This window comes from Peromyscus leucopus, chromosome 15, assembly GCF_004664715.2.
Source record: "Peromyscus leucopus breed LL Stock chromosome 15, UCI_PerLeu_2.1, whole genome shotgun sequence".
Taxonomy (NCBI): domain Eukaryota; kingdom Metazoa; phylum Chordata; class Mammalia; order Rodentia; family Cricetidae; genus Peromyscus; species Peromyscus leucopus.
The window spans coordinates 16,340,378-16,412,205 of NC_051076.1; the positions used below are offsets into that span (position 1 = coordinate 16,340,378).

At 44.2% G+C, this 71,828-nt stretch overlaps 2 protein-coding genes and 1 pseudogene across 2 annotated transcripts in view; all 3 read left to right on the plus strand.

The window, feature by feature from the left end:
* The first annotated feature begins 2,251 nt into the window (after window positions 1-2,251).
* Fbxo28 (F-box protein 28) lies at window positions 2,252-31,534 on the plus strand. The gene is made up of 5 exons (XM_028858993.2): window positions 2,252-2,518; window positions 15,749-15,858; window positions 19,021-19,159; window positions 26,460-26,655; window positions 27,199-31,534. The coding sequence occupies exons 1-5, from the start codon at window positions 2,252-2,254 to the stop codon at window positions 27,591-27,593; spliced, it is 1,107 nt and encodes a 368-aa protein (XP_028714826.1). The 3' UTR covers window positions 27,594-31,534.
* Window positions 31,535-60,644: 29,110 nt separating this feature from the next.
* Window positions 60,645-66,674, plus strand: LOC114684422 (annotated as a pseudogene).
* A 1,696-nt stretch (window positions 66,675-68,370) lies between these two features.
* Window positions 68,371-71,828, plus strand: part of Degs1 (delta 4-desaturase, sphingolipid 1) — an 8,437-nt gene continuing 4,979 nt past the window's right edge. Inside the window, exon 1 of the mRNA XM_028859013.2 lies at window positions 68,371-68,565. Coding sequence (XP_028714846.1) covers window positions 68,484-68,565 — 82 coding nt within the window. The 5' untranslated portion in view covers window positions 68,371-68,483. The remainder of the gene's footprint in view (window positions 68,566-71,828) is intronic.

Sequence of the window (71,828 nt, forward strand, 5' to 3'; positions counted from 1 at the left end):
TCATGGGCTGGAGAGATGGCTCAGAGGTTAAGAGCACTGGCTGCTCTTCCAAAGGTCCTTGAGTCCAATTCCCAGCAACCACATGGTGGCTCACAACCATCTGTAATGAGATCTGGCGCCCTCTTCTGGCCTGCAGGTATACATGCAGGCAGGACACTGTATACATAATAAATAAAATACATCTTTAAAAAAAGAAAGAAAAAAGAAATGGAATCATGGGAGGCAGAGACAGAAACCTCCCAAGTTCCAGTCTGTGTTAGTTACCTCCCTGTCACTGTGATAAAATACCAAGGCAACTGATATAAAAAAGAGTCCACCGTGGTGGGGAGGCGTGGCATCAAGTGGCAAGCACGGCAGTGCAAGCAGGAAGCGGAGGACCACATCTTCAGGCTCAAGCACAGGCCGGAGAGGGAAGTGACGTTGGGTGAGACCACAGTCAAAACCCACCCCTAGTGACAGGCTTCCTCCAGCAAGGCTCTGCCTCCCAAAGGGTCCCCAGACACCCACGCCAGCTGGGAGCTAAATGTTCAAATACTCGAACCTATATGAAACATCCTAATCCAAACCACTGCAGAGTCCACCCTCAACTTGTTTGCTTCAAATGCAGAGTATGTATTTTTATGTACAGATACTACATTTTGTTGGGTCCCTGGCAGGGTGTCACAGTAAGAGGCACATGATGTTGGTTCCTCCCACAGCTTGCGGTGGTATTCTTAACCATTTGATTACAAATCTGTTCGGTGAATTTCTGTAACATACTTTTCACTTTTTGTAATTAATAGGTATGGCGTGGGGGGGTTATTTTGAGCCTGTGTGCTGCACCTCATCAAGTGTTAGGCTTCTAGTTCTAGCATCTTTTCAGTGGTTCTTGCCTAAATTGATTGTTTTGTTGGGCAAGTCACACAATTCAGGCGCTGGAGAGATGACTTAGAGGCTTGGAGCACCTGCTGCTCTTCCAGAAGGCATGAGTTTGGGTCCCAGCATCCATATTAATCACCTCAAACTGCCTATAACGCCAGCTCCAGGAGATCTAACATCCTCCTCTGGTATCTTTCTATACCCATACTCACATGTCCATAAGTACAAAGATACATAAATTTAAAAATAAGTCTTTAAAGTATACAATTCAGTGGTTTTAGTATTTTCATGCAGTTGTACATCCACCACCACTATTTAATTCCACTAAAACGTACTTTAGATTTCTTTCATGTGTACGAGTGTTTTGCTGGCATGAACCACAGTCTTCTGCAAGAACAAGTGCTCTTAACCACTGAGCCATATTTCCAGGCCTCCGATCTCATTTTAAAATTACATTTCTTTGTCTGGATGTGTGTCAGGTCTCTGCTTACACTGTGAGAGTCCTGGAGCTCAAACTCAGGCAGTAAACTTTGGTAGCAAGTGTCTTTATCCATTAAGTCATCTTCCTGGCCCCCAATTCCACTTTCTCATCACCCACAAAAAGAAACAATGCACCCATTAACTGTCAGTCGTCTTCCACACTTCCCTTGTCCCCCAGTTTCCAGCAACCACTAAAATATTCTGTTTCAGTTTAGCAGCTGTAAGCTGCCCAGTGTGGGTGCTGGGAACCCAACTCAGGTTCTCTGAAAGAGCAGCAAGTGTTCTAACCTCTGGGGCATCTCTCTGGTCCCTGACTCTATGGACTTGCCTATTATGAGACATCTCATCTAAAAGTAGTCATGCAGCATGTGACGCTGTGTTTTTATTTCACTAACGTGTTTTCAGGGCTTGTCTAACCGTCTTGTACTTTTTAAAGAGCAATATTTTACTCTTTTGTGCATGCTGAAATTACAATGGCTCTTGGGAAATGCTGATCTAAACACAAATTTCCATCTAAACTCATGAAGATAATATGGCTTTTTATCACCCTTTGTCGAGTTGCTTTGAAATAAACCCGCTCCAGTTTCTTGCAGTTTAACAAGGCGTGCTCCGCTACCCTCAGCCCGTTTCCAATCAGATAAGAGACTGACGACCGCCTTTCTTGGGGTGTACAGAATCTTTGCTCATTTCAAAGACCACCTTTCTCGAGGTGCACATCTTCCTTCCTTCCTTTCCATCCACTGAGTACACACCAAGCACAGGTACACTCTCTGCTCCAGTCTTCATCCCACAAGCTCCTCCCTCTCCGTCTGCCCCCGCCCCGCCCCCCAAACCCTCCCGGGCAGAAGGAGGAAGTGACGCACAGGAAGTGCCCTGCTTCCCTTACAGTGGAGGAAGGAATCAAACTCCCAAGATGGCGGCGGCGTCTGAGGAGCGGATGGCTGAGGAAGGAGGCGGCGGCCACGGCGACAGCGGCTCCTGTTCGGCCGCCGGCTCCGCTCAGCGCCAGCCCCCGCCGCCCCCGCCGCAGGCCCCGCAGCCGGGGTCCCAGGCGCCCGCCGCGCCCGCGCTGGCTCCGGACCACCTGCCTCAAAACAACACGCTGGTGGCGCTGCCCATCGTAGCCATCGAGAACATCCTCAGCTTTATGTCCTACGACGAAATTAGCCAGCTCCGCCTGGTGAGGCCCCCGCCACCCCGGTCCCGTCCCGCTTGGGACCCCCGCCTCTGTGTCCCCGGGCCGCGGTCGCGGGCCGCGAGGGCGGCGCGTTCCTGGGGAGGGAGCCCCGGCGATCCTCGGCGGGCGCGGGCTGCGGAGCGCGCCCCTGCCGCGGGGAAGCGTCCCCGGTGCGGCTCGGCGGGGCGCTGCTGCCCCGGCTGCCCGGCGGGCGAGCCCCGGCGCCTTGGGGTGGGTGGGGTGGGGTGGGGGGAGAGGTCTCCTCGCCCCCCCCCAGCCCGGGACGCGCCCACCGGGCCGGCGAGAAGTAACGGAGTTGGGCTGGGTGCCCGCCGCCCCGCTGAGCAGGGATCCCCCCGAGGCGGCCGGCAGCCTGCCTTGACTTACCGCCCGGTCCCCTTGCCCGGCTTTCCGGGGAGTACACCACCCCCAAGTAGGTAGATGATCCCAGCCAGGCTCGGGTGGTGTTGCAAGAAGAGAGTGTATTGTTCCTCCAACCGCCCCAGCAAGCTTCCTGGTTGGAAAGGATGAAGCGGGTTTGCTCTACCCGCCCCGGTCCCCCCCGCGAAACCCGCTGGAGGTTCTAAGATTGCAAAGTGCTTTCGTGGCTTGAACCCGAGCCTTGGTTAGCTTGGCCACTTAAGTAGAGCCCTGGGAAATGACCAGTCCGGCTTTTGCCTCCCTGACACTTCGTATCCACAGTGGAGCAAGTTGCCCCTTGACAAGCTATTACTCCCCCGGGTCGTTCAATCATTTTTTTTTTTTTTAAACTAGTGCTTCAAGTCCACCCCCACCCGCCACCCCCGCTGTCAGAGTGGTTTATTTATACCCTAAAAATAACACGTTCTATCAAAGATTTAAAAAGGAAAAAAAATTGCCTTTGGAATTTTGCTACATCCCAGAGGCTTGACCGAGGATTTGATGAATGCCTTGCTTCAGGAAGATATCTCACTTCCTTCCAGTGAATTTATCTTTAAGTGGTCAGGAAATTGAAGGAGGTGGACATTTTGAAGTGATTGCGAGCCGGTTCGATGTAGTCACCAAATGTGTTTGGGATTGTTTATAAAAGGACAAAGACATCTTTCTGAATGTGCTGTGTGGAGCGCTTTCTTAATAATCAATATGCCATATTTTAGACCTATACCTCCAGCTCAAAATTGACCGTAATTGCATTTCAAAGGAAATCATCTTAAAACAGCTGTAATCATTCATTCACACAGTGGGCAGGTTTTGTGTATCTGTTTCCCCTGATCAATACAGCAGCAGTTCAACCATGCCAGTCTCCAGAATGGAAAATTTCTTCAGTTGGAAGTAGGTATTTCAGAATACAGTGCCCTTAATTTTCAAAGCACCATCCTAGAATTTCATGTAGAATCAGAAATATTTCTTTATATTTTATAAAGAATAGTGTTTGACCAAAATTTATGCTTTATGTACATGGTGTTTGACAATTGGGCATAACATTTGATTGAATTGAGCCAGTCAGCCAGACAATGGCTTTGGAAAGCTTGGAATATTCACAGTTGTTTTGTTAAGTGTTGAGAAAAATTGTATTTGCGTGTTAGTCCTTATTTTTTTCTTCTTTCATTTTTGTTTGTTGTTGTTGTTGTTGTTGTTGTTGTTGTGGTGGTGGTGGTGGTGGTGGTGTGTGTGTGTTACTGTTTTTTTCACTGTTCTGGAGTTCAAATTCAGCCTTGCACCTGCTAGACAAGTGCTCTATCAGTTATAACTCGTTTTTCTATTGTAAGCTTTTTTCCTGGCCTAGTGTTGCAGATTTATAGTTTAAGACATTTTTCATAAGGAGTCACTTTGGTGCTCCCATTCCGCTCCCTGGCCAGCTTTATACCTGCACATGCAGTTTTAGAAACGAGGAGGTCTCATTCCTCTCTCTACCTAATGATACTGGGTGTTTATGGGATTTAAGATGGATCTTTGGTTTCAGAAAATACAATTCAAGTAACACAAAATACAGATGTTCTTTCTTGTCACTAGGTGTCAGCATTAATTTAATTAAAATCTTTGTGAAATTGATAGAAAAGAGACATTGCCTGATTAGGTTCTTTGTATATATCTTTTCAATTTAAATGGTTGTTTTTTACCTAAATTGTTTGCCAAAAAATCAGGGGACTTAAGTGCATGTGCTGGCATCTGCTATACAAATCACTTCAGCTCCTCCCATTGTTTTCTAGAGTGAGAAGTGAGGCTCGATAATCTCGGAAGGGAGCGACAGTAAGAACACAATTAGTGTCCATTAGGCAGAACTGTGTGATCCATGGGCTGGCTCATTCATTACTGGGATAGACGTTTTCCTTTTTTTCTTCTTCCCAGTCTTCTTTCTTGCCTCATCCTATAAGATGTCAGTCTTGCCTATTCCTGGCACCTAACTTAAAAGGCAGGTACATAATCCAAGTACTTAATATTCTGTATTTTCTATAAAAGATGTCTGACCTGAAGTTGCTACAATATATTTCAATTATTTTTCCAGGTTAGTTGGTGATAGTCTTTGCCTCCTGTAACCATAAATAATTGAAATTTGATTTTCCGGTCTACTGATTTCTAAGGGTCTGTCTGAATACCTTATTAAATTGGCTCTCTTTCTAACACGAAGTTTTGCTCCTCAAACATAGGCAGTCTGAAAATTCTGGTTCCACAAAAATAGTTTTAAGTATTTAATTCTTACAATGTATTTGGCTGAATATAGCTCTTCAAATGACAAGGTATGTATTTTGAGTTGTTTGCTTTCCCAGTAAGACAGACACATTAGTGCTGGCACAGCTTTGGTGTGTCACCCAGACCCTTAATAAGTACCTGCGAGACTTTGAAACAAGTAGCCAGGGGTAAGACTTGAGATTTTACCCTTAGGGAGCATGTCAGAGATAACTTTGAATGTGTTACTTTGGCTTATGGGTCCAGTATTCTGTATATGAGAGGATTTTGAAGATAGTAGAGATACTGTCAATGGTTCCCCCTCTAATTCCAGTGGTGCTCATGCAAATAGAGTGGAACTGTTAGCATTTCAGAGCATAAATATGACTGCATGTTAAATCAAGAAATATTGCAGTCAGCAACCAAGTATATAAAGCCATGCTCTGTCCCAAGAGACTTATCTAGATTACTCTAGAGTATAGACTCTGCTCTTTATAGTTCCTTTCATGTTTTTTTTTTTTTTTTTTTAACATATTAGAAAGCTTTAGTTATAGATTGGGTTGGTAGTAGGAAATATGAAGGACAATGAAGAGGCCTTTTTCTTTTGCTTTGAATTGGGCATCTTCTTGGCTTTGTTTCTCACTGTATGCCTGAAGTTCTTGACCTTTTTGTCTCAGTACATCTTTATACTCTTTGTTTACCTTAAACAATTCCACAAAACGCAAGAATACAAAGCATACACCCTAACTGTCGGAATTACAATGCATCACGTTATTACTGTATTGCTCTAGAAACCTCAACTGGATACCTGTGAGCAGGTGAAAGAGTCACCTCTTTTCCATTATGAGACTAGTTTGGCCATGCAGAGTCCTGAAAGGGGCTTGGAACCCCAGGAGTCCCACCTACTTTAAGACCCACCACCCTGTTTACAGAGTATACTGTAATTTTGTGGATCTTGTTTTCTTCCCAGTTCTCTCCTAGCAGGTACTTAAGTAAAGGTAAGGAGTATTGTCTTGTAGGGACAGTTCCTCCCTTCTGCTCATTCTTCCTGAGAACTCACAAAGGAAAAGAGTTCAACCAACAATCCTGTCACAGTATCATTATGGAAACGTAATGGACATACCCTTCCCAGCACATTTACAAAGCACCAGAATAATAAAGGCAGAAAGCAAAAATAAAAGAGTGTTGAAGTTAAGCAGAAAAAACTTCTTCAGGACCATGGGTTTTACCAGGTAGTACAGGTACAACATTACCTTCAAAAAACCCTGGAAAATACTGAATAATCTGGGAGGATTGGCTGAAAGGGTTGGCATGAGGTTGAATATGGGAGTATCGAGTTTTAAATGTGCTGTTGGGTAGTTTCCACCTATACTTGAACTTTATTCCACAGAACAGTGAAGTGTAAGAAACTATTTTTGGTATTCTCTAGGATTGACAGACTTTGGTGAGGAGAAATGTCTAAGAACAGTAGCAGAACAGGAGCTGGGCAGAGGGCTCAGTTAAAACTTGCTTAGCAGTCAGAAGAATGGGAGTCAGATCCCCAAAGCCCACATATATGCCAGGTAGGCATAACAGCCCACTTGTAATTCTAGCCTCTAAAGGTAGAGATCCCTGAAACAAGCTGCCTCGAGCCTCGCTGGTATTGGGAAGCCCTGGGTGTAAGAGACCGTGCTTCAGAAGAATAAAGGAAGAGAGATTGTGGAAGTTTACCAACATTAACCTTATTTCTCAGCATGCATGTGTGCCTACACAGGTGAACGCACATGCATACAAAACATGAAAAGAAGGAAAAACAACTTTAATCATTCGCTAGAAGAAGCTATATATTTGTATCCCCTGTACTATCATTTGGATCTCGGATGTCTCCCAAAGGTCCAAGTGTTAAAAGACTTGTTACCAGCTTGGCACTGTTAGGATCTACCCAAGAATTAAGTAGTACCTACTAGTGAGTCTTAGATCGCTGGAGCTATATCCTGAAAGGGGATGGATACAGGAGCCCTCATGGATGGGTGCTCTTCATCCAACAAACCCTCTGTCAAGTCTTGTTTGTTTTTTATGACCCGCTGAGTTTAATTATGGTTGTCTGCATAAGCATGGACTTTTAAAGTGGATGTTGGCAATCATAACTCAGGTTCTTAGCTGGTGCACTGGGCCATCTCCACAGCTTTCCAAGATCATTTTTTTTTAAATGAAGGATTCAAGCAAACCTTTTTTTTTTTGTTTGTTTTTTGTTTTGTTTTTTGGATTTTTTTTTTTTTGTTTGGTTTGGTTTGGTTTTGCTGTTGTTTTTAAGTAGAGTCTCATGTAGCTCAGGCTAGCTTCAAACGTGCTATGTAGCCAAGGGTAACGAACCTTGGATCCTCTGAACCCTCCTACCCTCATGGAGCTTAAACTTACTTAAAACAGGCTCTTCTAAAAGTAACTCTAGTATAGTTAAGTACAGTAATGCTAGAAAGGGAGTTAGAACTACTGAGTGAAGTCGAGAAGAGAATCACAGTAAGTTTCAGTGGGGTGCCATCATCTCATACGAGGAAAATGGGAGCTTGCATGCTCAGTCAGGTTTAAGATGGTCCGTTTATTCAATCTGAAGTGCAAAATGCGAGAAGTAGGAGCTTGGGAGAAGAAACCTCTATGAAACGTTCTCTTTTGCTTCTAGAATCTTTGAATTTATATGCACAGGCTATAATATTAATAAAGTACCATGTATAGTGGTGTAAGAATCCATATCATTCAGTTTATCGAGGTGTTGTTCAGCTTTCTGTCAACCCGAGAAAGGAGGAGGAGATGGGCTGATGAAGAGAACGGTTTGTCTGGGGAATCTTGGGGTTCTAGTTCTTGACTGTGCAGACCTACTGCCTTGAGGCCACTGGTGATGGTGCAGCAGTGTTTGTTTGCTCTGTGATAGGCAAGGACAAAGAGAGCTGGCTTTCCCCAGTCCCCTGACAAGTTACAGCTCCAGTGATCTCAGACTCACCAATAGGCCCTTCTTAAAATTTTGGGCAGCTCCTAACAGTGCCAAGCTGGAGACCGAGTCTTTAACATGTGGACTTTGGGAGACATTCCAGATCCAAATGACAGCACAAGGCTTGCAGATCTGTCCGATTTCTTCTGTGAGATGATTCTTTGCCTGTTTTGTGTGCATGTGTTCACCAGTGTAGGTGCAGGTACCGGAGAGAAATAAGGTCAGTGTTGGTAATCCTCCCATCTCTCTGTCCCCTTATTCACCATGTATATATCATTCGGGCCTTCCAGAGTCTATGATACAGTGTACGCTTTCAGTGTATTGAACAATATAGTTCTTAAAACGTTTCACTGTTGTAGATAAACAATAGAAAGTCACATCATTGTGAAGTAAAGGGATTTTCTGTGTGACTTACACTAACTACTGAAAAAGTAGTGCTTATTTGCCTGAACTAGATTAGATCTTTTTTAGGTTTTTAATTCACCCCAGCATGAATTTAATATTTTACATTTTATTTTCATGCAAGTGTGTGGGTGGCATACATACACCAGTGAATTCATGTATGTGCATGTGAATGTGGAGGCCAGAGGTGGACAGGTCTGGTATAGCTCAGGTTGGCTTCAAACTAGCAAACTCTGGGTCCTTGAACCCTGAGTCTTCCTGCTGGCACCACCTAAGTGCTGCAGTTACGAGCATGCACCACTATTCTTACTTCAAGGAGAAAACGTTTTTTAAGATTTGTTTTGCTTTTATTTATGTGTGTGTGTGTGTGTGTGTGTGTGTGTGTGTGTGTGTGTGTGTGTGTGTCTGCCACATACATGCAGTTGCTATAGAGGCCAGAAGGTGTTAGATTCCCTGTAGCTAGAGTTCCATGCAACTATGAGCCTCCTCATGTCTGCGCGGGAACCAAACAGGTCTTCTGGAAGAACAGGAAGCACTTTTAACTGCTGAGTCATCATCTCTCTACCCCCTCCCCCAGATCCTGAGAATAAATTAGCATAGTGTAAACAAGATAGCCATTCTTCATTAAGGGTACATCAAAGTACCCTCACTTTAATCAATGTTCACCTCCTTTACTGAGGAGAACAGCCCAAATAACAGAAAAATCTTCAGAAAGTCTTTCTTCTGGCTTTATAGGAATCCTGGGAACAGACTCTTTCTAATTGTTTTTCTCAGGCTAACATAAAATGAATTTATATTTTCTTTCAAGTGTATATCTAAGGGACAAACCACCCAAGCTAAGATATTTCTTATAATACTACCTGCTGATGATTGAGAATTATGATGTATATGTGGTGTATGTAATATATCATAGTGGTTGAAAGCACTGACTACTCTTCCAGAGAACCTGGGTTTGATTCCCAGCACTCAAGGACTGGCATCTTACAACCATCTGTGACTCAGTTGTAAGGATCCGATGCCCTCTTCTGGCCTCCAAGGCCCCATGGTGTACAAGACATGCTAGCAAATCACCCATATATATAACTAAACTGCATGCTAGCACAAGTACTGTTAGCCTATCTAAGGTGGACATCGTTTTTTAGGAAACGTTAAAATACTGTTAAGTAAGAATTGGTAAGCTGATCCTTCTTTGGTGGGGCAAATGAACGTGAGTTCCCTGAGAAGGTGAATGGGAAAGAAAACAGGCAGAATGGATGTCCTCATTTTACAAATGACTTTTCATCTGTCATGAATTCCAGGCATAGATTCTGCCTTGACTCCTCCCTTGTCTGCTCATTCTCTTACTCTAAATGGGGGTGGCGCAGTTTAGGCAGAGACGTGGCTCGCCTGTACTAACCCATGTGAAGAGCACAAATATAAGACACACCTCTAAATACTTGCCTCATATCACCACAGTGTCTTCTATTTCCAGGGGACTTAGCATTCCAGCTTATAGTCAGCATTCTCACTTTTCCTCAAAATGTCTTCTGTAGCATCCAAGCATCTCAGGTATGATAAAGAATTAAGTTCTAGAATATTACACATTTTTATTCTTTTCTGCTATTGATCTTTGGAAGAGTTCAGGCCATAAAACTTGTAAAATCTATTTAAATCAGGTATAGTAGCACATAGTTGTGATTTCAACACTTAAAGCTGAGATAGGAGGATTGCTCCAAGTTCAAATTCATCTTAGACTATGCTCAGGACCCCTTCCCGGTCACAACAAGTGAAAAAGGAAGTTCTGCTCTATAGACTTCTATCAGTATGTACTCGGGTGTTACATCTTAATGATAGCTTTTGAGTTATTTAAAGAAAAACATCAAGTGCTTCATTTTTTTTTTTTTTGAAAACTCTAGAGCACCAAAGAATATGTTGTAAAAAACTAAGCTGTATTACACAATTTCCTCAATTCCAAGCTAGTGTTTCATAACTCAGTATTTACGAAATCAGAGTGTATCTTGATCTACTGTATATGTTATTGTGGTCATTTATATGAATTTCATCTGAAAGTCTTTACAGCATCTTAAACAAAATTGAAGACTTCTAGGGTAGCATTTGTCAAGACAGCTCAGGCATCCGAGGAGGAAATGCTGCAAATTAAAGGGCATCATATATTATAAGCTGCTCAGCCAAGTGTCCACCTTAGAATTAACTAACACTTGACTTCATAGATACTAAATGAAAATTGCAAGTTTCACAAATTTATCATACAGTTGTTTTGCACTGTCAGGAAAGGCCATGGTGACAAATCTAAAACATATGAAGGGGGGCTGGAGGATGGCTCAGGGGTTAAAAGCACTGACTGTTCTTCCTGAGGACCCAGGTTCAATTCCCAGGCCCACATGACAGCATACAACTGTCTGTAACACCCCCACACAGACATACATACAGGCAAAACACCAATTTAAAAAAAAAAAAAAAAAAACTTAACAAATATATGTGAAGAAAAAGTTTTATTGCCACTTAAGTTAAAAAATGATTTTTAGAAAGGATCAACATGACATTTTAAGTCCTGCAGTAATTAATGACTTAGGGAACCTGTCCTGTTTCCTAATGCTGAAACCGCAGTGTCATTCCTGTACAGTGTGGATTCCATCAGTGCCCTTTGTTTGGGTTTTTGGGGGGAGATGTTATATTTTTGCAAGAATTCTTATGTAGCATTTATTTTTTCTTCTTAATAAAACTGGAAAAGCTGGGACTGGGCAGACAGTTCAGCAAGTTAGAGCACTTGCGGCCCCTCTGGGAGACCAGGATTCCATTCCCAGCCCTCGTGTGGCAGCTCACAGCTACCTGTAACTCCAGTTCCAGGAGTTCTTCTGGCCTCTGGGTATCATGCCTGCATATAATACACAGACATGTGCATGCAAAAATCCATACAGATAGAATAACTTGAAGAACTATTAATTAACAGATACATGCATTTGTTTGTAGATTTGATCTTTATAACTGACATGTTTAAATTGACCGTGACTTTTAAAAACCATGAATGCTGCCCAAAGCTGTTTCTGACATCGTTTGTTTTTTGCCCCCAGCCTTTATTCTTTTTAAGTTGATGCCTAAGTGTTGTGCATATTTGGAAAACTATTAGTCAATTAGCTTGTTGAGACAGTCCTACTGTGCGGTCCAGGCTGGCCTGGACTTGATATTTAGCCCAGATAGTGGAAACGTTAAAAATCTTTTCCTGGCATTTTATAAGTGCACTGTATATGATCCATGTCTGTAGTTACCTTACACTCATGTACTTAGTGACTATTGGTTAGCCGTTCCCACCCCCACTCAGCCCTTCTCAGTCCCTCCTTTCTACCATTCTAGCCTGTTCCTATGAGCCCCAACGGTTTCTAACATAGGCATCATCTTTGTTTATTATGTTCTGTATTTTTAATTGGTGTCTTAGGTAAACTGCCAATTTGCTAGAATTTTCGTTGATGTTAATAACCAGAGAAACATTTTTTCCTTGAGGCTTGGAAAATTATTAGCATATCCCTAACTTTAGAACTGCCCTTTAGATGAGGCAGTTTGGGAACTGTTTGTGCTGTGCAGTGCGGTGCAGTTGAGTGTGGTGTGGTGCCGGACCCAGCTCCCCTGCACTCCACCACTGCTTGAGTTAGCATGCATTGACAGCAGTGGTCATTAACCTGCTTGCTGTCGGGAAATGCAGTGTGGTCCAGTTTTCCTAAGATGACTGCCTCTTTGAATCCTAGACAAAAGGTGTGTGTGTCGTTTTGTGCCTTTGTGTCTGCTGTCAGTGTTTATTGAACGTTCATGAAAGGAGAAGGAGCGATAAAACACTGCGTGTCAGACGCTGTTGACTAACGCTTCGTGTGGTTTTGATGTCGGCTTCCATGGTGCTGTCCTAATTTGTCTTCGTGACGAATCGGGTTTTGTTTTTCTTTTTCTGTTTTTGTCCTTTCTGTTAGCTTCCATCTACAGACATCTATAGAGACTTCATTTGTAAGCATTCATTTCTTTTTATCTTTTCCTTTTTCCTCTGAGATTGATCCATATTGATTTCAGCTGTCTCCAGTGAGTTTTCAGAAGTACATTTTTTAACCCTAATATTACAGTGTTTACAGAAATAACCAGCCAACTGTGCAGTGTCAGATCTTTGAAAAGATTGGTGATCGTCTTTTTAGAGAGGTTTCTCATCATCTGATTTCCAAGCCCAAGACTTGGGAAATCTCTGGCCTTCCCTGTCCACCTGGTCTATCTTCAGGAATATCTGCTTGGTGCTTTGCACCTTCTAGACTCTGTCCTTTTGCAGGTACCGCTGCCTGTAACACTTCCTTAGAAGCTTAATTCAAATCTTCAGTCATGTGCCTTTTCCCTTGGTTGACTTTTGTGTTTACTTGGGTTCTCATTAGTGACTCTTATCTACTCAAATTAGAAAAGCACTCTTGTTACTGAATTTCTGCATGGTTAAAGAAAGACAATGGAACCCTTAGAACCAGCTTGATCCAGTGGAACAAAACTCATAACAGGTAATTCAACAGTACCTTACAATTGTTACAGTAATAATTGATTGACCTTAGGGGGTTTGTAAATAATGTGGTTGTTCAAAAAAATTATTTAATCTCAGAACCTAGGAATGTTGCAGAGTCTACAGAAACAAGAAATGTTCTCTGACTTTGCAGGAAAGGGATTTTAATAGCTAGCTCTCTTGCCTCCTGCTGTCCCCAGTTCTTACTCCAGAGGCACCAATTTGAAATCTTTGACCACTATTTCTCATTTTCTCTTAACTCTCTGCCTTGAAAGATGAGAATTTAGCCCTCTCTGTTTCCATTTCACACATAAATATACTTTTTCTTCCTCATATTTTTCACAAAAAATTCAGTACTCATGTTTGTGGTGGTATATTTATTCAGTATTAGGTTACTGAATGTCTAAAGTGTGTTCTAGAGAGCCCACAGAGGTTCCCAAAATGGGCTCTGTAAGATTGCAGATAACTCATTCTTGTGGTTTGGGTTTGGGTTTTAATGTTTATGGGTGTTCTGTCTTCATGTATATCTGTGCACCATATGTGCACCTGATGCTCAGGGAGGCCAGAAGAGGACATCAGATCCCCTGGAACTGAGTTACAGAGGATTGTGAGTCACTGTATGAGTGCTGGAAGAGCAGCGAAGCCCTGCAGATAGTTCTGTTAAAGTACTAAGATACTGTATTTCTCACCATTTTCTAGTAGTTATAAGCCTGTGATCTTGTCTATATATCAGTAACAACTAAAATAGCTATTTGTATGTTCTTGTGGAATTAATTTCTGGAATTTTCTTATAGGAAAGAACTTTGAAAAAATATAAAATAGTGCTTCTCACTAAACATGGTTTTAAAAGAAAATTATTTTTCATTTAAAACATGTTAAAGGCCAAGTGGGGTATCACTTGCCTTTAATACCAGCATTTGAGAGGTAGGAAGATCTCTATGAGTTTGAGGCTAGCCTGGTCTATGTAATGAGTTTCAAGCCCACCGGAGCCACATAGTCTCTGTCTGGAACACACACACACACACACACACACCTGTTTAAAATGCATGCACACAGGCATGCACGTATGTTCAGAATCAGGTGTGATGCACATGCCTGTAATCCCAGCACTTGAGAGGTTGAGGCAGGAGGATCAGAAGTCAAGGCCATCCTCTGCTACATAGTAAGTTCGAGGACAGCCAGGTTGTGTCCGACCTTGTCTATCGTTCTCAATATGTGTGTATGACATTGAACCCTCTTGAAACCTCACTTTTAAATTTATTTGTTTATGGTAAAGTAGAAGTGGTTTATTGTGCTTTATTCAAAATATTCTTTTGCATCTCACTTGAAAGTAAATCTCAGTTACTCTTTGCCTTTGAGTGAATAGACCCCTCAGTGGGTTTAAAAGCAATGATTTGGATTTTTGAGACAGGTTCTTGCTACCTAATCCTGGCTGGCCCGGAGCTCACACTGTGCTCCTCAAACTTGAAATAACCCTCCTGCCTCTTGTTTCTTGAGTGCTGGGATTACTGGTGTGTGTTACTACCCTCAGTTTATGTTTTACTTTATTATACAGTTGGAAATAACTTTTCCCTAATGTGTTTCATGTGGCATGCTGTGATTCAGTATTAAAACATGAAAGTCTTCATGAAATTCAGTTCAGTGTACAGGAATTTTTGCCTTCCTATGTTTCCAGGAGAAATAAACTAGGGATTTCATCTTAACAAATACATAGCAAGTATTTGTGCATAGATGCTATAATGGAATAGGACAGATAAGAAGCATGAGGTAGTCTCTGCTAATTGGCATGGCCTTGGTAGGCACTCACTTCAGTAGCTTGTACTTTCCAGCATCTAGCCTATTCAGTGAGAAGTAACCTTTAGGTTGATGACCAAACCATTATAAAATTTTCAGGGAAAAAAAAAACAAAAACCAGTAAATTTTATGCGCTGGATTTAAAATATTAAAAGATAAGAAAGATACTAAGATTACTCAGAAATATAGAAATTAAATCTGCAGAACAAAGGCTTCAGGTTTGTTTTTAAGGTGACCTGACAATTTTATGCAACAGTTTAGAGTTTTCCAAAGGAATTAGCATGTCGGATTTCATCTCATTCTCGTCATTGTCTCAGCTGTCTCTGAGCCAGACACCATCCACACCTACAGACCAGGCTTTCAGGCGACGCACTGCTTCTGTGTTAAAAACCAGTCTATTTAACACCGTTGCCTTTCCAATGTACATTGAGATGCTCTGGAGAATGTAACAGCATCTTGTCTGAAAGCCTTGGACATCTTGACCCAAATCACTAGGAGAAATAAAAATTCCCATTCTGCTTTTATTTCTGAGATTAGACTAAAATTTGGATTTACCTCTTTTTTTTCTTTTTTTTTTTTCTTTTTTTTTTTTTTTTTTTTTTTTTTTTTTTTTTGATAAAAGGGAATGTTTCAAACTATTAAAAGCTTCCAGGTGCATCCATTTACTGATCTTCCATACTGCAGACAGGATGTCCTTCACACCTGAGTAAGTGACACTGCTTTGCCCAAGCTTGGATTTCTTAGTGACAGCATAGTAATTCCATGGTGTCGATGACGCCGGCAGTAAGAGGTTGGACAAGGCTTTGGGGACATGCCGGCACAGAGACCTTCCCACCAGTCATCCCGTCCACGTTCATCACTGGTGATTTGGTTCGTGGTTTTATATTTCAAATCTGTCTCCCCTCTCTTGTAGGTTTGTAAACGAATGGACTTGGTCTGTCAGAGAATGTTGAATCAGGGATTTCTGAAAGTGGAGAGGTACCACAATCTGTGTCAGAAGCAAGTGAAAGCACAGCTGCCGAGGTACGTTCGAGAAGCGGCGGGGGCGCGGGCGGGGGGCGCAGCCAGCCTGCTTGGTGAGAAATGAACAATCTGGCCACGCACTGTTGGCCTAGGCCTTTAATCCTAGCACTCGGGAGGCAGAGGCAGGCGAATCTCTGAGTTCGAAGCCAGCTTGGTCTACAGAGTGAGTTCCAGGACAGACAGGTCTACACAGAGAAACCCTGTCTTGAAAAAAACAAGGAAAAAAATAAGAAGGCTGGAGAGATGACTGAGCAATTAAGAACACTTGTTCATGAAGAGGACCAAAATAGTGAGTCACAGGCCAGGCAGTGGTAGAGCACGCTTTTAATCCCAGCACTCAGGAGGCAGAGGCAGGTGGATCTCTGTGAGTTTGAGGCCAGTCTGGTCTACACAGTGAGTTCCAAGACAGCCAGGGCTCTGTAGGGAGACCTTGTCTCAAAAAAACAAATACTGAGTCAGGTGTGATGGTGCACATCTATAATCCTAGCACTTGGCTGGTGGAAGCAGGAAGATCAGGAATTCAAGGCCAGCCCTTATAGGTACATTAGCAAATTTGAAGCCAGCCTGGGCTGCATGAAACCCTATTTTTAAAAAAGAAAGAAAGAGTCTCAGAAAACCAAATTAAAGAGGAGAGAATGGGGGAAGAGAAAAAGACATAAATAAATAGAAGGTCACGTATGTTTGTGGCCTGGAAGATTCTATATTGTTAATGTGACAGCATTTCTCAAGTGTGTGTGTGTGTGTGTGTGTGTGTGTGTGTGTGTGTGTACATAATCCTGACAAGACTCAGCTCTATACATACATATTTTTTAGAATTTGGACAGCTAGTGTTAAAATTCTTGTGGAAATATAAGAGACCCAGAATAACTGACACAGTTTTGAGTGGCAGTGTCAGAAGACTAATACTCTAGGATTTTAAAACTTAGTACTAAGCTGCAGTAATCAAAACAGTATGGTACAAGTCTAATGATAGTCACATAGACCAATGGAATAAAATAGAGAGTCTGGAAAATAAACCCTTGTATAGTTATTTGATTTTTAGTAAGGATGCCAAGAAAGTTTAATTGAAGAAAGAATGATGTTTTTCAAAAATTGGTCAGGTGAGATGATACATGCCTTCAGTCTCAGTACTTGGGAGGCAGAGGCAGGAGGATCTCTTGTGAGTTCAAGGCCAGCCTGGTCTACAGAGCGAGCTCTGGGACAGCAGGACTACATAGAGAGGCCTTGTCTCAAAATAATAATAGTAATAAAAATAAAATAGAGACTTAGGGGTCAGCAGCGTTGCTCGCAGGTAAGGGCACTGATGACCTGGGTTCTATCCCTAGAACTCATGTAAAGAGAGCTGATTCCTACAGGTTGTTTTACACACACACACACACACACACACACACACACACACACACACACACACATTTAAAAAAATGGGGCTAGAACAAAAACTTGTGCACATGAAGCTGGCTACTACCACACTCGAGAGAGGATGAGGTGACTGCTTGCTCTTGAACCCCCGGAGCACAGTAATGCTAAAGCATGACCTCAGCAGCTAGGTAGCATAGTACACACCTCTAATTTCAGAACTCAAGAAACTGAGACAGGAGAATCACAAGCTTGAGGCCTCCCTTGGCTACAAAGCAAGTTTGAAGCCAGCTTGAGCTCTATGATGAGACCTGTCTTAAGACAAGCTGAAACCTGAAAAAATGGCTCAAGGGTTTAGAGCACTTGTTGCCCTTGCAGAGAACCCAGGTTCAGTTTCTAGCACCCACATAACAACAACTTTCGTAACTCCAGTTCCAGGAGATTCAACACCCTCTTCTGACTTCCATGGGTATCCACACAGTGTACATAAATACGTGCAGTGAAACATCTATACACATAAATTAAATCCTTTTGTAAAAGGCAAAAATGAACCAATTTAAAGCTAAACAGAAATATTACAATAAAACAGTTTGTCCTAAGTATGTATTCAAGAGAAATAAATTAAAATTATGTCCATACAAAAACTTGAAGGCTATATATAGCTCAGTGGAGCACTTGACTAGCATGTACAAAGTTCTTATATGTTGTCTTAGTTAGGGTTTCTATTGCTGTGAAGAGACACCATGACCACAGCAACTCTTATAAAGGAAACATTTCACTGGGGTGGCTTACAGTTCAGAAATTCTGTCCATTATCATCATGGCAAGACTGTGGCATGCAGGCAGACATGGTGCTGGAGAAGTAGCTTAGAGTCATACATCTTGCAGGCAACAGGAAGTGGTCTTTCTCACTGGGAGTAGCTTGAGCTTTGAGGCACCCTCAAAGCTCACCTCCACAGTGACACACTTTCTCCAACACGGCCACACCTCATAATAGTGCCACTCCCTTTGGGAACATTTTCTTTCAAACCACATGCATTGTTCCCAGCACAACAAAAACATATAACTTGTACATAGATGTTCGTAGGATCATTAATCATAATCAAAACGTAGAAACAACCCAGATGCATAAAGGGATGATACCTGTGTATAAGGGGATGCTATTCAGCAATAAAAAGATCAGTGAACTGTAGAAATGTGGAAATCTACAAAGGGCTACCCGTCACAATCCCATTTATTCCAGTGTTCAGAATAAGGAAGTCACAGAAACAGAAGGTAGATGAGTCGGCAGGTGGTGCAGCTGATGACTGGTACAAGTTTTCTTTTTATGGTGATGAAGGTGTGCTGAATTTAGATGATAGTAATGGTCATGCCACTCGACATTCACAGAATCCACTCTGATTAAACCACATACTAAATAGGGTGTAGCATTGCTACAGTGTGTGCACAGCTGCCTTCTAAATAAAGAAATCCTGAATATCACATATGAATTACTTCTGAGAAAAGATGGAGAGAGATAGGTGTTGTGATCAAACTCAGGGCCTCACAGGTACTGGGCAAGTGGTCTACCACTGTGCTACACTGCCAGCTGTTACTATGTCTTCAGACAAAGTGATTTTTTAAAACAGGTATTTTGTTAGCAATAATTCTTGTTAAAGATATATGAGCATTACAGTTATGACCCAGTTGCAAATGTCTAAATTAGCATGTTAAAGTTCATCTGTTTGATTAAGATATTTTGATTGGTTAACATTTTATTCTACACTACTGCTTTAATGGTTGCCACTGACTTTTATTATTATTTCAGGAGAGAGTCAGAAAGGAGAAACCATTCTTTAGCCCGTCATGCAGACATCCTTGCTGCTGTGGAAACAAGGCTGTCACTGTTAAATATGACTTTCATGAAGTATGTGGATTCCAACCTCTGTTGCTTCATCCCAGGAAAGGTAACTAGTGCCGCATACCCAGAGGCTGGACAACCCTGGGTAAACTAAGTCTTACAAAGCACTTTTTGTGATGTCAGAATTATTACTTCTCTGGATGAGTTTTTATTAGTGACTATATTTAGCTTTTCTGTACAATTATAAATATGTATCATTCACGTGATCTTGACATTTAAAATTCTAATTGTAAAATGCACAGTAGAAGTGAGAGACTTGGTGGGGGTTCATAGTTAAGAAAACATTTTGACCTTTATGGTCAAAATACCAGAACTGCTGCACTGAACAAGATACGGATTGTGTTGCCTTCCAGATCATTACAGTTTGGGGGAAGGTAGGATGGGGTTTGCTGGGTTGGTTTTGTTTGAGAAATGTTTAGTAATAATGAACTTACAAGTGTTCAAATTTAATGAGTAGTATTTTCTGTGTGGGCATACACCAGGGTTAAGGAGTAGTCAGTCCTCTTTACCACACTAAGTATGGTACTTGTACTGTTATTACGTAGATCCCCCTCCCCAACCACACTGCATGACTTGAAACATCTGAGAGCATCCTACTTGTTGAATTAAGTGTAGATTCAAGTGAGATATAGAAGCAGTGGAAATGGATTTAAACATCATTTTGCTTCTTGATAGACACTGGCAAAAGTGTCCTTTCAGTGGTGGGAACTTCTTAATACCTAGTGAAATTATTTCCATAAATAATTTATAGTGGCAATATTGTATGTAGATACTGTTCCCATTCTCAGTTTGAATAACATCTGTTATCTATGTATAGCCCTCTTTATGTGCTGCTGAAGTCCTTTGAGCGTATATGACTTGTCCTCTCCAATAGACAATTTTCACTGTGTGTCTCATTTTTAATAATAAAAGCAGCAGAGACACAGGTTCCAGTTTCTTACCATCAAAGAAAGTGTATCCAGTTGTTCTAACAGGGCTATGTGGCTGGATTAGGTCCCTGCAAAGATGAGTGTTTTATATCTGGCCTTTACAGAAGTTGTTGCCAGTCTTCATTTGGGTTCACATGACTGACACACAGATTTGTACTGCCTGAGCGACTGCAGTGAATTCAAGTTGAGTTCTGCTTATTGGCTTTTCAGTTGAAATTCTAGTACCAAACCTGTGGGCAGCAATGAACACATCTTAGGGTTTCAAGATGCTGTGGGGCCTCAGCATTGCTAGGCAGCTCCTAGACTGGTAGAGCTCACCCAGAGGAACTTTATAGGACATTCACCTCAGAAGGTGGGTGTCCTCCTGTCCCTTCTTGTCATTGCCACAGTGTGCACTTAGGAAGCACATTCTCATTGTTGGAGCACCTTTCAGATGTGTCCTTCCTTGTGTCCCCACAGGACAGGACACATTGCCGTCCTGTTCCATGGGCAAGAAAACTGAGGCCCGGGGAAATTGGTTGAAGAGAACTGACTCCAGCATGTGGTGTCTCACACACCTACTGCATCCTTACAGCCTTCTTCACTTCCATTGCTCACAAGGGTTTTTTTTCTCTAGCAAGCCAGTAATTGACTGAAAACAACCAAAAATTATAATTTTTATTTTTATTCAGATACATGTTTTATCATACTTGGATTTTTGTTTCTTAAAATTACATTCTTGAATAGCTTATGTTTTGCTTAAAACAACAGCATTATACTCAATAATTTTTTTTTTTTTTTTAATATGTTGCTGTGGGCTGGAGACACAGCTCAGCAGTTAAGAACAATGGATGCTGTTCCGGTGTTCCTGAGTTCAATTCCTAGCAACCTCATGGTGGCTCACAACCATCTATAGTGAGATCTGATGTCCTCTTCTGTCATAAAGTTGTATATGCAGATAGGGCACTCATATATATAAAATAAATAAATCTTTTAAAAAATGTTGCCTTTACTTTATATTTCTTAGTTAAAATAGCTAATTTAAGCCAGGTGGTGGTGGCACACACCTTTACTCCCACACTCAGTAGTTAGAGGCAGGTGGACCTCAGAGCTCGAGGCTAGTGTAGTCTACAAAGCAACTTCCAGGACAGCCAAGGCTATACAGAGAAACCCTGAAACCCTGTCTCGAACCCCCAACCCCCCAAAAAGCTAATTTAACAAGATTAGTAGTATTTGGATTGTTTCATAGCCATTCTCTTTTTAAGGATTTCTTATCCATAAACTCACCACATACTATCTTTGGAATAACAGGATTGTAGCATTTAATTTCCAGATACTGAACTAAGAACTTTGTTTGCCATCTGTTACTGTACCCAGTCCCTGAGATAGGATGAGCCCTTTCTCTTTGTAAGTTTATTTATCTCATAAGTTTTGGTTTTGTGTCCATGACTGCTTGACTCTGCTGTGTAGTACATTGTGGGAGCATGCTATGGATATTGGTCTGTATGCTGTGAATGTGTTGCTCTGATTGGTTAATAAAGTGCTGATTGGCCAGTAACCAGGCAGGAAGTATAGGCAGGACAAAGAGAGAGGAGAATTCTGAAAACAGGTAGGCTGAGTCAGGAGTCACCAGCCAGCCACAGAGGAAACAAGATGTAAAGTACCAGTAAGCCATAAGCCACGTGGCAACTTCTAGATTAATAGAAATGGGTTAGTTTAAGATATAACAGCTAGATAGCAAGAAGCCTGCCATGGCCATAAAGTTTATAAGTAATATAAGTCTCTGTGTGTTTACTTACGTCTGAGTGGCTGCAGGAGCCGGGTGGACACAGGAAAACTCCAGCTATAGGCAATGGTAGCACATGCCTTTAACCCTAGTATTTAGGAGGCAGAGATTCATCTGAATATCTGTGAGTTCAAGACCACACTAGGGACAGAGCCAGGTGTGGTGGCACACGCCATTATTCCCAGTACTAGTTAACTATAGCGGTCTGGAGGTCTGTATAGACAGACAGGAAGTGATAGAGAGCTATAATTTCCTTAGTTATGATAAAAGATAAGTTAGATATAAAACCTTAGACTCACAAATATAGGATAGGATATCTTCTTTAATTTTGCCAAATACAAATAGACTAAATATTATAAATAGACTAGATATTGTAACTGTAATTCTTGCTTGATAATTGTTTTGTTATATGTAATTTTACTATGTTAAAGTTAAAACCTTCCTTTTTGGAAAAAGAAAAAAGAAAAGGGGAAGTGCTGTGGATATCACTCTGTATGCTGTGAATGTGTTGAAATAAAATGCTGATTGGCCGGTAGCCAGGCAGGAATATAGGTGGGACAAGCAGAGAGGAGAATTCTGGGAACAGGAAAGCTGAGTCAGGAGTCACCAACCAGACACAGAGGAAGAAAGATGTAAAAATATCGGTAAGCCACAAGCCACGTGGCAACTTATAGATTAATAGAAATAGGTTAATTTAAGATATAAGAACAGTTAGCAAGACGCCTGCCATGGCCATACAGTTTACAAGTAATATAAGTCTCTGTGTGTTTACTTGGGTCTGAAACTTCAGCTACGGGAGCATGGACAGTGGAGGCCATAGTATGCAGGAAGGAAAAGGGGAGACAGGGAGAGGAGGTCACAGTAGCCCCTTCAGGGGTCTGCCCCTATTGACTTCACTCCCTTCCACTAGGCCTCACCTCTTAACAGACTTGTAAGTGGCACCTAAGTGAGGAACAAGCCTTTCACACGTGAGCCTCTTAAGGTTGCTCTAGATGGGAACATTAACAACTAATCTTTTTAATGTGTGAACTTGGTTTAGTGTATCATTTCTTATCCCCAAGATTACATTCCTTTAGATTATTATAATATATCCATTTCACTGAAATTGAGGTGTACAGTCAGCACTTTATTAAGTTGTTTAAGTAAGTGAGAAAAACAACAGTGTAATTTAAATTAGGTTGCCAGACACCACAGTACTGAGACTTTGTTACTGTTATCTAGGGTAAGGATCAGCACACGTTTTTCAATAAAAACTAAAATCCGTATTTTGGCTCTGTGGGTCATGTGGGCTTTTTTCCACGGCTGTTCAGTTCTGAGAGACAACTGGGCAGTGTGGAATACATAATGGATATGTTTATGAACAGAGCAGACAGGGCTCTAGCTGTCACCCTCCCCACCACACTGGCAGGGCATCACCTCTCAGACCTACCACTGCGCCTCTTTGGGTACATTGTGTGCGGCAGCCACTCCCCCAGGCTGCTCTGAGCTGCACGGTAGTGGCGGGCACTTGGTCTTCTGGAGATGCAGTAAGAAAGAGTGGCGTGGAGAGGGTCTGCTCTTAGCCGCTACTCATAGTCCTGATGACCCCTGTGTTCTGTTGAAACTCTGGCCTCAGAGAAAGGCTTTTCACGTGCAAGTGGTTGTACAGGGTCAAGAGGCTGACCAAATGTCTGAACAGACCTAAAATGTACACACTGGGTGTGATTGGTTCCTCCATAAGTGTTCTGGGAAGGAAAATAGGGGCCCTAGTGTTTTCCAGATCCAGCAATTATAGACCATTTTTCTCTTTAGTATGTACTCTTTCTTGAATCATTTGAAAATATGTTAAAGACATTAGTAATCCTTGGTTCTTAGATAAGTTCTATGTTTCCTAAGAACTAGGGCAGTCTTTCTTCCATAACAAAGAAAATCAGGAAATTTATCATTAATAAAATACTCTTATCTGTCCTTGACAGTTTATATTCAGATTTCCTTAAATGCCACAGTAATGCTTTCTTGGTGGTTCATTCTCTCTCTCACTCTCACTCTCACTCTCACTCTCACTCTCACTCTCACTCTCACTCTCTCTCTCCATTGTTTATAAAGTCCTGGAACTTGCTATGTAGAACAGGTCAGACTTGAACAGAGATATACCTGCCTCTGCCTCCCAAGCACAAGGATTAAAAGTGTGTACCACTTCACCCAATTTTCTTTTCTTTTCTTTTCTTTCTTTCTTTCTCTCTTTCTTTCTTCCTTCCTTCCTTCCTTCCTTCCTTCTCTCCATCCATCCCTCCCTCCCTCCCTCCCTCCCTCCCTTCCTTCTTTCCTTCCTTTCATTTGTTTGGATGGGGTCTTACTCTGTAGTCCTGGCTGGCCTCAAATTGCCTGTCTCTCAACATCTGCCTCTCTCTGCCTCCAAAGTGCTGGAACTAAAGGTGTGGCCCACCATGTCAGGCACTCTTCAGTTTCTTGATTATCATAGGTCAGTTATAGTGAGGGGGTGATGATTGAAGTTTATCTAATAGTTCTAAAATATCGTGGATTTTTTAAACTAGATTTCTTACAAAATGCTCTTAAACATAAGATTACTTGGGATTGTTTCTTCATTTTACTGTGACTAGTCCAAATTAAAGGTGTGAACCTTTAAGTGAAGATTTGGTCTTTTAAAAAACAAAGGTATATGTGGGGTTAAGTGCCTGAAGAGACCAGAGAAGGGTGTTGGATCCCTCAGAGATGGAATTTCAGGCGGTTGTACAGGTCTTCTCCTTCAGCAACTTTCTTGGATAGCTAGGAAGTTCTGATTTGCTTTTTATGTGCTATAGTCTTAAATATAAGCAAATAACAAAGACTCACTAGACTAAAAGGTCACAGAATGAAGCAGGATAAAAAATTGAGGAACTCATGTAAGGATTCAAAATGTAAACTACTATTCTAATGAAATAAGAAAAGGTTTTCAGACAAACACATGCCATGTAAGGAATATTCAGAACCATTTTGATTATGGAAGGCATTTTTTAAATATTAAAGAGTGGGAAGGATAAAGTTGATGTAAAGAAATCCCAGGTAGAGCAAAAGGACAGGTGGATAACATGAAAATGAAGGCAGTAGAGGATTCTGGTGGGAGCTAACCAGTAGATTTTAAAAGGTAGATCTTGCCCACCAAAGCCTGAAGGTGCACGTGGTCAGTGTTATTACTTTACAGTTTGAATGTGTGCTTCGTGCAGGAAAGTTTTTGTGTAGAAATTGATAGTGATTCACATGGGGAATATGCCAAACTTTTTAAACACAGAAATATTCTGGAAAACTTAGTGTATTGCTTAAGGCCTAGATAGGGTTAGGTACGTGGCATATTACTTGAAAGGTGTTGTTGTTGCTTGTTTGTTTTGAGATAGGATCTCCAGGTTGACCTCCAGTCGTGATTCCCTTGCTTCAGCCTCTGAGTGCTGGGGTCACAGGTGTGCCCCACCAGATTTAAACAATTATGAGAAATGATCAGATGTATTCTGAGATAGGGTTTCTCTGTGTTGCCCTGGCTGTCCTGGAACTCACTTTGTAGACCAGACTGGCCTCAAATCACAGAGGCCTCTGCCTCCTTAGTGCTGGGATTAAAGGCCACCATGCTCAGCTAAGGTTTGTTTTTAAGAACATACCCTAGAATAAAAGCCATTCTAGACTGACCAGGGATCACCACGTTGAACCTGAAACATTAAGGGCTTGGATTTGTCCAAGTACTACTAGACTCTGTTTTTCCTTTGAACTAGTAAACATTGTATATTTATCCTCTGAGTCAAGAAGAGAAGGCAGATTACAAGACTGACCCAGAGTTGGAATAAATGCAGGGAGAGAAAAATGTGATCCGAGGATGTTTGAGACTCTGATGGCATAATGGTGTGGCTTAGAGTCCCTAGTTCTCATGATTGCAATAGACGTTATCTGGACTGTGGTCTTCAAAGATCTGAATCACTGTTTTCAGGTCTCTGTTGAAGCCATGGATGTGTGAACAATACCCTGGCAGGGAGTAAAGCCGAGACTGCACTTGGCTGAGGACATTGAGTTACTGTTCAAGTAGGAGAGGAGGGAGTTAGAAAGCAGCGCAGTGAGCACTCGTTTCTTCTTCACTGATGCTATGCCTTCAGTTTCCCGTGACCACTGTAGTTAAAATAGAAAAGGGCATTTTGCTGCCCTTTGGTGATCTGTCCTTTGTGGTCTGAAAGCTTAGTCTTTGCTGTACCGCTAAGAAAAACAAAGCTTTAAGGGATAGAGTATGTGGTGGCAGTGCACAAGAGGAAGGGGAATCAGACTCAGTTCTTGGGGCTTGGAGGTAGATGTCTGTATTTACTTCTCCCGTTTCTTTAGCAGTCTATGGAGCTCTTCTTGTATTGTGTATATTCGTGTCTTCCTGGTTGCTCCAGTTACCCACAGGGCGGGACTGTATTCTGTTTGTTCTGACTCTAGCTTTAGCACAGTACCCTGGTACAGTAAGGATACTTACTCAGTCTAGGCATAAAGTATTGTGGTTGAGTCCAGAAAGCCTGTGCTGTGGATTCTCCATGCTGAGTTGATGCGTTAAATGCTCTGTGAGTCTTCACAGCAACTGAGTCATCCCTCCTTTACTACTTAGCTGCTCTCTTTTTCACAACTTTATAAAATGCTAACGAGATTCGTTATTGTAGGTGATTGATGAGATTTACCGTGTACTGAGATACGTCAATTCTACCAGAGCCCCACAGCGAGCCCATGAAGTGCTCCAGGAATTACGGGATATTTCCTCCATGGCAATGGAGTACTTTGATGAGAAGATTGTTCCAATTCTCAAGAGGAAATTGCCAGGATCAGATGTGTCGGGAAGACTCATGGGCTCTCCTCCAGGTATCTTGTTTGGTTTGGGGTTTTTTTCTTTTGCAGACAGGGTCTCACTATGTACCTGTAGCCCAGGCTGGCATCAGACTCTGTATAGCCTGTGTTGGCCTTAAACTCTAGAGATCGTGAATTGGTCTCTTGAGTGCTGGGAACATGGCTGGGCACCACCAGCACAGCAGCTCCCTTGGGATGTTGTCTCCATTATGTCTTCAGTTTCTAACAACCATCGTGATAACTTCATAACCCCGTTGTCTGTTTTCTCATTGAACCACACTTTGGTGGTTTGGTGCTGAGGATGGAGCCCAGAGCTTTGCACATATTCTGCTGCAAGGCTACTTCCCCAGCTCCCTGCTTCTGGTTTGTTTTTGTTTGTGTTTTTGCTTAAATTATGCTCTCTAGATCCATTTCATGGCTAACTCTTTGCATGTGACCACAACTACTGACTTCAAGTGATTTTGTATTGTAATAAACCCAAAAAAACTAATGTAAGCTGAAGTGTTCTCAGTAGGAAACATGAATGATTAACCCTTTAAATGCTCTCTCTCTTCACAGTTCCTGGACCATCTGCAGCCCTAACGACAATGCAGCTCTTCTCCAAGCAAAACCCTTCAAGACAAGAGGTTACCAAACTCCAGCAGCAGGTTAAAACCAATGGTGCTGGCGTGACTGTCCTCAGGCGTGAAATTTCTGAGCTTCGCACCAAAGTGCAAGAACAGCAGAAACAGCTTCAAGACCAAGACCAGAAACTGCTAGAGCAGACTCAGATCATAGGCGAGCAGAATGCACGGTTGGCAGAGCTGGAACGGAAGCTCCGAGAAGTCATGGAAAGTGCAGTAGGAACATCCTCAGGGTCTGGGCAGAGCGAGGAGTCTCCTCGGAAACGGAGAAAGGCAACAGAAGCCATAGACTCTCTTAGGAAATCCAAACGACTGCGGAATAGAAAGTAAAGTGGAATGTGGCTGTAGCTCCAGAGGAAGACAGCCATGACTGGGAGTTGAAGCAGTTCTTCCTGTCAGGATACTGGAGCACCATGGTGTCCCTTAGGCTTCCAGATGATCAGAACACAACTTACACTTGGCTCTTGTGGTTGGCATCCTCGCGCTTCTCTGGTGGAGCTGATGCACAGAACCTCCTTCCTTTGCAATAGATCTGTACTAACCAGACCCATGCTGTCATGTCTGGGAGCTAACGTTTTTCCTGTGCAGATGATGTGTTAAGTTTGTTTGTTTCAGCATATATGCACATTACATACGGATTTTAAACAAACCCATTCTTGACAGACTAAAAGTTTAAGTTTAATACATAAAATGTCCTGTTCACTTGAAAGAAAAAAAATCTACTTTTTAAATGGACACTATCTTGTTTTGAAAAAAAAGGTTGACTTTTTGTTTGTTATAAGTGACCTTTGTCTGGAATGTCTGAGAAGTAGTTATTCCTTTGGTGTTGAAGTGATGGGTAACAGGAAGGACTGCATAGTGTTGCCTGTAGAAGGGGCTCTACAGTGCTGACTATCTAGTTTTATAAACTACTGGCAAGGAGTGTTTCCAGTTGTCAGATACATGCTTTCAGTTTCCTTTGGAGCCACGTCCTCCATTTGCATGGGTGGATGCATGCATTGCCCAGTCAGCACACTGCACAGCTCTTCACTGGTGTGGATCTTGAACCTCTACACCATTTGAAGAGCTGCGCCTTCTTTGGTCTAAGCGCTTAACAGCTTCCTCTGCAGCAGCTTGCCTGTGGGGGAGAATTGCCAGTCCATTTGTCCTCCAGTTTTGCAGGCACCAGAGACTGTAAAGTCCGTTGATGTGTCTCTTCTCTGTAGGGTTCAGGTACACTGGCTAAGACAGAACTCCAAATCCACGCCTCTTTCTGTAGAAGCCAGACCTCTGGGAACTAGTCATGATTCTGACTCGTCACTGTGCTCATGGGTCAACCATGACTGAATAGGGACCCAACTGAAGAGAATTGTACCGTGAAAAAGCAGTTTGATCATTTCCTTTCTGGGGGATGAGCTGAACGAAGCTTTTGAATGCCACGTTCAAGCTCCCGTGATAACTTTGAACAGAAGCTTTAGTTTTCTTTGCACTCCTGTTTCGAGCTTGTAACTGGAAAAGTGTGTCTTGCACTGTCCAACCTTCTGAGGGTCACTTTAAACATCCTCCAACTGTGTAAAGTGGTTCTTTCCCCCGTTGTATATGTGTTGAAACATTCAGCTATCACTGTTCTATTTTTATTTTAATGTACTAAATTATGTAGTTTTGTTCTTTTAAATGTCTGTTGCTTTGGGCTTCAGTTATTTATAGTAAATTTAGGTGTGAGATAGTAAAAACTATCCCTTTCCAGGTGAAAGTTGACACCTGTGTAAAACTAAGGTTTTGGTAAATCCCACAGTGGGAGAAAAGCACGAGGTTGTCATCCGTCCAACATGACATGTTATGCATCCTTTAGGTTCCTTTACCAGGTGACACTCTACTGCCCATCCTTAGTATTGTCCCTTCATGATCCTGCCCTTGGGTTTGGTTCAAGTCCATTTACAACGTAGTATGTTTTCAGTGAGAAACCGTAACATGGCATCCAAGTGTTTCATGGTTTGTTGGGAAGGTAATTTTAAAATAAACAGTTTTCCTAAAAAGATTTGTCAGCCAAGGTCATCCATAAAGGTCCTTGTCTGGAACTCACTTTCTCAGCAGGTCTCACTTTGGGAATCCTAGGACGTAGCCATATCACCGTAGCCTTGGAGGAGGCCTACTGGGCACTCAGAGCTTGACTTTACTAGTCTGCTGTTCTGGTAGAGGAAGACTTTTTTAAGCATCAAAGTACAGGTTTTCAAAGTACAACCCTTATGCATCAAAGAAATAAGCCTCAATTTATTTCTTCAATAATTATTAAAATTTCTCGAATTTTTTTTTCAAACGACATCTAACTAGCCTAAATATAATCGCTAGTCTTCCATTAGTTAATGCGAGTGCATGGCTTTCATAATGAACACTCACATGGTGAGAAGGGAAATGTCTGCTGCATGCACCTGTGGTCTCCAGCCCATCAGACAGAGTTGCACTTGTTTCATGATTATCTGTAACTATGAGAATAAAGAACTACAGCTCGCTTGTCTTGAGCTTTACTTGGAGTAGCTAACACACATTAGGGAGTTGTCTTCACCATTTAATACAGTTCTTTGGGATAGCATAGTAGCATTTAGAGTTCTTCAAATCACACATTATTTTAATAGCTAAAACTGACTTGCCATGGGAAAACTTAACCAGCCTCCTGAGAGAGACCTCTTGCATTTCCTGGCAGAACCTTACATGCTATAGGTGGTTTACAGCAGATTTCATACAGTATTCCCACCAAGAAGCGATTCCTCTGTTTGACCGGGTCATTCCCATGTATAAGTTTACCCGTGGTACACACTACACACAGGCATACAAACACGAAAAGACATGAATGGGAGGTGAAGAGGACTGGCCCCTGTCCTGCAGAGCCCTGCTCGCCTCCCACACAGACTGCTCTGGTTTCCAACCAACATGGGTTACAGAAGCTCTTCAAACTTCCCTTCTGATGTAGAGAGCCTGGAGGTAAATGGGGGCAATTAACAGTAACCCCACTGTTGTAAAGACTATTGGGGTGCCCCAGGTCGAAAGCCAATGATTTGGAATCAACTTTTTTTGTAAAAACGTTTTTTTGGAGTACTGAACTTCACAGGGGCTTGCCTTAATTTAGTAGTTTCAAGATGTATGCGCTAATATTCTATGTGTTGAAATGTTAAAATATTCTATGTAGCCCCAAGAGTGGGTAAAACAGAGTTTAATGCCTAAATAAATAAGCTAAAAGGTGTCAGTCACTACAGCTGGATTTTTTAGAGAAAGTGAACATATGAAAAATAGGCTATGTGTCATGAACAAAAAACAATGGCACCTTGGGATTGCACTATTTCATGCACTGTTTTCTATGCCATTTCCTAGCCTGCACTTTTACCTCCAAAGAAATGCTGTGTAGTGCCCGTTGCTTGCTAGTGAGCTCATTCCTAACGGCACGAATTCTAGTTCACTATGCTGGTTAGTTTCCGTAACTGCCTTCCTTATGAGTTCTCTGCTTCCTTAGCCATAATCCTTTCTAGGATCTGAGAACTGTCTCCTCAGTTTCCAACAGTGTAGCATTTTAATTTAATGTAAACCTCATCCTTGGTGATGAGCACAGTCATAGATCCTCTTCTAGTGGTGAGGACCTGTTTGTTACATAAACCAAACCTTCAGAGTCGACGCTGTGAGATCTGAAAGCAGGGATATAAGACCTGAGAGGGAACACACAAAAGGACAGCTGATTCCAACAGGAAATGTACTATCCGATGCTTTGGTTTGAGGTCTGATGAGTTCCTTTAGGGCACAAGAGGTTCAGTGAACACTACTTAAATGTAGAGCCCACTACCACCTGCAGGAAGTTATCTTCAACAATTGCTAAGTCCACAAAACCGACAGCAACCACCGGTGGTGAGGTGTGGCCGAGAACTGCTCGCCCTTTGAGTAGCAGTATGTCACACAGATAAGACCTAGGGCAGGCCTTAGTGATGTTGGCCTTTCCCAACTGCCTAAGAATCATGGTTACATTTCGGAAACTCAAGCATTAAAGCCACCTTTTCCCCATTGTGTCTGAAGGTAGCCACATGCTTTAGCATAGGGGTCCGACCAGGCTGTTGCCAAAGTCTAGTGGTTCATACTGCCGAAAGGTTAGCCGTGTTGATTCTTTATGTGGTACCGTATGTCTGTTTACTTATGCTCATGAGCAACAATAAACCATTTTCATTGTTATGACCTAGTCAATTATTGGAAGGTGAAAAAAAACACCTCCCAGTCACACAACAGGGCACGGAAATAAATGTGTTGTCACCAGGTCTACTTGTTTCTTTATTTCATGCACCAGAGTTTGGAACTACCCACAGACAGACACCATCTAGGTAGCTATTGTCCTGAGCCACTGTCCTGTGTTTTACAAATCACTGTACTCGGAGTCACCATGCAAAGCAGGTTGGACTATGAATGGGTTAATTGAACCCTAGTAAGCAACAAGTCCACAGCATTAAGACAGGGAAGAGACTTCAGTGGGATTTGATCACCTGCCTGAGCTTTGCTCCCAGCTGTGTAGTACTCCATTCTAAAAAGTCCAGGAGCAGTGAGATGCCATGTGGGGGGTGAGATGCCGTGGGGGGGGGTTTCTGGGTACCCTCTCAAAGCAAGCCATGTAAAACTACTGGTGGTAGAGTTGACTGAGAAAGGCCAGGAACTCCAGGGAAGAACGGCACAACAGTTGCATGTTAGCATGTATCTGCAAGGCCCTGGGTTCGATCCCCAGTACTGGGGAAAGGGCTAGGCTTGGAGGCAGCTTGTAGTGAAGTGTTTTGACAGTCTCCCCAAGGTGTACCATAAAAAGCTCACTGACTTCTAGGTCCAAGGCCACTAACAGCTCTATAGTCACTGTGGTGTGTGTTGCTGGTCTGTCAGCAGTGACCATCAGTTCTTAAGCTCTGCCAGGGAGGAATAGCAGTTTGCTTCTCAGAATTCTCCCTGCTCCCAACACAAATAAGAATTTCTGGTGAGCTAAAATCACCCAGATCAATTTTAGTTAGTATACATTATACAGGGGTTTCATGTTGATGTTTCCACACATAGAATACACATTGTTGTATTCAACCCTACATTAATCTTACCCGCCTTCACCTTCACGACTTCCCTTCCAGTATGTAGCATCCCCTTTTAATTCCCTGCCCTTTGTTTTCCTGGGTTCCACATAGAAAAACGTGGTTCTAAAGATTGGCTTATTTCACTTAATATAACCTCCAGCTCTGTGCTTTGTCCTGCAAAGAACAGAATTGCATCCTTTATTGTTGAGTAAAGCTCCTTTGTGCATATGTACATTTTCTTTATCCATGCATCGATAGGCAGCAGGCTCCTTCCTTTCATTGGCTTTGTGGAAGTGAGATAAATGTAGATGGCTCTGTAGTGACCTGACTCGGGTATGTGCTGCCTAAGAGTGGTATTGATAGGTTGTGTGATAGTTCTATTTTCAATTAAAAAAAAAAAAAAAACTGATGTATTTTTACGTGTATGGATATTTTGCCTGCGTGCCTGTGCATCATGCAGTGCCCGTGGAGACCAGAAGAGGGCATCAGTTCCCCTGAAATGAGTTACAGGAAGTTGTTCATCTCCATGAGTTCTGAGAATTCAACCCAGGTCTTCTGAAACAGCAGTCAGTGTTCTTAATCACTGAGCCATCTCTCTAGACCCTCCCTGCAGGCTTCCACAGAGGTTTGACTAATTACATCCCTACCAACAGTGAGTAAGAGTTCCTTTCCCCCCACATTCTTGCCAGCATTTGTTATTTTCTCTTTTCTTGATGCCATTCTGATGAGGGAGATAGAATCTCAGTGTAGCTTTTGTTTTATTTTGGCCACTGTGGTTTATCTTGAGGGTCTAACTCTGTATGAGCCCACATTACCTTGAAATGCAATAGGTAGCCCAGGTTAACCTTGGCCCGCAGCAATCCTCTCGAATTAACTTCTGAGATTATGGCTTGAGTTTGAAACCAGCCTGGAATACACTGCAAAATCTTGTCTCAAAATGCCAAAACAGGGGTTTCTGGTTTCCATCCCCGATACCAAAAACAAACCCTACCCTGCACTAGTTCCCCATGTTAATTTCTGAAACCACGCCTGCAGGGTCTATACTAGGTGATCATCTCATTGCAAAGGGCATCTCAGTGAGCTGGGTTCAGTGCAGCATCTCAGAACAAACTGAGAGGAAAGGGTAAGGAGACAAAACCGAAGTGGTGGATGTCAGAGCTACATTAGGAAGGAAACACAGATCAGGGATGAGCTTCAAGCCAGGCCTGCTGACACGCGGCTGTGATCCCAGCTCCTCAGGAGGCTGACGAAAAGAGGATCACTTGTACATTCAAAGCCTGTCTCAGCCACAGACTGAGTTCTAGGCCAGCCTGGGCAAGTTAGTAAAACTATCTCTTAGGAGTGCTGGAGACACAGCCCAGTGATATCACATAGGGACATAGCTGTGTAGATCTCAACTTTTTTTTTTTTCCTGAGATGGAGTCTCTTGTATCCATCCCATCCTGGCCTCAAACTCAACACTTAGCCAAGGGTGACCTTTGGTGTGGCCATCAGAAAACAGCTTTGTAGCGACAGATCTCCCCTTAAATGGGTTCCAGGGATTTCACTCAGGTCATCAGGTATATGCAGCAAGTGCCTTGAGCAGCTGAGGCGTCTCACTGGCTTTCAACCTTTTTTCTGTTGTTGATTTGTTTGGTATGTGTGGGCATGTACTCTCGGCCAAGCCAGTGCATAATAGGCGATATCGAGTGTGTGGAGGTCAGAGGACGTGCTTGTGGACTAGTTCTCTCTCTGCCTTTACTTGGATTCTAGGAATCGAACTCGGGTTTTCAACCTTGTACAGCAAGCACCTTTACCCACTGAGCCATTTCGTTGGCCCCTCTGACGTGTTTTTAATTCCCTCTCCGCTTGCCAGGTTCTGATTTGTTGAGTCTATGAAGCAGCAACGTAAATGGTAAATTGGCCCTGGAAATAGGAAATCTGGGGGGGTACCTTCTGTGTTGAGAAAAAAAAACAGCACCCCTGCTCTGTCAGACCAAGGAAGGGCAAGCCGGGTTAGCTCTGCCTCTGCTGGGCTGGAGCAAGATCGGAAGCACCTGCCCCATAAAGGGCTTGATTCTATGACCCCAGGTGCTGGGATCACCTCCGCCTCTATTCTCAAAGCAAATGGAAAGGCAGCTTCTCCCAGCTCCGCGCAGAGGACAGTGAAGGGGTGAATGTCAGGCAGTTACACCACCCAGAACGTGGTGCAGACACGAAGTTACTCAGATGTGATGGCAGAGTAGAGGCCACACGTGACACCGGCCGGTGACGATACCAGGAGCAGGGGCAGGTTTCTGCTACTGGTCTCTAAATGCTACATGGATTTACTCTATTCCTTGCCTAAGTATATTTAATCTCTCTCTCTCTCTCTCTCTCTCTCTCTCTCTCTCTTGGAAATTTATTTTCAGCCCATCTTAGTTTTATCATCTCTCAGAATCCAAAAAAGACCTGGGAAATTATTCAAATTACTTCCATCACCGTTTTTCATTCCTGAGGCATCAATGATGTGCAAAGGGATACACATACACCTGAGAATGTTGTTGCTCTTGAGGTAACTTAATATCTCTGAGGTTTAGTATCCTCATATGTAAAAAAAAGAAAAGAAAAAAAAAGAAGAAGAAGTAAAGGGGCTGGAGAGATGGCTTAGTGGTTAGGAGCACTGGTTACTCTTCCAGAGGTCCAGGGTTCAATTCCCAGCACACACATGGCAGCTCATCATAACCATCTGTAACTCCAGTCCCAGGGGACCTCCCGGACTCTGTGGGCACCAGGCATGTAAGCACATAGTATACAGACATGCATTCAAGCAAAACACCCATGCACATAAAAATAAATAAAAATTAAAAAGATAACACCACAATGTGACCCAGATACACTATATATGTGTATGAAATTGTCAAAGAATAAATACATAAAAATCATTTAAAATTTCTCCAGGAAACCGGCACCCCGGGCACCTGGCACAGACGCTTTGAGAAATGTTCTGAGCCTCTTTCTCACAGCCAGACTCGCGGGTGCAGCTCAAGTGAGTTCCCTCCACTCCTTCTCCTGACTCACTACTATTTGCTCTCCCCCATGAGGAACAAGTTGATCAGGAAGCTGCCCTACAGCAGCAGCTTTGAAGCACGGACAACAGATACATAGGCAATGAGAGGCGCTCATTCATGCCAAGACCTGGAGACAACTTAAAAAAGAAAATCCGCGGTGAAGGTTCTGAGCTTCTGGGCTGTTTTTGGAGAAGACTACAGTGACTTGCTGACTGTGCCGGCTGGTTTTGTGTCAACTTGACACAAGCTGGAGTCACCAGAGAGGAAAGAGCTTAAGTTGAGGAAATGCCTCCATGAGATCCAGCTGTAGGGCATTTTCTCCCTTATTGATCAATGGCGGAGAGCCATCTCTGTGCTGGTGGCCCTGGGTTCCATAAGAAAGCAGGCTGAGCAAGCCATGAGGAGCAAGCCAGTAAGCAGCACCCCTCCATGGCCTCTGCATCAGCTCCTGCCTCCAGGTTCCTGCCCTGCTTGAGTTCTTGTCCTGACTTCCTTTGGTGATGAACTACAATGCTGAAGGGTAAGCCGGAAAAAATCCTTTCCTTCCCAAATTGCTTTTGCTCACGGCACTTTGCTGCAGCAGTAGAAACCCTGATTAAGACATCAATTGACACAGACATTTTGAGATTACTTAAGCAAATTACTTCCAGCAGTTCTGAGCTGGAGACGGAAGATAAAGGCATCGACACAGATGACTAACCCAGTAGGCTAATGAACTGGTTCACCAACTTTGCTTTTAAAAAGTGTTCTAACAAGTTGTTCTCATCAGAGACAGTGGCGGCCGATGTTGATTTGCACAAGGCAGCTTGTTGAGTCATGTGGATGCTTCCTTCCTGGGGGGGGGGGAGCACACAAGCCCCCTGTAAGTCAGGGTTTCACACCAGCAGCCTTTAGTTACTGACAAGCATCTCCCAAATCTAGAATCTCAGAATACATTCTGGGTGGAAATCTACATTCTAGCAAGCTCTCCAGGTGAACGCTGGCTAAAAGCATTAGCAAAGGACACGCTGTTTGACTGTCTGAGTCAGGGTCACTGTTGCTGTGATGAACCACCAGGACCAAATGCAACTTGGGGAAGGAAGGGTTTATTTGGCTTTCACCTCCATAGCACTGTTCATCACTGAACAGGATTTTTCAAACAGGAAATTTCAAACAAGGCAGGAACCTGGAGGCAGGAGCTGATGATGCACCAGCCACGGAAGAGTGCTGTTTGCCATGGTTCTCACGGCTGACTCAGCCTGCTTTTTTAGAGAACTCCAGCCACCAGCCCGGGGATGGCCTCACCGCAGCGGGCTGGGTCCTCTGCTGTCAATCACTAATGAAGAAAAAGTGCTAGGGCTTGCCTGCCAACAGCCTGATCTTACTGAGGCAGTTTCTCAACTGAGCCTCCCTCCATTCCAGTGGCTCTAGCTTGTGTCAAGTTGACATAAAACTAGCCAGCATGGTGTGACTCTGAAACCAAAGGCCCCAAACCCCTTGCTCCCTATCACTGTAGTAACAAAAGGAATGGGGAGGACGAGGAGAAGGAAGAATTAAGAAATCTGGCATCAGGGACTGGGATTATAGCTCAGGTGGTAGAATAAATTGCCTGGATTGCCTGAGGCCTGGGTTTGATCCCTAGCATCCATGTGGGTGTGGAAGTACATTCCTGTAATGCTCAAAGTCATCCCCAGCCACAATGGTGAGTTTAAGGCCAACCTGGGACACTGTTAACACAAGAAAATTAAGCATTGGTCAGGGACATTTACTCAGAGCCATTAGCCAGCCAAACAAGAAAACATTTCATCACCTTCAATGCCATAAAAAGAAATTTCTATTAAAATTTCTACTGTTGGGGAAGATGGATCAGTGGTTGAGGACTTACTGCTCTTCCAGAGGACCCAGGATGGATTCCCAGCTCATGACCATCTGTAACTCCAGTCTCAGGGGATCTGAGAGCCTCTTCTGGCCTCTGAGGGTACCAGTTATGCACATAGAGCACAGACAGACATGCAGGCAAAACACTCACACACACAACATAACAAAATAAATAAATCTAAAAACAAATATTGAGAATTAAGAAACTGTAAAGATAAAATCACATTGTCCATCAATAGGGAATTGGTTAAATAAACTGTGGCATATCCTTGTAAAGACCACTAGGCAGCTGTAAAATGAGAAAGTTTTTTATATACTGTGAAATTGTACCCTTATTGAACCCTATAAAAGCTAATGAACAGATTAAAATTCCAATGATTGTGAAGAGGTAAAGTATCGCAAGTCCTAATTATAATTAGGAGTTTAATTACAATTTATCTTGGGCTGTAATTAGGCCCCAGTAGCCACTTACTGCTATCTCTGTCTATGATCTAATACCCTGTAACTGTTAGGTAGGGTGTGTGTATGTGTGTGTGTGTGTGTGTGTGTGTGTGTGTGTGTGTGTTTGTGTGTGTGTTGTTTGTTTGTTTGTTTAGTTTTAAATGTATGACAGATCCCCAGCTTCCACCAACCCAAAAGCTAAGAAAGTCACCAGTAGCAACTGAGGCCTCCAGCAGAGGTTCCCCATTTTGTTGTCGTCCGCCTACCCAATCCACCCACCAACATATTGAAAAAGTGTCTTGATTTGTGACTTTCTTTGTTCTGGTTCTATAAAACTTCTCATAATTGCTGCCACATTCACATCGATTCCCAGACCCACCTCAGCCTCAGATAACCACTAACCTTTCATGTCTTGGAGGTTCAACTTGCCTTTCAGTGTTTTCATATGAAAGGAGGTGAGGACCTGTATTCCTTGAAGGAAGGCTCCTGTCCTAGTTAGATTTTTTTTCACTTGTGATTAACAACAAGCAATTTGGGGAAGAAAGAGTTTAATTGGCTTTCAGGTTACAGTCCATCATGGAGGGAAACCAAGACAGGAACTCAAGGCAGGAACCTGGAGGCAGGAACTAAAGCAGAGGCCATGGAGAAAGGAACACTGCTACTTGGCTCATTTTTCATGGCCTTCTCAGTTTGCTTTCTTATACAGCCCAGGTCCACCTGCAGGGCCCTCCCACATCAGTCACTGTCTTGGAGTTTCTATTGTTATGATAAACACCATGACCAAAAGCAACTTGGGGAGGAAAGGGTCTGTTTCATCTTACAGCTTTGTAGTCTATCATCCAGAGAAGTTACAGTGGGAACCTGGAGGCAAAAACTAATGCAGAGGCCATGGAGGAATGCTGGTTACTGGCATGCTTAGTCTACTTTCTTATACTATCTAGGACCACCAGCCCAGGGAATGGCACCACTCACAGTGAGCAGAGCCCTCCCACATCAATCAACAATCAAGAAAATATACCACAGGTCAGTCTGGTGGGTGCATTTTTCCAACTGAGGTTCTCTTTTCCAAAATGACTCTATCCTATGTCAAGTTGATGTTAAAAATTAGCCGACACAATCACTATTCAAGATAATGCATCACAAACTTGCCTATAGGCCAATTTGATGGAAGCATTTTCTCAAATGAGGTCCCTGATGAACCAGCCTGCCTCCATCTTAAGCTTGAAAACAATCTTATAGTAAAGACAAACTAGGTTCATTCCTGTTTATGATTAAACCTGTTTCTCAAGGATTGGGCTGTGCCCCACCTGTAACCTTAATTACAAATGGTTCTGTACAGCCTGTCCCAGGAACCAGCAACCATGCTTTTGTTTCAAAAAGTATAATAAACCGTCTTGCAACTCTGCCTTTGTTTCAAAAGATTATTTTGGCCACCTATGACTACCTTGTTACGACTACCTGTTGTTATGACTACCTTGTTATGTCCACCTTGCAATACATCTTTGCTTCAGGCGGTCGTTGTGACTAACTTGTTATGCTTATGTTTTGCTCCTGTAATCCCACCTATTTTTTTCCTGCCAAATCCCCTGCTGGAAAACCCCCTACCCCTGAGCTATAAAAACCTTGTCTTCCTCATATCCACTGCTGATCTCTCAAACCCTGCCTTAGGAGGAGGCAGCCCATGTACATGAATAAAAAAGTTTGCTTTAATTAATTTGGCCATGATGATTTGGATCAATGGTCTTCCTCCTTGAATCTTTGGAATTAACAGTACCTTCTTCCCAGATGACCCAGGCTTGTATTAAGTTGACAAAAAAAAAAAACAAAACAAAACAAAACAAACAAACAAAACCTAACCACCTCCTTTACCCAGTGAAATTTGGGGGATTCTGACATGGGCACTCCTTCTTGGCAAGTAGTACTGTGGTGGTTTGAAAGAAAATGGCCCCCCAAAAGGAGTGGCACTATTAGGAGGTATGACCTTGTTGAAGTAGGTGTGGTCTTGTTGGAGGAAGTGTGTCACTGTGGAGGTGGGCTTTGAGGTCTCTTTTCTCAAGCTTCAGTCAGTGTGACTGTCAGCCAACTTCCTGCTGCCTTCTGGGCAAGATGTAGCCAGCACCACATCTGCTGCACACTGCCATGCCCCCCATCATGATGATAATAGAATGAACCTCTGAAACTGTGAGCCATCACCTCAATTAAATGTTTTGTTTGTAAGAGTTGCCATGGTCATGGTGTCTCTTCACAGCAATAAAAACCCTAAGACAAATACTCTACAGTATGGGTATACCAGAGCAGAGTTAACTTATTTTGCCACCTGCTGACAGACACCAATATGACTCTCTTTGGTTGGGAATGACAGGCATGATTGTTTTTCTGACCTCCCTCACATGTCATGGAACCAACTAAAGTGTTGCCTCAGAGGCACAGGCTCTGTGCTGTGGAAATAGTGCATGATTAGAAGCAGTCCTTATCACAGGCAGCAAATTTCTGACCGTGTCTACCTACCATGGGATCTACAACTTCTTGGACTTAAGTTTTTAACACCAATATACCTATGTGAGTATTCCATTGTATCTGAAATTTGCATTTCTCAGATAACTAATGCACTGGCTAATTTTATGTCAACTTGACACAAGCTGGAGTTATCTGAAAGGAAGGAATCTCCATTGAGAAAATCCCTCCCTGAGATCCAGCTGTAGGACATTTTCTTAATTAATGATTGATGGGGGCGAGCCTAGCCCATTGTGGGTGATGCCATTCCTGGGTAGTCCTGGGTTCTATAAGAAAACACACTGAGCAGACCATGATGAGCAAGCTAATAAGCAGATTAAGGGCATGTGATACCAACACCCAGCCCATTTTAACCATTTTTAAGACTACGGTTCAGTGTGGAGGTGCAATGTCTTTCATCCCAGCACTCAAGAGGCAGAGGCAGGCTGATCTCTGTGAGTTCAAGGCTGGTCTGGTCTACATAGTGAGCTCCAGAATAGCCAAGGCTACATAGAGAGATCCTGTCTCAACAATAAAATAAAACAAAAAAGTCTATAATTTGGTGCTACTAAGGGTATTCACAGCCTTGTGCACCAACCACCACTTATTTTCAGAAAACTTTCCTGACCAGAAACTCTGTACCCACTTTAAAAAAAAAAAAACCCAGCTCCTTATTAGTTCTTATTATTATCTCTTACCCCTTCTATCTCCAAATTCTGCCAATTTTTATACTTGAATCACTACAGTTCATTTTTAAGCATTTTTTTTTCTCCTTTAGGACAAGCCAAGGTAGAAGTTCTTTGATTTAAAATCATATAGCTTTGAGAAAATAACTGCCTTTGTTTAAAAGAGAGGGAAAGAAGGGGAGTCATTATGGGAGGTGTGTTATTATTCTTAGCCACCTCTGGAGTCACATGACTGTGCATGCAGTCAGGCAAAATGCTTAGTTAATCCAGGCCTACATCCTACATTATCCGCATGCATCGTGATCACGTAATCTATGGGCATGCCTGTCGTAGCTACCTAAACCCATATATAAATGTGCAAGGTAACCTATAAAAGAGGTAGTATGCACCCCTATCTCACCCACCACCACCCCACCCCACTCTCCACCCACCACCACCAACACCCCTCCACCCCACCACCCCCAACACCCCCAACCCTTCTTTTCGGTAGGCCTACCCACCTTTGCTCTATCCCTTCCCTAATAAAAACTCTTATAGTGGGTTCCATTGTACCCTCTGTTTTCTTGCTCCTAGTAAATAACACCAACAAATAAATAACAAGGTGAAGACTGTCACTCTCCTCTACGAAAGAGGCTCCAGAGCCAGCATGGTGGCACATGCCTGCAAACCCTGCAGCTGGGAGGCTGAGGCATTATTGGAAGTTTAAGGCCAACCTGTGCTGTCTATCATGCCCTTCTCAAAAATTAAAGCAACAACAAACTCCAAGCACACACAAAGACAAAGGAAGGACAAAATAGACCCCAGAGAGCATGGGGAGCAGCTTTCACCAAGATCCAATTGTCAGTCTTTCTACCTTCCAGAACCATGAGAAATAAATGTTGACTGTGTGTGGACCACTTCATTCACAACATTTTGTCATATCACCCCAACAGACTAAGACATGGAATGTCTTACCATGTAGTTCCCGATGTTCATAATTTGGAAAGTTTCTGTTGCATGATATATAAATGGTCTTATAATAAAAATCCCAGAGCCAGATATTGGAGTAAATGCTGAAAGATCAGAGAGACAAAGGAACAAGCCACAGCTAGTTCTCACCTCGCCAACTCCATGAATCCTCTCAGTCCTCAGCCGAAAGGGGTCCAGCTGAAAAGCAGTTCTCAGCTGAAACGGGCTTGAGTTCCTGTCTCCTCACACCTTATACACCTTTCTCCACCCAGCCATATTACTTTCTTCCAAGTGCTGGGATTAAAGGTGTATGCCACCTCTGCCTGGCTGTTTCTCTCCTAGACTGAATCAATCTCGTGTAGTCCAGGGTGGCTTTGAATTTACGAAGATCCAGACGGATCACTGCCTCCCAAGTGCTAGGATTAAAGATGTGTGCCACCACTGCCTGGCCTCTCTGTTTAATCTAGTGACTTGTTCTGTTCTCTGATCTTCAGGTAAATTTTATTAGGATACACAATATATCACCACAAGCCTCTGATTAAAAACAAACAAATCAGAAAACCTGAAGCTCTACCCAATCACACAATACATTTAGCGCAAACTTTGGGCCCGACAGTGCTCTCGCAGATTCTGCCATGCATTCCACAGCAAGTCTGAACTCCTCTTCTCTGCGAGCCTGTGTGCAAAGGATCCACACAAGTCCTGCTTCCTGCACATGCTGAAAATGCATGGGAGGGGCTTTTGTAAGAGCAGAACAACAGGAAAAGATAGCTGTCTACTCTCAGCAAAGGAAGTGGCCAGGAACAGTTTCCACACAGCTAGACTATGACGAGGCAAAACTGTACCTCCAGAACCTTCTTAGAACTTCTTAGAAGATTCCTCTGACACACTGGTGTGTGTGTGTGTGTGGTGTGTGTGTGTGTGTGTGTGTGTGTGTGTGTGTGTGTGTCTGTCTGTCTGTCTGTCTGTCGGGGGGAGTTGGGGGAGATCCGGTTTCTGCAGGGGTGATGGAAGGAATGCATGTGGAAATACAATGGTCCTTTTCTTTCCATTCTGCTCTCTTAGTAATTTCCCACAAAAGTACTTTTCTCCTAGAAAAGATACCTAACGTTTGTTTTCCAGATAGAGATAGGTGGGAAACGATGCTCACAAATGGGTTTCATATCTTCTGTGTGAACCCATCTTGAGGAGCATTTCTTAGTCACTGTGATGTCACTTCAATGAGTCACCTGAATTGGCTGCAGCTTTTTCTCTATTGAAAAGCCAAAGTTGCAAGGTGTTGGTGGCACACACCTTTAATCCCAGCACTGAAAGGCAGAGGCAGGCAGATCTCTGTGAATTCAAGACCAGCCTGGTCTACAGGACAAGTTTCAGGACAGCCAGAGTGGTTACACAGAGCAAACTCTGTTTAAAAAAAAAATTAGGAAAAGAAAAGCCAATTTTATTCTAATGTGTTTTTTTTTCCAGACCCATTTGGAAGTATTACCAAGAGAGGGCAGATGTGTATGTGTGTTGGTTTTCTAGTGTAGATCCTCAATTTGCACAGTTTAAATAACAGATATTGTTGTGGGTATTCACCAGAGAAGACTACTCAGACATGGGTTTAATCCAATAGAAAGTCTTTGTTAAAGCCGGGCAGTGGTGGCGCACGCCTTTAATCCCAGCACTCGGGAGGCAGAGGCAGGTGGATCTCTGTGAGTTCGAGGCCAACCTGGGCTACCAAGTGAGTTCCAGGAAAGGTGCAAAGCTACACAGAGAAACCCTGTCTTGAAAAAAAAAAAAAAAGAAAGAAAGAAAGAAAGTCTTTGTTAAGCAGCCAGCAACTACACTGAGTGTTCAGGATCGCAGTGTAGCCCTGAGCTTATCTCAGGGTGAGCTTTTAAGCACAAAAACTATATCCTGGGATGACATACTTCATTTAACAAGAACAGTTAGGCAGAAGCAGAACTACAGAAGCCAAAAAGTAAGATTAGTACATTTAGAGACTTTCCCAGAACTATTGACTTTGATGGATTAGGTCTTTGTTTTCATTTTTGGCAAGTGGTGCTGTCTACGTGCTGAGTTTTGATTCCACTGTGGAGTCGGTTGTGCTAAGGTCTGAGGGCCTGTTACAATATGTACTGTCTTCTAGTTGGAGCTGAGAAATTGAGGGTTTATCAGGGTTGATAGCTTTTAGAAGCTGTGAGGGGAGAATGCTCCAGATCTTTCTCCTTGACTTGTGGATGTCTGTCTCCCCATCTATATATAATCTCACCTGTGTCTGTTTATGTGTATTTACTTAATTTTTTCTCTTCTTTGAGTTGTATTACCTCTGTTAAACTATCTTAGATAATGTTTTCTTCTACCACTTCATATCCACTATGAAGCCTCCCTGGTGAGTTTTGTATTCCTGCTATTAGTTTCTCAACTCTAGTAATTCCCTCTGGGTCTTTATAATTTCTGTCCCTTCATTAGTACTCTCTGATGTGGTGTTATCAATGTGCCCTCCTTCTTTTATGGTTTTCTCAGATTCTTTAAAGTGGTTGTTGTGAAATTGCTTTCTGGAGGCCAGCGTGAAGGCCCTCTCACTCAAAGTTTCTGCAGCCCGGAGTGAGGGCCTTCTCACTTATACTTTTTTTTAATCAGCCACATCCCTGCACAGGTTCTGCTTTCCTCTTTCCCTGTTTCTTTGAATGTCTTCACTTTCCTAATGGTCAGTTTCAGATAGGTCCAACCTGTGGCCATATACATCCCAATATAGCTGAGTGCAAACTGACATAAATAATACATTTACTTAAAATATTAGATTTTTTTTTTGTGGTTTTCTTTGCTGTGGGTATCGCTATATGTAAACACTGATTGGCCAATAGCCAGACAGGAAGTATAGGCAGGACAAACAGAGAGGAGAATTGAGGAAGGAGGAAGGATAGGAGAGACTGCCTGGAGCCACTGCCAGGACAAGGGAGATGTAAAGTACCGGTAAGCCACGAGCCACGTGGCAAAGTAAAGATTAATAGAAATGGGCTAAATATAAGAGTAAGAGCTAGACAATGATAGGCCTGAGCTAATGGCCAAGCAGTTTAAATAATGTAAGAGTCTGTGTGTTTATTTTATAAGTGGGCTCTGGGACTGGCGGGACTTGGTGGGAGCTAGAGAGAAATTCTCCAGCAACATTTCTTTTGTAACTTGATTGAAGAGTTTTGGACCATGACCTCTGCAGATGATGATGTTTTATTGTGATTTCAAAAGATTGAAGTTGGAGCTGAGCGGTGGTGGCGCATGCCTGTAATCCCAGCACTCAGGAGGCAGAGGCAGGTGGATCTCTGTGAGTTCGAGGCCAGCCTGGTCTACAGAGCTAGTCCAGGACAGGCTCCAAAGCTATAGAGAAACCCTGTCTCGAAAAACCAAAAAAGATTGAAGTTGGGTGTAGTGGTACAGTCTGTTATGCCTACGTCATGAGCCCCCCAAAGATTATCAGAAGTCATAGTTCATATGCAAAAGCAAAAGCCTTTATTACAAGCTTAAACTTGGACTTCCTATCCATTCCAACACAGCAGTTGGATCAGGGAGATCCTTGAGCTTAATTATGGCAGGGTTTTTAAAGAGTGAAGGATGAAGGTGTAGGGGAATTCCAGATTCAGATGGGGTTGAACTCCTGATTGGGCAGGAGTGAGGTAACAGAAGTTTTGTCAAACCAGGATTGGTACTGGCATTGCTGCAAGGAAATTGGCGACCTATACACAAGTGATGTAAAGCTGTCCTTTTATGTCTTAGAGCATTTAGTACTTGGTTGTTTCAATTGCTCTCCCACAGGGTACAGTTTGTGGCTTTTCCTGGTTTTTGTAATGGTGAGGCCTAATCCCAGTATTGCTAGTCTGCAGCCTGTCATGGCTGCATTAATGTTAAGTTAGGCCTCTTCACAGACCTCTTTACCCAGCACTTGGGAGGCAGAGGCAGATGGATCTCTGTGAGTTCGAGGTCAGCCTGGCCTATAGAGTGAGTTTCAGGACAGCCAGAACTACACAGTTAGACCCTGACACATTAGATAGATAGATAGATAGATAGATAGATAGATAGATAGATAGATAGATAGATAGATAGACAGACAAGATTAGATACACCTGGATTAGATGTTGTAGCAAAGCAACATCAATATTGATTTCTCCCCCGACTCCACAGACTATTAGTGATAATTTCCTGCTGAAAGACTACATTTCCCAGCTTTGGAAAGGAGAGACTACTGGAAGGAACATAATATATGTTTGGTAGCCATTTTGGTCTCTATAAAGGTCTCAGCCTTATTCCTGGAAGATTTTCTCATCTGCCTGCATGATGTGGGACATATGATTCAACCATCCATGTGGGTGAGATAATGCCCCCTCGCTGAGTATCTGCCAATAAATACAGCCCTGCTTAAGGTCAGTTTCTCTGCCTTTCTGTCTCTCCTTTAAGCACTCATTTCCCTGCAGATATATAACAATGATGTCCAAGACCCAGAATGGCATCTGGGGTACCTGCCCTTAGCAGGCATTTCCAAGCCTTTTCTCTAGGACCTGAGAGCCTGGTAGGGCCACCCCTTTCTCTCAGTTATTCTTTTCTTTCACTTTCTGTCTCACCTGTGACACACACACTAGCCACCCTGCATTTGACCAGAACACATATGCAACATAACAAAAACACTGGGACAAGGTAATTCCACAGGATCTAACTCAGAGGTGCCCTGGTTAGGTCTGGGGAGTTCATGGGAACCCCCATCTGTCTTAGGGTCACTCAGTAGAAGATTCTAAGAGTCTTCCACTAGCTGAGAAATGTGAGATTGATGGAGAGTTCCTGGAATTCTCCACTGGCCCACCACTTGAACAGCTTAAGAACCTTCCATTGGCCCTGCATCTTAAGAGCTGTAATCTGTAGGAGTGGAAGATGAACGCCCCTACTTTCCAGGCACCCCCCTACTTTCCAGGCTTGTTTGGTCAAATCTTTGATGCTGGAGGCCACAAAAATATGCAGTGGATGACAACTGATATTCGTAAGGTTGGCCCACCAGATGAACAACTCTGATGGAGGAACCTCATCAAGTAAGGCTTATGAGACCACTGCCTATAAATGACTGATTGCTTCTGTCTATAATTTTCTTGTGTGCCGGCCACAATTCCTGTTAGGATCCTGCACATGTGCAGCATCCTGTGTCATCAACGGGAGCTGGCAACTATGTACCCGCCGTGTGGTCACACAATCCCCACCTTAAAAAAGCCGCACTCGGACCCCCACCCTCTCTATCTCTTGTAGCTTGAGTTTTCCTGCCTTGCCCACAGTCAGGACACATCTTTGTCACCCGCCAGTCCCACAGCCGCTCAGACCCAACCGAGTAAACATAGAGACTTATATTGCTTACAAACTGTATGGCCCTGGCAGGCTTCTTGCTAACTGTTCTTATAGCTTAAATTCATCCATTTCCATAAATCTATGCCTTGCCACGTGGCTTATGGCTTACCGGTGTCTTCACATGCGGCTTGTCATGGTGGCGGCTGGCAGTTTCTCTGACTCAACCTTCCACTTCCCAGAATTCTTCTCCTCCTTGTCCCGCCTATACTTCCTCCTGCTTGGCCACTGGCCAATCAGTGTTTTATTTATTGACCAATCAGAGCAACAGATTTGACATACAGACCATCCCACAACACTCTCTGTTTCCTCTCTGCTCTCGCTCTGCTCCCTCCCCCATCTTTCTCTCACACCAGGCCTGGTCCCCTTCCCCACACCCATTTCCCTCCTAATAAAGCTCTAAAAACTAACATTGGGTTCTGCCGTGGCCCGTGACTTTTCCGTCACTAACCAGCACCGTTTTACCATCAATTCCTCCCTAAAAAGAACAGCAATGGGGTCTGCTCCCATAGCCTGGATGGGTAATGTGCTCTCTCCATGAACATACTGGGCACACATATATCCGTGGATGGTCAGAAAGATGATTTCTTCTTAAGCTGTATAATTTTGATGACTAGAAATATACTAAGATATACTTTATAACTGGATCTATTGTTCTTTGAGGACTGTAAGACATTTAGAAGCCTGTTTCATTTTGTTAGCTCAGGTTGACAAGACAAGCTACACAAAATCAGCTGATTTTAGGCCTCCGAGCAAATTCAAACTAGACTGAATGCCTCGTAAGTTAAACATTCACAGACAATACACAAGGACAACTCTCAGATGTCAGATTGTAGGACCAAGGTCAGGCACAAAGCAACTTTGGTGCCGGTTTCCCACTCGCTAGAAAAGTCTGGTGGATAAAGACCTACTCCCTGCAGAAACTCTTCAGCATCTCCGTCTCACTGGGCACTGCGCTCTAGGCCTCAGGTTATAGCTTGAACCTTGCAGGTGAGCGTTGCCATGGTTACTCACTCCCTCAGATGTAACTTTTTGTTGGTTTCCATGGGGGAGGCAGAGCAGGAGAGAAGAGAGAAGCTTGAGAAAAATAAAGAGAATGATCATTAATACATGTATGAGTCTTATTTCCTCAGATAAGTAAGAATTATTCCTAAGTCCCACTACTCTGAAGCATTTTTTTTTTTTAATCACCCTGGGTACAGTCCTGGTAACGGGTCTCTCAGGCTGCAATACATTGAAGCTTTTGTTGAAATATTTTAGGCAATAACCATTGAAATGTACAGATTTTTGCATATACCTTAGGCTAGAGTTTCCCTATATGCTATCTGAAAATGTGTCTATTTTTTAGCATAATTTTTTATTGATTCTTCGAGAATTTCACATCATGCACCCCAATCCCACTCATTTCCCAGTCCTTCCAGTCCACCCTCCACCCTTGTAGCTCACCCCAAAAAAAAGAAAAGAAAAAAATAATAGTACTAGGCCAGGTGGTAGTAGTGTGGTGCACGCCTTTAATCCCAGCACTCGGGAGGCAGAGGCAGGCGGATCTCTGTGAGTTCGAGGCCATCCTGGGCTACAGAGTGAGTTCCAGGAAAGGCGCAAAGCTACACAGAGAAACCCTGTCTCGAAAAACCAAAATAAATAAATAAAGTAATAATAATAATAATAATAATAATAATAATAATAATAAACAACCCACTTTACTCCTCTGTCTTGCCCGCCTCTCCATCACATATTCGTTCATCTTAGTGGTAGTGGGAGCTGCAATGTGTCACAAAGTACACCCTCTTGCCCAAACAGCTTTACTTACAAATGTTCATTGCAGTGAATCACTGGTCTGGTTCAAGGCCTCTGACTTGTGCTACATCAATACTGGACCCTCACCGAGACTCCACTCGGATATCTCGATGTTTGAGATGTGGAGATCCTGGGGCTTTCTTTCTGCTGAACTGGCCTCTTCCGATTCAACAAGTCATAGCTGGGGTAGATGATGGGGGGTGCCAACTCAAAGCCCTGGAGGTGTCTGTGTGGTAGCTCAGTTCGTCAGCCTGAGCCCCTTCTTGGATCCCCCAAACAAGGGGCAGAGCCAGCTCTCCCATACCCAATCCTCTCCCCACATCAGCCAATCAGAGGTGGAGCTAGCTCTGCCGTGCACCAGGCAAGGGACAGGGTCAGTTTCCCGGCTTGAGGCAGCAAGCCAAGGGTGGGGTCAGCTCTCTCAGGGACTGCCAGGTACCAGGCCATCTCTCCCAGGCCCACGCCACTGGGGTGAGCTCTCCGTGAGGGGTGGGGCCAGCTCAGCACCCACCCTTGGACATCAACACGGCTGTAGGCAGCAATCCAGACCACGGACATCCTTGTGGCCTTTGGTGGTAACAAAAGTCACAGACATCAACACAGAGCCGGCTGTGGTAGGGCCATGGACCCAGACATGGTCTCAGGTGACAGTACAGGGTACTCACATCAGCCTGTTCCCCACCAATTCCACATGAATTGCTCTGCTTCTCTTTCCCATGTCCCTGCCACATATGTGCTCATTGTAGGAGTCTTCTGCCCACCCACGCGAGCAGAGATAAGCAAGCCTCTAAAACGTCTGTTTTTTAGGAGGTGCCTCAGAGTCCCTCCTGGTGCATGGTCTGCCATTAGGGTAAAACTCTGAACTATGGCTCTGGACTTAAAGGCAGAAGCAGCAACTGCTTCCCCTCTGAGTGACATCCCTACTTTATAAACTGGTGATGGGCTGAGCTGCCTGCTCTGGCCTTCCTATTTACCGTTCCCATCGTGGAACTTGCTTCCTCCAAGCCAGTGGCGTGAGAGGATGAACCTGAGGGTTCCCAGCCCACTGCAGCTGGTGTGGAGCCTCCACTGAATGGGACTGAATCAGGAATGGGAGACTGAACAGAGCCCTTGACTGCGTGGTTCCCTCTCCCGCTCCATCCCTCTCTTCCCCTCCCTTCCCCTCCTCTACGCTTGCTGGCCATCAGGACGGAGCAGGTCTCTCTGCCATGTGATCTCACCATGACGCCCTGTGCTGTAACAGGTCAAGGAAGGACAGATGATGGATGGGAACTGTTGGAACCATGAGCCAAAATCAACATTTCCACTTAGAACCTGATCTAACTCAGGGATCTGTGACAACAAAAAGTTGACCAACACAATGTCCTTGATAACTGATAAAGATAAGTAATGAATATCTAAATTGTTCTAGTATAACAAAAACTGGGGAGTCATAAAATGAGATAAAGACCTGATAAATCCAAGGACAGTGGAGAGTCAGTTGGCTGACCCTCTCTCCACATTTTCCCCCAACCACCAGCCCCGGAAATCCTCTCTTCTCTCTTCCTGTCCCCTCTAGCAGACCTCCTCAGTCCTCCAAGAACTCCATGACAAATCCCGGTGGGCCAATCACTGACTCCATTCTTTGACTCCAGGTGGCTTTATCATCACAGTGGAATGGCTGTACAGACAATCCTCCTGAAACAAGGATACATTTCCCACATGGCCCAGGGCCATTTGCACCAGCCTCTGCCTGCTGACTTTCAGATCCATTCCTCTGGGTTTTCGGCTCTGTGCCGCAGAAGGACAGGCTCTCCAGCAGGGTTTTAAGTCGCTGGATTCCGGCTGTGTTTGGCTAATGGGAGACACAGGAGGGGAAAGGCAGAGGGGAGGAAACAAGAGTGTTTCTCCCCTCCTTTCTCCGCCTCAGGCCTGCTGTGGTTTGGCTCTCACTCCTGCTGGACAGGCCCTCTGTGGCTCTGCTGTCACGGGATGATGTGGTGCTGAGATCCCTACTGTTTCCTACCTGAGTAGGAGGCCTTCCAACTGAGGGACATTGTCTTCCCTCTGCCCTGTTTGGCTCTCAGCTCCTGCCATCTGAGTAAACCGTCTGTTGTAATAGATTCCTTGTGTTGTAAATGAGCTTTGAGCAATAATGTTTTTTCCTTAATTAGGGTTCCACCGATTACATTTTACAGTGCTTTCTCTTCTGTTAAATTCTTTTTCCTCTGTTCTCCCACCCACATTGTCCTTACAGATTCTTAAAAGTTCTTCATGCATTTTATACGATTTGTGTGTGTGTATGTGTGTGTGTGTGTGTGTGTGTGTGTGTGTGTGTGTGTTCCATGTCAGAGGACAACTTACAGGACTCAGTTCTCTCCTTCCACCATGTGGGGGCTGGGTATTGAATTCAGCAGACGCCCTCACTGGCTGAGTCATTTGACTGACCCTTCATAATGCTATTCCTTTCTTGACCACAGTGTGGGAAATATCTCCTCACAGTTCGTGGTTTGTCTTTACATTCTTTTTTGAAGTCATGGTCTCGTGCAGTCTTTATATGGAGCTGAGGATGACCTTGAACCCCTGCAGACCATGCTTCCACCTTCCCAGTGTTGGGATCCTGAATGTGTAGCAACATGAGTGGCTTTTATATTCTTTTTAAACTCTTTTTATTTAATTGTGTATTTTGGGGAGCAGTTCTACAATTCCATATGGTAGTTTACTTTTAAAATACATTTTCCTGATGGTTTGTGGTTTTTGCAGTTTGTCATCTGCAAGAACCCCCAAACTTCCTAAATGACACATTCTTTTTTCTGTTTTTGTTTTTTTTTTTGTTTTGTTTTTGTTTTTTGAGACTGGGTTTCTCTGTGTAGCTTTGGAGCCTTTCCTGAAACTCACTCTGTAGACCAGGCTGGCCTCAAACTTACAGAGATCCACCTGGCTCTGCCTCCCGAGTGCTGGGGTTAAAGGCGTGCGCCACCACCGCCCAGCTGACACATTCTTTTAAATAAAAACTTGGTTAGTTTCATCTTCCACATTTAAGCCATAGTAATTTTACATAGAGTGCGATGTAGTATTTCATTTTTTTCTTTCACTCACTGATTTCATACTTCCACATATTTACAAAGTTTATTTCTAGACCCTCCATTCTGTCTTATTATTGTGTTCTTTAAATTTTTATAAATATATTGTTATGTGTATATGTTGGCGGCTGCTTGTCTGTATGTGCACCAGGTGCATGCACATAGAATCCAGAAGACAGCATCAGATCTCCTAGAGCTGACGTTAGGGACAGGCAGTTGTGCGCTGCCCGGTGTGAGTACTGAAGCTGAACCCAAGGCCTCCACAAAGGTAAAGAAAGGGTTTTATGGTGAATGAGTGAGTACCTTGATGATCAAGACCAAGGAATGTGGGGGGAAAAAAAATCACACCACACACCGGATCTCACACAAAAGACTTGTTGGGAAAGGGGAGGACACAAAAGGCTGCCTCTGAGCAAGGATGGAGAAGAGAGCGAGCAACCAGGCCATGACGGCAGGGGCTTTATAGGTGGTATGGAGCAGGTACAGAGGGGAAACACAGGACAGGAGGAACCTGTGGCATTAGTGATGGTGGCTGGAAGGCGGGGGAGGGGTGGAGGAAGCACCTGGTTCTGGTGTGTCTGTGGGCAGTTCTTAGCCGACTAACAAGCCTGCTTTTTGTTCATTATAAAAGGTAAGGAAATAGGAAGGAATGACCAGTGAGGAAAGAGTGGGGCACCATGCTCTTCAGGCTGCTTCCTGTAGTCTGGCAGCATCAACATCTTTGGGGACCCAAGAAAGCTGAATACCGGCCAAGGCTGAAAAGAGTACACCTTTTCACTCAATGTCCAGGCTCTTCGGGACCGACTAGGGCTAGGGAAGTGAGGCCTGCGGGGAGCCGTTTGCAGTTTCTCATGGTTTGGAAATCTGCTGGAGCAGATACAGAGTGGTGGAGACAGAAAGCAAAGTGGAGGAGTTTAGGGGAAATATTCGTCCTGGGTGTACATCTGAAACTTCCAGGACCACAGTCCTGGTAGTTGGGGAGGAGAGTCTCAAGATCAGGGAAGCAAGATTCCACCTTCAGAAACAGGCAGGTGGGGAAGTGTAGTACTGACTGATCTGGAGTCCATTTGACCTGTGAGAGGTTGGATCCAGGTCCTATGACTCCCTCGACTCCCTGAAGCTTACATGAATTATTTTAAGTTTACAAAGAGTTTTATAAAAGTTTTGGATATGTTTAGCATTGCCACTGTTTGTATTAGTATTCTGACCCGCCCAGCATCCTGACGTCATTTTGTGTGAAGTCCCCTTTAAGAAAAAACTTCTCCCGCTCTGACCATCCCCCTGGATGTGAAACTGGCCTTGGTATTTCTTGGGCCAGACAGCTGGGGAATTCTCCACTTTCTTCCTTCTCCCTTCCTTATGACTTAGATTGACCTATTATGACTTAGATTGAAAAAGAAAGTCATGTTTTGTGCAGCAACCACATGGCTCTTCTCCATTTTGGTTGATGACCTCATCATGATGCAGATGGCCATGTGATAGGCAGCCATCTTTTACTAAGGTTTACTAAGGGTAAAAATACATTTAGCCTGATGACCTCTCTGCTACTTTTATCTCCTTTAGAGTAAGGAAGCAACAAGCCTCAAATATTTGGGATTGGTATGGATTTTTTGTATGATGATAGTGATGGAAAGCTATATTTGATTCAACACTGCTTTATAGTACACTCTATATGATAATAGAAATTTAAATTTATAAAAATCTACTCAGATTAACAAAAGCTAACTTAGAGATTTTTATCCATTTCTCCTAGAAAATTTAAATAAATGATGTCATATGTTTGATAAATGGGGTAGCTAATAAACAGGATATATATTCTATGATGGAGTTTCTGGTCCCCCGAGAGGGTACTTTTCTCAGAGGGTCCTTTTTTCAGAGTTGGGCCACGCTCCGACTCACAAGCCCCTTTTCTCCTGTTCCCATTTGGCTCTGGGGTTTTTTTCCCTGTCACTCTTCTTTGCCTCCTCAAATGACAGCAAGTCCTAGTCTTATGAGAGCTGCTAACATATTGGAGACTTAGGGAATACAAGTTGATAGTCATTTATGCCTAATGGATAGACAGTCCTCAAATGCTCAGAGATCTGCAGAATATGGCATTTATAATGTTGACCAAAAAGCTTATTATTTGAGACAGAGACTCCCAGATCCTACAGTGACCCAATGTCTCTGAAGAAGACTATGAGGCACCATGGTGCTTCCACCTGGATTATGGAAATGCTGACCTCTAGGCAAGATACCCCAATGTGACACCTGCCACCAGGCCTGCTCCAGCAGTGGACAAACAGCAGAATATCGGAGAATTGATTGCACCCCTTTTGCCTAGACAAAGTAAGATCAGTCTTCCCTATGTCCCTCTTCCCTCCTATGGACATGGCGACTGAAGACTGATGCTGTTTTGGTACTTCTGCCTCCAATGATGTGGAGACCTGGGTATGGCTAACTGGGTATAGACTGGTCCCTGTCATTTTTAACAGATTCAAAAACTGCTGGGTCTGCACTCAGATACAATTTATCCTTCTCAGATCTCTGATTTCATTGGATGACCAGGCTTTGCTTCAGCTGCCTTCTCAGTTCTCTATATAAAATCCACAGGTCCCCCTCTCCCAGGGCTGCTACAAGGTCTAGACACAATTTACCTCATTACCAGATCAGATAAACTCACAGAACAGATTTCAATGTAACTTTTTACTATTGACTGCTTTCAGTGTCTCCTGGAGAATTAGATAAAAGAGCAGTTTTAAGGTTTGTTTATATGAAGATAGGAAAGCTGTCTCACGTCTACTCACTCTGATGATGTTTAGGGAAGTCTCCCTCCTCTTCACTCACTCAACCACTTCCATTCAGTAAATTTCCTCTGGTTATAGATTTAAATATATGTTTTGTTGGGATGAGGCCAGAAAATGTTCATACCTTTTAACACAAAGCCATAAATCTGTTCCAGCTGTCTTACAGATACTTACAGGTTCCTGGGAAAAGTTCTGCTACTGTATCAAGAAATCTGATCTGATGAAAACAGTCTCCGGAGCCCATTTGGACCCCACCCATTTTCAAGCATATTTTGCACTTTGACTCCCCCTGCCAGATTTGTGCCAAGGCCAACTCACAAGGGGTCCTCCAGATATGCCATCCACTGTACCAGCTCTGAGAATGCCAACCACTAACTGAGGATGCCAACCAGGTGAATACTGACAGGTTCACCCACATGCCCATTCATAAAAACTCTATTATCTCCTAATTTGTTGACACTTTACAGGATGAATAGAGGCATTTCCACTTCCAGAGAAACAGCAGATGTGATGGCTCCTGTACTCCTGATTTGGCATGCCATTCCCCCAAGCTCCTGGAACATCACTGCTGCAACCTGCCTTCTCAGCTCCCTCCAGGAACAGATGCCTTGTGGTATTGTGTTCCCCCAAATATTGTGCATGCTAATAAACTTATCTGGGGTCAGAGACAGAGCAGCCACAATATTAAACATAAAGGATAGGCAGTGGTAGCACACGCCTTTAATCCTAGCATTCCAGAGGCAGAAATCCATGTGTTCAAGGATACAGACAGGCATGGTGACTCATCACGCCTTTAATCCCAGGGAGTGATAGTAGAAAGCAGAAAGGTATATAAGGCGTGAGGACCAGAAACTAGAAGCATTTGGCTGGTTAAGCATTTGGTTGGTTAAGCTTTTAGCTAGTTAAGCTTTCAGGCTTTCGAGCAGCAGTTCGGCTGAGACCCATTCTGGATGAGGACTCAGAGGCCTCTAGTCTGAGGAAACAAGACCAGCTGAGAAGTCGGCCAGGTGAGGAAGCTGTGGTTTGTTCTGTCTCTCTGACCTTTCAGCATTCATCCCAATACTTGGCTCCGGGTTTGATTTTATTAATAAGAACTGTTACGATTCCTGCTAGAGATGCCTCAGATCTCAAGACTTGAGATCTCCACGATGACAGCTAACTGGATGCTTCTTCACTCACACCTCCTGCCGCACATGACTCCCAACTTCCCCCTCCCCATATCGCCCCTTGTCAGCCGGAAGCAGTCTCGAGAATTTGGCACCCTTATTCCCCTCGACTTACTATCCATAACTTACCTTTTTATAATAGTCAAAATGGAGGAATATTAGTATTCTGACCCAACCCTTAGAGACCCACCCAGCATCCTGATGTCACCTAATGTAAAGTCCCCTTTCAGAAAAACCTCCTCCCCCTTCGTTCTCTCTCTTCCTCCTCTCACCAGAGATAGCACACACCTCTCTGTTTCTCTCTCTCCCTCTCCCCCCACCCCTTTAATAATAAACTTTCCATGTGGATGACGCATCTGCCATGCGAGTAACTTTCACCACGCCATGCCACGGTCCACAGCATCAGCACGGCATGCTTCACCCACAGCGGGGGTACCTTAGTCCAAACCCACCAACGCGTCTTGTAGGCCATATCACAACATTAACAGTTTGTAATCTGTATTGAAATCGCATTTTAAAGGGAAGTAGACTCTTGTCTTTGAAGTCATAGTAGAATCCTGGGGAGCCAAAATGATTTGGGGTTAAAAACATTAATACTCTTTCTAGAGGGCTGACATATGGATTGGACTGAGATATTTTTTAGCAAGATTGAGAAGCACTTTTAAGTCTATTCTTAGAAGACAACCAAAGAAATTTAAAATCTTGAGCTTGTGACTATAATAATAGTAGTTAGTGCTTACCAGAGCTAGACTGATAGTTTATCAGAACTCTATTGGTTAATGCTAAAACTCTGAACTTTTGAAGTCTTAATAAACCAATAGCCTAGAGAGGGAAAGAAATCTGAACATTTCTAATTTTTTACATACCTTGGATCACTTTCTATGTACCTAAAAGCACTTTTTAAAATTTTTTCTTTCTTTCTTTCTTTCTTTCTTTCTTTCTTTCTTTCTTTCTTTCTTTCTTTCTTTCTTTCTTTCTTTCTTTCTTTTAATGCTGAATGCTGTTTATTGAGGAAGGGAAGAGGTCTTAAATACAGGCTTACAGCACAATGGGAGAACCCTGAAAGGCAGAGATTCGCTACCGATGTTTTACAATCTTGCATCTAAGCTGTTAATGTCCATTATGCAGGATACACAGACAAGGAACTCCCCTTAAGCATTCAGGAGGGTGGAACCCGGCAGGGAATTAGCATAGGGAGGATATCAAGGTCAAGGTCAGCAAGCAAAAATGGGGGCCAGGGCCCTACAGGTCCCCCTTTTACTAAAAAATGAGCTTCTGACTTAGGTTGCTTGGGACGTCAGCAGGTCACCTTACCTGTCATGGAGATGCCTGCCCAGGCCACACAGGCGCTCTGTCTTAGGTTGGTGAGAGCCCCCCAGGCATACCCGTCTCTGAATACTCATTATCATACAGGCTCAATCGTGTGTGAGCTGCAGAGTAACTGCTGCCAAAGATCTCAAAGTGGTGCTGTGTTCAACACAAAAGACCAACAGAAGTCCTAACTCACTCATAGCCAGTAGGCTAAAGACAACTGAGCCATTCCCTTCCTTAACAAGTCTTACTGCAAACTGGAGTCCTTGTAAGATGGTATCCCAAAAGCAAATGGAACTTGAGTTTATAAATTTATAATTTTCAAAGCCAATCAAAATGTATATAACTAATGAATTAAATTTATCATGCCCAATAGAATGAAAAATTAACTAACTGTGGTAGCTACTTTTGCTGCCAGGGTCTCCACTGTGCTAGCTGTAGTAAGCAATTATGAAATGGTAATCCCAGAAACAGTAGCAGCGGTGGCCGTCACTGCTATAACAGCAACAACAACAGCAGCAATGTCAAATTCTCTTCTGGAGCGTGTGGACATCCACTGGCATGGATACAACCCCAGGAACATGATCCCAGCACTCAGGAGGCAGAGACAGGTGGATCTCTATGAGTTGAAGGCCAGCCTGGGCTACAGAGTGAGTTCCAGGACAGCCAGGGCTACACAGAGAAACCCTGTCTCGAATAATAATAAAATAATAATAATAATAATAATAATAATAAACCTGAGAAGAGGCAAAAGCAGTGGGCCACAGAGACAAAGCATTTTCTTATACCTTTACAAATTGCATTTGCACACCTTAAAACACCTTTACAGACCTTCACTGTTAGTTTTATATGACACAATGTTATTCATTAAGCAATGCTGTTTACCATGTGAGAAAAGTCACGAGGTACAACAAAACCCACTATGAGAGTTTATTAGGGGAAGGAGACAGAAGAGAATGTGCATAGGCCTGTGGAGAGTGTGCAGAGAGAGAGGGGAAGGAGAGGAAGAGGGGGGAAGAGTCTGTGGCCCGCTTTTTATGGATTCCCCCACAAATGCGCATATGGGCTCACAAAGCCACGCCACACATGCACATAGATTGTATGAACACACTGGGCACAAATTACATGATCATGCAGCGCACAGATTATGTAGGACATAAGGGATGACTAAGCCTCTTGCTTGCCTACTGGACTGCGCATTTGAGGTCATGTAGCAACACTCACAACTTAAGCCTTTACATCCTCAGACTTTTACAACTTACATACCTTAAACACATCTTAGACCTTAATAACTTGAGTAAACGTTCAATCTTTTATTTCCAACTAACCATTTACCATGGGATCCAGGTGGTTGGTTACTGAAAGCAGTCATTGCAAAGCAAGTTCCTTTAAAAAGGAACAGTAAAAAGTTACATTGAAATCTGTTTTGTGAGTTTATCTCTTTTCAGAGTCTGGTAGCAAGGTATGCTGTCTTTCTCAGCTGGAGAACTAGTAGCTCCAGGAAAGCAAGTCTGGAAGCCTGATATTTACATATGAAGAGAATTGAGAATGCAGCTGAAGCCTTGGTGGGAAGACCGGGTATGCTGGCTGCTGACAAAGCTCTCATTAGCCTAGTCATTAACGCCATCAGAGATCTAAGGAAGATAAATTATAATCCAAATGACTTATGTATCATGTAAAACGACAGAGACTTCTCCATTACCTAGCTGGTTGCCCTAGATTCCCTTGGTCTCCATGACTTCACTGTGGCCAGTGGTAGATCTTCAGCTGTTACAAGGACAGAATTTTTTTTTTTTTTTTTTTTTTTTACAGGACAGCATTTACTCTTCAGCTGCCTTGCCACACCAGACCCAGGTCTGAGAGAATTTTCTGTAGCGGAAGAATGGGGGCGCGCGGGGGGGGGGGGGGGGGGAGCGGACTGACCTTATTAGACGAGGCAGAATAGGACAATCAACCTAAAAGTGTTGACAGTTTAAGCAGAGCCCTGGCAGGTGAGGCAAGGCATGGAGGTGGTTCTGCCCAGTAGTTAGTGTTCCACAATTCTGGTGGAGTCCTTCTGTTCTATCTATCTTCTTTGGCCAACCTAGGGTTCCCAGTAGGAAGGGGCATGTCTCTGCCAGAAAGCTTAGCTATTTTAAATGCCATATTCAGCAGACTCTGAAGAGTCTGCGGGCCGTCTATTAAGTATACCTGATTTTAGGCTTAACTTTGCAAACACCTACAGGAGGCTAAATAAGGCTTATCACTAAATGAATTGCCTAACAGGTTGTAAGTTAAAAGACTTTATAAGATTAGGAATTTTATAGCTTTATCTCTGTTAAATTTGAGCCTTTGAGTTGAAGGTTTAATTAGAGATCCTTTAGCATCAAAACATGCCATAAAATGCAGTAAACTTTAAACCATAAATATAGTCCATAGGGATACTGGAAATTTTCTGATCCTTTTATAGTGCTCCAGTATAGAATATCACATTTTTTATATGACTCAGTTTATCCAAATAGCTAAATCTTACCAGAGTGATCAAAGACAAAGAAGCTAGACAAATATTACTGTGAATCTGAGTAGACCTTAGAAATTTATAAACTTTATTTATCAAATATACCTTATTTTTCAAACATATGTTGTTATTTATCTAGATTTTCTAGAAATCTTGTGTTGAAGTTATCCAAGATGTAAGCAGTTAGGTGTGAATCTCTAAGTCAGCTTTTGTTCATCTGAATAGACCTTTATAACCTTACATTTTTATCATCACATACAGTATACTCTAAATCAGAGTTGAATCACCTGTATAGTATGTTGTAGCAAATGTAACCTTAAATTTTTATCATCATACAAAAGTCCATACCAGTCCCAGATATTTGAGACTTATGGTTGCTCCCTTAGTCTGAAAAGGAGATACAATGATAAACAGAGAGCTCATCAGGACTAAGAAGTTTTATAATTGTTGCTCTGTGCCACATGCCATCTTAAGATGGTGGTTCAGGAGCTGGAGAGACGGCTCAGTGGTTAAAGGCACCAACTGCTCTAACAGAGGACCCAGGTTCAATTCCCAGCACCCACATGGTAGTTCACAACTGTTTGCAACTCCTGTTCCAGGGGATCTGACACCCTCACACAGACATACATGCAGGAAAAACACCAATGCACACAAAATAAAAAAACAAACAAAAAGATGGTGGTTAAGTCACGTGGCATGTACTCTTTCACCTTAGTAAAGATGGCTGTCTGTCATGTGGTTGCTTCCATCTTGATGAGGCCATTAGCCAAGAAGGAGGAGAGCCATGTGGTTGTTATTTACACAGACACACAGACACAGACACACAGACACACACACACACACACAGACACACACACACACACACATCCCCTCTGGGAGAGTCCAAAGTGAACATGACGCTGAGCTGGGCCTTGGTGAAGAGAAGTGGGAGGGAGAGACGGGGAGAGCAAGGAGAGTAGAGGGGGGGGAGGACCAGGTAACCAAAATGGCTGGATTAAAAGGAAAGGGCATATAGAGGACCAGGAAGAGCAGAGAGAAAGCTTAGAGACAGGAAATTTTCGGCTCTGGATATAGACAGAGGACACTGCAGGAGAGATCAAAAAGATACACCAGGCAGCGACAAGGAGTGTGTGTGTGTGTGTGTGTGTGTGTGAATGTGTGTGAGTGTGTGTGTGTGATAGTGTGTGTGTGTGTGTGTGTGTGTGTGTGTGTGTGTGTGTGTGTGTGTGTGTGTGTCGGGTGTCGGGGACACTATTCATGCTGCAGCTGGCCCTCTCCTGCTAGGTCTGGCTCCCTCTTTGCAACACACTTACAGATCCATCAACCCTAACTTAAAGACAGGACTTTTACACAGTGTGTGTTGGGAGGGGCGGGGGCAGACAGACAGATGACGGCACATAGACAGACACAACTCAGACAAAAACAACTGGGGCTTGGAGCAGAGAAATAGGGTATGGGGAACCTCTTTTCATTCCCCCAATCACTTGCAGTATTTGTAAAGGTCCCAAATAATATTGGGATCAAGGATGCTATTAGGCACCCACATTTGGATGGATTGTCTAAGGGATATTGAGACCAGATTTGATTGTAAAAGCAAACAAATTTAGGGCCCTTCAGGTCAGGTGCCAGGTAGAGAGGCCGGAGGTTTTCTAAGAGGCATCCCAAGGGAAGGCCGGAAGGTATGGATGATACCTTTCCCATGAGTAAGGAAGACAGGAATGTCCTAAGCCTATAGTCAAGGGCATCTCAAGGACTCAGGGAGCACTAAACAAGGAAGACACAAGATGTTCAGTGGCTAATCACCGCACTCAGCAAGGGTCAGGGCTAACAGCCTGGGGAGACTCCATGCCCAGTACCAGGGCTTTTGAATGATGCCAAAATGTGAAAAACCAAGTTCAAAAACACAGCCTCACCAAGGGAAAGGGTCAGGAGCAGGGTCAGTGAAGAGGGTCAATCATGGCCTTAAGGACGGTGGATGGGAGTACCTCACCTCCAAGAGTACCAGAGGGGTGCTGGGCGCTCAAGGTCACTTCTTTGGATTCATGGAAGTGTTTACGCCTACCAAGAGGGATCACTTACTCGTTGCCGCTGATGGAGGGAAGGCTGAGCCATTGGTGGGCCAGAAGGTGAGCTGTTGCAGGTGGAACAGACAGGTGAGGGTCCTTACGATGGCTCAGACCCCAGAGGAGAGGTCAAACACTGGACAGCCTGTCCGAGTCACAGAACTAATGACAGGGCCAAGGAATGCCACAAAAAAACACACCTCGCAAGAGACCTCATGCAAGGGATTTATTAGGGTAGGGAGGACACAAAAAGCAGCCTCTACACAGGGGTAGAAAAGAGAGAGACACCAGTCCATGATGGCATGGGCATTTTAGGGGGCAAAGAGTACATGCATAGGGAAAACACAAGACTGTGGAAACATGTTGGTGTTAGTGAAGACGGATTGAAGGTGGGTTGCGGGGTGTGTGTGTGTGTGTGTGTGTGTGTGTGTGTGTGTGTGTGTAGGGGGGAAGGGAGTAGGCGGGGAACCTGGCTCTGGAATGTGGACAGTTCTTAGTTGACTAACAAGCACCAAGTGTTCTGAACTACTGAACCATATCTCCAGCCCTATCTTATTGTGTTTTGTTTTGTTTTTTTTCTCTTTGCCTGTGAGATCCCAGTGGCCTTCAGGTGAGATCAGAATGAGATAATGGGTTTCCTGCTGTGAGATATTTAACCACTTGCTTTCTGCTTTTGTAAACTCACTTATCACTGTGGGACTGGCACGAGATGTTTTTTTATTACTACACAAGAGGAAAGAGAAACAACGGAGGGAGTAAAACAATTCCCTTGCCCGGCTGTGGGTGCCATGGATAATTGTAACGCACACCTTTGACCTCGGCCTCTGTTAACCCCTCCCTTAGCCCCTTTGTCAGGCTTGCTGTTCGGCTCTGCGGCCGGCGTCCTTCTGTTAGCGGTAAGGACAAATTCGTTTAATATAAACTTGAATTGAGTCTAAGTCTTTGGTTTTTCCCAGTGAACTGGAACACCCCAACATCATCAGTACCCTTATAAAAGATGGACTGTTACCATTTTCGCCTTGTGTAGCCTCAGCGACATTGTGACTTCAAGTCCAGCCTGTACTACATGAGACCCTGTCTCAAAAACAAAAACAAAACAAACCAAGACAAATAAAACCCATTTTAGAAACAGGGTTTCCTGTATCCTAGTGTTGTGCCCAGATCGCAGGGACCCCCAAAAGACCACCACAGAGCCCGAATCCCACATGTAAAAGCCAAGAGCCTTTATTTTCAAGCTCCAAGCTTGGTGTCTCTGTCTGTCTGACACACAGGTAAGAGCAGAGAGCCCTGAGCTCAGGTGGGTTAGAGTTTTTATCATAGCAGAGGTTGGGGTGAGGGGATTTCTGGGGTTCAGGACCCTGATTGGCTGACATTTGTCTAGGGGTATCTGTAAAACAGAAATAGGTGAGTGCTAGACTCAGGGACATCTGGCCGTCTTATCTAACCTTACCTAATGGTTGGAATGTTTGAGATGCAGGTCCTCCCTGTGTGGGGTCAGCTTATGGCTTTTCCTGGATCCAGGTGTTGCCTGCCAGTAAGCCTGTCACAGAAGCTCTGTCTGGGCCTCTAAGCCTGTCATGGCAGCTGTGTGGTCAAGCTGTTCTGGGCTCCCCACACTAGGCTGGCCCCAAACTTACTAAGTAGCTGAACTCCTTGAACCCTTAATCTTCCTGTAGCTCCCAATGGGGTTTCAAGTATGTGCCACCATGCCTGGCTTACAAAATAGTTTTGTACATAAGTTTCCACCTAGTTGTCTTGCAAAATTCTTTTCACTGTGACAATTCAATTGTTACATTTCCCACACAGATGATGCCAAAGGCATTTAATTTTATCAAACCCCTTTTCTGCTTCTTTTGAAGCCATTATATATACATTTTTTTTCCTTCAATCTATTTTTTTTTTCCTTGCACTGAAAGTGAGTTGGGAGGTGATTGTCTGGCTTTCTTAGGAAAACAAGAGAGCCTGGAGCCTCATGGGTGGCCCTGCTTGCAATATGTGGATTAAGCAGTTAGATTAGCAATTGATAAGTGAAGTATCTAAGCCCACAGGCCTCATGGGTAAATAATTCAGCCAAGGGAAAGAATCCCCCAGAACCCAGCCCCCTAGATGGGAAAAAGGAGGAGTGTAGGGACCACAGGTCCTGTGTGTAGACTCAGACTGGAGAATGTGGGGGGAAACAATGCCATCAGTAGACTGAAGCCTAGGGTGCCCCCAACACTGGGCAGGTGCAGTTACACCCAGGCAGGCCACAAGGGCAAAGGAGTGTTTGTCCCTCACCACTGAATCTGATCTAAACGGGGATAAATGTGTGAATGTTGTTTAACTGCAAATTCAAAATGCTAATCTTCTAATTCAGAAGCACATTTTAAAATAAGATTACATATGTATTGCTCTCTGGGGGGCTGGATAAGATGTCTGTGTTGTTTGGTATCCAGAAACAGATGACAGGGATTATTTTGATTAAGGTTTGTTTGGAGTCTGGTTTATTCCTGTGGTTGTGATCCCCTAGTGTTGGGGTTAGAACCCAGGGCTGCCGGGAAGGTGGTGGCACACGCCTTTAATCCCAGCACTCGGGAGGCAGAGCCAGGCGGATCTCTGTGAGTTCAAGGCCAGCCTGGGCTACCAAGTGAGTTCCAGGAAAGGAGCAAAGCTACACAGAGAAACCCTGTCTCAAACAACAACAACAAAAAGAACCCAGGGCCTTGTGCAAACTGGCTAAGCATTCTCCCTGCGATGCAGCTACAGCTCATAATGAATATTTTTGATTACTCATTGATGATTTAACATTGTCAAAGCTTCCCAAAAGCTAGTGCTTTTCAACATTAGTATTAGACTTCAGTTGAGTGATTATTGAAATGTCATAAAAATAAACTGCTTAGCCTGGCATGGTGGGGCATGCCTTAAATTCCAGCAGAGGTGAGCTGATCCCTGGGAGTTTGAGGTTAGTCTGCTCTTCATAACGATTCCAAGCCAGTCATGGCTACATAGTGAGACTATGTCTCAAAATAAATAAACACTTTTTTAAGAAAAGGAATTGCTTACCCAAAAATTAAACAAAGAAAGGGAAACATTTCATTTATATGGAAAGTGTATCACGTTCAAGGTATGGTTGCTGTGAGACTTCTCCTAGGGAAGCTGTTTCTGTTCACCCAAGATAGAGGGTAACAGCAGCCCACTTAAACGACTCTCCCCAGCTTGCTGCCCCAGCAGTTTTATTGGAAATACTCACAGGAGCGGGAATGACTCAGCAGCTGCCTCACCAAACAGCCCACCTGAGCAGGGGTGATGACTCATGAACTTGGGGTTCCTTGCCCAACTTGCAGACAGCTGTACCACTGAAGAGTCCTCTGTGTCCCAGCTTTTGACTCTTGTGGAATCTCAGGGAGGGAGCTGGTGAGTTTCGTGAACTTCCAGGGTTTGTTTGTTTTTTTCTTTTATTTTTGAGACTATGATATAATTACGTCATTCCTATCTCCCCCCCTTTTTTTGTTTGTTTATATTTATTTTATGTGTGTGAGTATTGTGCCCGAATGGATGTGTGCATGTGCATGCCATGCCCTCAGAGGCCAGAGAGGTGTTGGACTCTCTGAGATCGGAGATCTGGGTTGTTACAGAATGTTTCGAACTGTCTGTCAGTGCTGAGAACTGAACCTGGGTGTTCTGCAAGAGCAACACGTGCTCAGAGAAGAATGTTTCAATCCAGAGGAAGCAGGCTTAGATCTCACCTGAGATGCCCATCGGGAGCTATACAGATGCAGACAGAGTTCAGCAGATGACAGTGTTTAAAGTGACTGGTGGGACGACGGCCTCACTGCAGATCGCTGGGCCAGGGTTAAGGGGAAGGTGTGAAAGACAGAAAGGAAAAAGAACTTGTTAACCGCAAAGCCTTGAATTTATACTTCTGTTAGCTTTTTTATGTATATACATTGAAAACTTTAAAAACTCTATAGTAGGCTGGAGAGATAGTTGCTCTTGCAGAGGACCTGGGTTCAGTTCTGAGTACCCACATGGAGGCTCACAACACCCATCCACATAAAATAATAAATAAATATTAAAAATTAAAATAAACCGGGCAGTGGTGGCACACACCTTTAATCCCAGCACTGGCAAGGCAGGGACAGGCTTGTTCGGCCCGTTGCCTTGGATCCCCAGTCTGATGGCCTGTGTTCTCCATTGGACTAGGGCATCTAATAGTATATAGCCTGGGGGAGACATCACCAATTGACCTGGCTTCCATGATGACAGTGCCATATACCCTCTGGGCTACTGCAGTACCCGAGTGTATGCCTGCATGAAGTGCCCGGACCAGAAGTGTCTATCTACCCGTCAGACCAAGGATGGTGATATGCAGCCTCGGTTTGAAATTGTTCCTGAAGATGAGTCCCAGAACACCATCGTGGGCTCTTCTGCAGAGGCCTGTTGTGAAGAACTGTTCAGGGCCATCAGTACTACAACGGGGACACTGGTGGCTAATCCACTTTCATGTGGTGCTGACTTCTTTGGGTTTTCCCATCCAACCGTCCACAACCTGAGTCAGAGTTGTCCAGAAGCTCAAAACCGTGTCATCGATCAGTGGGTGAAACTGGATGCACGCCAAACCAAGAAGGGGCAGCTCTCCCGGGAACTGCCGGAGAAGGATACAGCTGTGAGCCTTGAAGCCTTTCAGACACAGATCTTTGATGATGACCGTGAGGATTCCATTCTGCCAGGATCCTGGGACCTGCCTGAGCTTCAGCATGAAGCCCTTGTTACATCTTTACCAGCCAGAGTTCCTGACACATGAGCCCTTGGGAGAAACTGACCTCGCAGCCCCTGAAGTGTGGGCCATCACAGCGTGGGCCAGTGCAGTCTTCAGACTGAACAGGAGGTTTTCACTTGAACTAAAACTTCCTCTACGTGGAATATGGCAGGGGTTGAGAAGCAGAGAAGGGATTAACACAGTTCATCGTGGATGTTCCTGTGCTGACGACAGTGTAAACTTCAGTTGCTTTAATTTTTAATAATAAATATCTCTTGACAGTTTAAAAAAAAAAAAAAAGAGTACCTACTACTCTTACAGAGCTCAGTTCCTAGCACACTTGCTGGGGACAGGAGGAGGGAGTGTCTCACAACCGTGTGTAAACTCCAATTCCAAGGGATCCGATACCCTCTTCTGGCCTCTGAAAGCAATTGCATTCATGCGGGTTCCCACATCTCACGCGCCTGCGCGCACACACACACACACACACACACACACACACACACACACACACCATATAAAACTAAAAATAAATCTTTCAATAATACCACATCACTTTTTAACCCTTTGGAACAAGTAAGAAAATTGCCTCACAGCTGGTTAGTTTATTTTTTAAGTCCATTAACTTGTTTTCCCCCTTTAAAAAAAATTAGAGAACACAGAGTTGTTGAGTTCTTGCTGATTGCATCCTGTGGTGTACACATCAGTTGCTGTATCCACAGACTCATCAGACTTGGGCGTCTGTCTGTCTGTCTTACCACCTCTTTGTTCCGGTATGCACGTACAGTGGTGTACGCCCGTGTCTGGTTTATATTTGTGTGCACTTGGCTTCTTTGGGAGACTCATCCTGTTAATCTTTGTCATCTTTTTGGTTTGGTTTTTTTTTGTTTTTGTTTTTGTTTTTGTTTTGTGAAACAGATCTTTTCTGTTTAACAGTCCGGGAATTCACTTTGTAGACCAGGCTGGCCTCGAACTCACAGAGATCTGCCTGCCTCTGCCTGGGAGTGCTGGGATTAAAGACGAGGGTGCGGGTGGGAGTGGGGGTGGGAGCGGCACCACCCCACTGCCTGGTTTAGTCTTTGTAGTCTTAATAAGCGGTTCCCTTCACTCCCTGCTTCCCAGTCTGAAGCCAGGGCTCTAGCCTATCCACTTTCTTTGCCTGTGGGTCCAGCCCTGCACAACACCTCCAAACCCTCAAGTTCCTTAGTGAAGAAGGGGTAACACATTTTGAAACCACACCTCCAGCCCCACCCCGCACGCCGGAAGTGTCGGATGATCGCTTTCTGTGACACATATGATTAAGCAACCCTTCCTTTTCTTGATGGTGAGACAAGCCTGTGGCAACCGCAAGACCGCGCGTTAAGGTTAGGTGGTGAGACCCTACTTCAACAAACAACAGCAAAAGTAAACAAAGCAAACATATGGGGGTGGGGAGGGAGAGAAGAGCAATCAGAAATTTTATTTTTTCCGGAGGTTTTAGTTCCAGAAGGCAGCCAATCATGGCTCAACGGATGATATGCTATTTAAAAATTAAACGAAACTTGGGCCCGTTGCCATTTAATCAAGCCGGTGATCTTCTGGACTCGTGGAGAGGTAGCCACCCCGAAGTGCTCCACCCACGGAGGCGCTAGAGCGGCAGCCTTATCCAGCCGCAGACTTTCCCTTCCCTTTCCACCTTTTCCCAGGCTCCGCGAGCAGCAGGCAAAGTCCTGAGCCTCGGAACCCAGGCCCCGCCCATCACCCCGCGGCGGTTCACAGGCTGCCGGGGCAGGGGCGTGGTCACGCCAGCGGGGGGCGTGGTCTGAGGCCCCGCCCCCGCCCGCGTCCCCGCTGCTGACCGACACGAGCCGGGAAAGCAGCCGCCGCCGCCGCCACTTCACCGGAGCCCGGACGCGAGCCAGAGAGGCAGAGCGGGCCCGCGCGCCGTCGCCATGGGGAGCCGCGTGTCCCGAGAGGAGTTCGAGTGGGTCTATACGGACCAGCCGCACACCGACCGGCGCCGGGAGATCCTGGGTGAGGACCGGCGCCCCGTTATGTGCGCGCGGCCGTGTGCGGGCCCCGCGGGGGGCCTCCGGCGCGCACGGTGCGAGCACGGCCTCCCAGGCTCCTTCCAGCCGCTCCACGGCTCGTCCCGCCCGCGCCGGAGAAGGGGCGGCTGCGGCGGCGGGACGCGCGCGGGGCGGGCTCCGGGCGGGCCCAAGGCCGGAGGGATGGGGGCCTTCGCGGCCCCGCGCGCCGCTGGCCCTTCGGTGGTCAGGTGCCGGCGGCCTCCGCCGGCCTGTGCGTTGTGGGTTCCCCCGGTGGGGCGACCTAGGCTCGCCGCCTCCTGCCCCGACGGCCGAGTGTCCCCCCTCATGGGGGGGAGTGGGCTCGAGCCGGACGGCCCGCTAGGCTCAGGGCGTGGCCCTGGGGCATCCCGGGCCCCGGGATCTTTGATCACGTGGTGCAGTCAGCCGCCGGCCTAGCGGGGGGACCAGCTCCCGGTAGCCCGAGGCTTCCCAGACTGGGTGGCTCCGGTGCGTGCTTATCCTAGTCATCTGGGAGACGAGCTGGATAGGGACGGCGCGAGGCTTAGCCTCCCCGACTTTAGGACAGGCTAGGCCTAACTTCGCTGGAGAATATTCAGGGTGTCTGCGTGAGATACAGAAGTCTCCCCCCAATGCTCTTAAGGGTCATGATAAGTTGTTGTGTTGAGAGCTTTGCATATATTATCCAATTTAATTCTCCCTTTCCAGTACTTCGTCTGGCCGACATTTAAAAAAAAAAAAAATGAGGCAGTGTTACGAAGAGGATTCCAATCCGGGTTAGAGTGCAGCCAAAGAAGATGCTTTTTTTTTTTTTTCCTTCCTGGTGATAGAGCTTGAAAGTTTTTGTTTTAACTTTTGATGTTTCTTTAAAAATTGAGGAACTCAATGAAAGGCCATTGAAGATGAGGAATTGTCTCATACCCACCATTTTTACACTCCTTGTTAAAAATCGTTGCCCATTGGGTGGGTGAGGCCCTGACTTCTGCAGTCATAGCTAAGTTTAGAAAATTTCATGTTTCACGGGTAAGAGTGAATAGATGCTCTTCAATGTGGATTTTTTTTTTTTTTTTCTAGTCCTGGAATTCAGACTGAAGGATTCCTGGTGCTGGTGGGTTCTCGAGCACCGGGCTGCATCCCTAGCTTCTGATGGAGAACTCTGACTAGGTTGGAAAGGTGGACACCTCACGGTCATTTATCACTGGCCCGGCTGTCAGTTGCTTTGGCTCTTAGGTTTTGCTAGTCATTACTCATTGCTGTGATAAATACCTGAATGGCACAAGGGAGGAAGGACTTGTTTTAGCTGATAGCTTCCTTCCTGGTCACAGCTGCCTTTGCTTTTGGGTGGGTGGGTGGGGGAAGTCTGGTAAAATCGTGGTGGAGGGGGTTGGAAGGAAAAAAGCTGATTCCCCTCGTGCCAGCCGGGAGCAGGCGGGAGCAGGACCTCTGTGGCACGCCTCCAGTGACCGGCTCCCCTCCCTGTATGCCATCATTTTGTGAATCCTTTGAGAGATTCATCTGTTGGTGGGGTCGGAGCCTTTAGGATCCTCTCCGTGATCAGATCCATGCACTGGGGACCAAGCCTTTGATACCCCTTTGTGTGGTGATACCACATTTTACTTAGTAGGTAGCTGATAGAATAGACATTTGAGCCGCTTCCTCCTTTCAGCTGTTCTTCAATAATGTCTGTTGAACATTCATGTACAGGGTATGGATTTCATTTTGGGGTCATTTGGCATATTTCTTCGCTCAGCAATTTGGTTAAATGTTACATAATCTAAACCATTTTACATTTTTAAGAATTTATTTATTTTTATTTTGTTAGTGTTTTACCTGTATGGATGTCTGTGTGAGGATGTTGGATCCTGGGGTTACAGATGGTTGTGAGCTGCCATGTAGGTGCTGGGAATTGAACCCAGGTAGAGCAATCAGTACTCCTAACCGCTGAGCCATCTCTCAGCCCACCATTTTACACTTACAGCAGCAGTGTATGACGATCCTGGTTTCTCCACAACCTAGTTACTGCCTGTCTTTTCACGAGTAGGCATATGGGTGTGCACCCATCTGTGCGTGTGAGTGCACGTGCCATCGTGTGCATTGTGGGGGTCAGAAGACAGCTCTGAGGAGTGGGCTTTCTCCTTCCACCTTGCTTTGAGGTAGGGTCTCGTCTTTCTGCCTCTGTGCTGGGCGATCCAAGCTAGCTGGCCCCAAAGCTTCCCAGCTCTGGAGCAGTCTTCTGTCTCAGCATGGCCCCTGGCCACACTGCTGCGAGGATTACAGATGTGCACCCCCACACTGTGCTTTCTGTGTGGGTTCAAGGCAGTGCTGTCAGGGTTACCCACTAAACTCCTCCTCCTGAGCCCACCCCTCACTCCCGCCGGAGCTTTAATCTGGGCATGCCGGTCAAGTGCCCTGCCAGTGAGCTGCAGCTGTCTGTAGATGACTGCGGTTTTACTGGACTCTGTGTTTTCCTAATGATGTCAAGTATCTTCCATGTGGTTTTTGGGGGAGGGGCTGTTTATATATCTTTTTTAATTAGAATTTTTTTTGCCTTTTTAAAAAATTGGATTATTAGTTGAGTTTTAGGCATTCCTTACATAGTCTAGATATGATTCTCTTATGAAATAGGTGATTTGCAAATGTGTCTGCCTGTCTCTTAGGTTGTCACCTGCTCTTTTTGATGGTATTGTTATAGAAAAGAAGATTTTAATGCAGGTTCAGTGTATCTTCTTTTTTCTGAGTTCTATAGCTTTGTTAGTTAGGCCTGTGGTCATTTGGGTTAACTTTGGTGTAGGAAGAGGTCCACTGACTTCTCGTGTATCTTCTTCTAAGTTCTAAGCTTTGTTAGTTAGGCCTGTGGTCATTTGGGTTAACTCTGGTGTAGGAAGAGGTCCAGTGGCTTCTCGTGTTGGTGAGTACTTGTTGCAGCGCGGCCCTTCCCTGCTGGTTCCCTGCTGGTTCCCTGCTGGTTCCTCGAGGCCCTTATATATGGACTTGGGGAGTTTGTTTGCTTTGGATCTTACTGTGCAGTTCAGACTGGCCTGGAATTTACTAACCACTTCAGCCTCCTGAATGCTGAGGTTATAGGTATGTGCCACTGTGCTGACGAGTGATCCTAATTAGTCTTATCAGTTAAAACCAGGAGTCAGACATTGGGGTAATAACCTGAAAGGTCAGAGAAGCAGAGCAGCAGCCCCTGGAGACTTCTTATCTCTACCAATCTTCGGACCAAATGAGCCTGAGATCCTGTTT

Excerpts from the sequence above, each read along its gene's own strand:
- Fbxo28 (XM_028858993.2), top strand. The coding sequence starts at position 2,252 with ATGGCGGCGGCGTCTGAGGAGCGGATGGCTGAGGAAGGAGGCGGCGGC. Across the intron at positions 15,859-19,020 it reads GTGAAAGCACAGCTGCCGAG|GAGAGAGTCAGAAAGGAGAA; the intron begins GTACGTTCGAGA and ends TTATTATTTCAG. Across the intron at positions 19,160-26,459 it reads GTTGCTTCATCCCAGGAAAG|GTGATTGATGAGATTTACCG; the intron begins GTAACTAGTGCC and ends TCGTTATTGTAG.